Source organism: Leptosomus discolor, chromosome 10 (genome assembly GCF_034619465.1).
Source record: "Leptosomus discolor isolate bLepDis1 chromosome 10, bLepDis1.hap2, whole genome shotgun sequence".
NCBI lineage: Eukaryota > Metazoa > Chordata > Aves > Leptosomiformes > Leptosomidae > Leptosomus > Leptosomus discolor.
The window spans coordinates 18002440-18074528 of record NC_141400.1 but is presented as its reverse complement, the minus strand read 5'-3'; the positions used below and the strand labels follow the sequence as shown (position 1 = coordinate 18074528).

At 42.6% G+C, this 72089-nt stretch overlaps 1 protein-coding gene across 6 annotated transcripts; it reads right to left on the bottom strand.

Moving 5' to 3' along the window:
• Window positions 1–27519: 27519 nt before the first annotated feature.
• MACROH2A1 (macroH2A.1 histone) lies at window positions 27520–66102 on the bottom strand. 6 transcript variants are annotated; one of them, XM_086471062.1, is made up of 8 exons: window positions 65931–66102; window positions 52316–52422; window positions 50616–50813; window positions 47902–48012; window positions 41418–41517; window positions 35876–35965; window positions 32644–32818; window positions 27520–27700 (listed from the first exon to the last, which is right to left on the bottom strand). In XM_086471062.1, exons 1-8 carry the CDS (start codon window positions 66100–66102, stop codon window positions 27535–27537), a joined length of 1119 nt encoding a protein of 372 aa, XP_086327188.1. In that variant the 3' UTR covers window positions 27520–27534. The 6 variants fall into 6 exon arrangements, with proteins under 6 accessions (XP_086327188.1, XP_086327190.1, XP_086327189.1 ...); XM_086471064.1 differs by lacking the exon at window positions 41418–41517 and adding an exon at window positions 39818–39908; XM_086471063.1 differs by having other exon boundaries at window positions 47902–48009.
• Window positions 66103–72089: the final 5987 nt, after the last annotated feature.

The window sequence follows — 72089 nt, the reverse complement described above, 5'->3', positions numbered from 1 at the left end:
ACAAGGATGTTATATTATTGTGAATGGAAAGAGAAAAGTCTCATTTGATTCCAAGTGAATAGACTCATTCAATGGCAGAGCCTTGAAAATCCTTTTTAGACCCAGCGTGGATACTAATTTGTTTTGTTCTGTTGGAAATGATGCTGTACGTACCCAATTCTTTGTCTATGCATGAGCTTGTGCAGGTTTCCTGTTACTCTCTTTGGCCAAGTGGCATTGCCACTCCAGGCCACGCCTGACCCTCACCATCAGAACAATGACACAAATCACTCTGATCATTCAGTTCATCTGACTTGTGCTAAAGTCATTATCAAAAATTATGGACATTTTGCTTGCACGCATTCCCTTCTTTTTACCATAGTCATTTACATGTTTTACTAACAAGCAGGTAACAGGTTGCGCTTCAGGAAGGTACTGCAAGTGCAGAAACCAGGCTTGGAAGATGACTAAATCTCCCATTCAATGAGTGGGTCATGATAGGGGACAGAAATGAGAGTTGGAGCATTGCTTGGACTCATGACCAAGGCCACTCCAGTTGACTGCACCATGAACAAGGCTGGGGTATCAAACATTTCCAGAAGTGCTGCTAGTGGCACTGCTCCTTTTTAGTTTTCTTAGCTACAGAAACCAGCCAGTCTGAAATGTGCCAGACTGACGTCCAGATCTTCCTGTGATCTGTAGAAGGGTGTTTGCTAAGAAGACCGTAGAAAGTTGCACTTGGCATGTCCTCTTGTATGACATAGCTAGTGATCAAAGCACAAATTGCAAATCTAGCTTAACATCTTTCCTTCCACAGTTATAAAAAGTGAGAACAGCATGAGGTGCTAGAGTTCTAACCCCAGGAAAGAAGAGAAGTTCTTTACACCAAAACCATGGATTTATTATTTTTTTTTAGATTTTGTTGTTGCTAGTGTGTTTGTGAAGAGTAATTCAAAGATGTCTTGCCTGCAATGAATAAGAGCTAACTGCAGGCTAAACACCTCAACAGCATTTGTTTTATTTCTATTTTCTTCTATCAGACAGTCACCTTTGAAACCAAGGCCTGGAAAGTTTCAGCTAGGGAAATGGTGCCAATACCAAGCCTGGAATCTCACTTCTGCTACACACACAGTTCCCCCTGTTCAAAATTAGGGTCTTGCTTGGGCTTCCCTAGAGCTAAACACTAGCCAGGAAAGTTGGGATCCAGATGCCCGTTTGGATTACACACAATCATTTTGATCACTGTACAGCATACAGGGATGTCAAGATCCCAACTCAGAGTCTGGAGGGCAGGTATGGCTGAGGTGATGTTGTGCTAAACTCCGTTGGCGATGCAGCCTCATGGTGCATGGTGGAAGACAGGCTGCTAGAGTCAGGATCTTTGTGTTTAGGTGTCTAAGGACAACTCCTTTGGGAGCTAACCACTTCAGTGGGAGCTGGGTCTGGCCATAATTCTTGGATCTTCCTCTCTCCTTCTCTTTATTAGCTTTGCTTACCAGCCAAATGACTTTATTCTACATTATTTCTTCATAAGAAGTTATCCCAGCTAGAAGATCTGATTCACATTTGTCCGCTATGTAAAGCAGCTCAAAAGGGAAGTAAACTGTACAGCTATTTTAAAGTCCCTGGTGGAAAGAGACAATCATCCTTTTCCCTCTGCCCCAGTCCTTAGGCATTCCTGCAACCACTTCACTGCAGGAAAATGGATTGTCTAGATCCATATGAAGCAATTCTAGCAGGGAAAACCACACTCAGCTGAAAGATACATTTTAGCCTTTTGGATATAGTTTCAACTTTCAAGATAACTGTTCCTTTGAGGGGCTCTAACTATAAATCCCAAAGTGCCCACAAGGAGTTGGGTAGAAGCCAAAAATGCCAAGTCAGAGGAAAATAATTGTTTTCAAATGGTGACAAACCTGCGAGGTCGGCAGAGAACAGAGGCGCTGTGTTGCTGAATGGAGATAGCCGCGTAACTCAGGACTGTGAGTTCTGTACACTAAACAGAGCCTAACATCTCCACAGGGTGTTTAGTTGCTGCAAACACAGAAGGGAACTGATCTGCACTGGTCTAACTCACAGGGAAGAAATGATATTGAAAGAGAATCTAAAGACATTTGGTTTAGACAGTGTGCACAGCTAATGCTTCGGCTTTTTGTTTCCCAGAGGTGAAGAAATGACAGGTTTTTTATTTTTTAAATTACTGCAATGAAAATAATTTGACAGCTTGATCTGGAGATTTCTGTGTCATGAAATGTTTGAAATTGTGCCAGGCAATACAATAATTACACAGTCAAGCATGCCTAAGGAGGAAGGGTACTTCGAGTGGAGGATGGGAGTTTGCCACTGGTGTTGGTCTGGATTCCTTTATACCCTGGACAGACGCCTACGCAGTGTGGGAACACGCTGCGAGGGGTGCCGAAGCTTCAGGAACTTGAAGGAATTGCTTTTGAAACTGCAGTTGCAAGTCATGTGGAATCAGCTTGAGGGAGCCTGGTGATTACTTTCTAAGGATATCTACATGTAAAAAAAGTATGCCTGGTGGTATAAATCAGCATAGCTCTGCTGACTGCAGCAAAGCTGCATCCATCTACTCCATCTGAGGATCTGGACAAAAGCACTTAGGCAACACAGAGGACTCAAAACTACCAGAACACCTTTAAAGCTAATGTGCCAGCAAGCAAGAAAGGCATTCAGCTGTGTGGAGTAGGCTTCTTTCATCTGTGGTAGTTAAAGCAGAAAAGTGAACTTTAGATTCTCACAATTTTACTGCATCTGTTAAAGCAGTATTGGCTTTCAACAATGAAAAGAGTATTCAGGCCAAGTGTCTCTGCAGAATTTCGGGCACTCCATGAACGGATAAAATTTCAATTGCAGAAACAAGAGCAAGTACCAGACACAAATGCACCACGCATTACATTTAAGGAAAGACAGTGAAGAGGGCAGGTTATACCGTGGGAATAGGCAGCAGCTGGTGGCTGACCCTGGTGTTATGACTAAGTCACCGATAAGGCCACAAAAAATTAAGAATATTAGTAAGTAAGGGCAGCCTGCCTCTAAGAAATCCAGAAGGGCTGGTCTGTGGGCTAGCAGCAGGCAAGTGCAAAGATCTGGGCTTGGGCTCCAAGCTGGGTCCCTTGTTCCCAGGCAGACGGAGTTGGCAACAACCTGTATCGCTCTCTGGTGGCCCCTTGGGCCAGAAAGAGGAGGTATATTGGCAGCCCAGCGAGGGAACGGCAGCCAGCTCCCCTTGCCAGAAATCAGGTTGCTACACTGGCGGTGAGAAGAAGGCTAAAGCAGGGCCCCTTCGACGCAGGAGGCACGGGGCTTGCGAGGAGACGCACGGAAAAGACCTGCGACCGTGCCGTTGGGTTTGGAAAGCCCAGGCCAGGTGGGACTCACCGGTCAGACGCCTGCACCGTCCTTCGGCGAGCGGTCCCAGGGGCCAGGCGCTGCCAGGCTGGTCCGTGCTGGCGGGCAGGCGGGCGGGCAGCAGAGCCGGGCGCCGGCGCGGCCTCGGAAGTGACTCACTCTCCCACCTGGCCAAAACTCTTTGGGGCGCAGCGTGGAGATTTCCTGGAGGGATCTGCGGGCTTCAGCGGCTCCTGCGTCTGGAACAGGCTGCAGCTCTGGTTTCCCCATGCACGGGGCTCGCTGTGTATATCTTTTCTCTTTCCACTGCTGTTCTGGACAGGCCTCCCGCTCATCCTTTCACTTCATTAAACGGGCCTCGGCCCCTCCTCCAGCATCTTCAAAGACAGTGCTGGGAAAGTCAGCAATGACAGGGGGGATAGGCAGAACTGGCAAACTACTGCACCCTTTTACTTAAAGCCCCTGCAATTACCTCATTTCTAGGTGGGGATCTCTCTCAGTGATTATCTGGCTCTTCTGATTTTCGTCAGCTGGAGAGCTGCATCTTTGGGATTATCCTCTCAACATCCTTGCCTACCCCTTAATGTCACAGGCTTTGGCCAGTTAGTCCGGTTATAGCATCTCTCAATTCCCGCCTCATTCTCCTGCAAGAGTAACTCACAAATAAAGCAAAGTGGGAGTTGCCATGTTAATGTGCTTTCCTCAAGCCCTCAGGGAAAGGTCCTGAACATGATTTCTTCCGCTTGGATGGAAAGAGGAATTTCTGTTAGAGCCTCCATGAAATTACAGTCTTCTTTTTTTTTTTATGAAATGTAAAACAAAGTAAATATTACCTTAGAGTCTCTTATTCGTGTAGCAATAAAATGAGACACTTCCTTGGAAATAAGTTTTAAGACACGAGTCTTGTAATGTTCATATTTATTGGAGTGGAGTTCACAGCTGACCTGGGGCCTGGAAGGTTTGGAAGCAATCGTCTATGTGAACTTCCAATTCTTTCTTTCCTTCTCTGGCACAGGAGGTGAAAAACTGGTCAGTTTTTCAGAGACTTCCCCACCCTTCGTGAGCTCGTGTGCTCATGTATCTCTCATGGTACATAAAGAATGACATATTACAGTGAATCTGCTGAGAATAGCTTGTAAAATACATCATTATATGAATCAGTCTCATTAGAAGTCTCCTTCTCTCGTGATTTAAAACAGACACAGTACTTGCAGGAATGGAAACCAGTGTGTTTTTTTTTCTCTCCTGCTGGCATGTTGCGCTCAACCAAATGTTGAAACAGAAGAAAATAATTCTCTAAACTCAAGGCCAGAAGTAGAAAGCAAGTACTGCATTACCCTGATGCCTCTCTGGCATAATTAAGATCTTGGGTGTTTCCCTGGGTATGTGACTTTCCAGCTTCATTAACAAAAAACTGTGTCGCTCCTCTAAACAGCACAAAGCTGCATTTTTTGCATAGTCCAAATCCCCCTGACTCAGGACCCCGTAACACCTCACATTCGGCATCCTTAGCCATTCCAGGCTTTTCTCCCACAGCTGCTGCTGTGTTTATGAAGGGGATTATATGACATGGTGCCTGTGATAGCAGGAGACGTGGCTCGGCAGCCCAGGAGGCCTTTCTCAGCCCTATTTATGCAAGGCCTGGTGCGTCAGGTGCCACCGCTGCATGGCTCAGACCTTGTCCAAACCGCTTGCACGCTGGTGCAACCACTTGCCGATGAACTCAATGAAGTCAGTGTTTTACCTTAGACAAGGCTACAGCAGATGCAATCCAAATGACACACCACGGATCCCAGCAGCTCTGGGCTAGTGGCCATGTCGTGCAGGGCTCATGGTAGAAAAGGGACGGCTCTTTGCTCCAAGGCAGAGAAACAAACCCTTTCGCTCCCTTTTGCTCTCGGCACGTTGTAGAGCTCACTGACAAACTGCAGGTACAGCAACATTTTATCGTTTCTCTCTTGTCACTTCAGCATCACAGAATGTAGTATTTCTTGCTGTTATTTCTTCTAAACCATGCCAACACACACCCTCCACACCATGTTTTGGCTTATAAGCCCCTGGCTGCACTCTTCTGAAGCACACTGTTTCTTTAATTAACTGTGATAAGTACAATTACTCAGCTATCCTTGGTTCTTCTGGTTTCCTAATGCTTCCAACCATGTAACCCACAGTCTCTCCCTGGTTTGCTCTGCATTGTGGGCTTGACACCAAAGAGCCTTGTTGGTTGAACACCGACGTGTGTTTCTGTCCCCCACCCATGATTTGAGGCCATGAACATCACCAGGAACCTTGTCACAATCAAGATATTGTGCCTTTGCAGGCAAGCTGTCTTTATCTTGAGCTCCCTTGTTCACTAGGCTCTCCTTTGACTTTTGTAGAAGTAGCTCAGCATGTGCTGTCTGGATGAATTTTACTCACAGAGGTGATAAGCAGCTTCTGCTCAGCTCACGTAGGCTCCACAGAAAGCACCACAGGCTCTGCTTGTACCCGCAGGCTTTAGGCGCTGCCCTTATAGAATCACAGAATCGTTTTGGTTGGAAAAGACCTTTAAGATCATCAGGTCCAACCATTATCCTAACTCTACCAAGCCCACTGCTGAACCATGGCCCTAAGCACCACGTCTATACGTCTTGTGAACACCTTCAGGGATGGTGACTCCACCATCTCCCTGGGCAGGCTGTTCCGATGTCTAACCACTCTTTCAGTGAAGAATGTTTTCCTAATATTCGATCTAAATCTCCCCTGGCGCAGCTTGAGGCCATTTCCTCTTGTCCTGCCATTAGCTACTTGGGAGAAGAGACCAGCACTGGCCTCACCACATCTTCCTTTTGGGTAGTGGTAGGGAGCAACAAGGTCTCCTCTCAGCCTCCTCTCCACTAGGCTAAACAACCCTGGTTCCCTCAGGCGCTCCTCATAAGCCTTGGTTTCCTGACCCCTCACCAGCTTTGTTGTCCTTGTCCTACAGCATCCTTGGGCTGCTCTTGAACCTGAGTGCCTTCAGTGGCTGAAAGCACACTCGCGGTAGTCCCCTGGGTGCATCTCCAGGCTGGCTTTCAACACCAGTTTAGTTGGACGTAAGGGGCCTGCTGGGATGGTCAGAGGCTGCACTAAATAAGCCACAGAGAGACAGGAGCTGGGAGTCCTGCACCTGCCCTGGGGGAAGGAAGGTCTTTAGTCTTTCCTGTGCTCTGGACATCTGCTGTCGTTTGTCAGTAGCACACACAAATCCCTGATTTTCCTTCTGCCATAGTTCAGCGGTTCTAGCCAGTGATCAACGGATGGTGCTGAGGATTCAGCGTAGTCTAAAGATGAAGGAGTGTTTGCAAAAACCCACATACTCTTGTGCAACTGCACCTCACTCAAGTGCTGGCATTTCAGGGCACAGAACAAGCAAATTTCCTCTCCATTTCTAGGCTTAATCATCCTTTCCCACACGTTCGCCTTATTTGTCATGATTTGGAGGAATTCCTTTTAATAGCAACTCACGTAACTTTTGTGCCACTGCTGGTTTTGCCACAGACAGAAGTGGGTTTGCTTTTCTTCATCCTTCTCTTTGTTTATCAATAACTATTTTACAAGACCTGTTGCGTTTTAGCTGTGATTTTTGCCTCAGGACCGGGCATCCTTTGCAATGCAAGTCTTGCCTCCTGCCCCTTGGATCTGATGGAGAGGATCTGGTTCCCAAAGCTGGGATTTCACAGCTGTGGTCTGACTGGCTTCCTATCAGCGCATACAAAAGAAGCGAGCACACAGCAACAGCTAAATACCCACTTCAAACTTCAGACTTCTCAGCTGGAACAACTGTTGCGGTTTGAAGTTGTTTTGTTAACTTCTCTGGCTAATTGATAACATCTGCATCTCACCACCCTTCGTTGCCTCTCAAGCTACTCCCAAGTAGATCGGATAGATAATCCTGTGGCAGATCTCAGTTTCTGTATTAGTGATATATCGTCACGCTTTCGGAAAATTGTGTGAGAACTGGGGGGCGTCTTCAAATAATGCCACTTTTATAAAGGTTCCTTTCACACAGTTTCAGAAACAAGCCCAGAGACACTAATAAAACCTCATGCTATTTATTTGGCATTTCTCTCCTGATCATGTTCAGATAAAAGAACTTTAGATTTTACACTTTTTTCCTCTGGTTTTCCCTACTCCACTTTCTAAGTTTGAAATTTACATTTGGGCTTTAAAATATTTGAATTAGCTTTTACTTTTCATTAGTTTTCATTTTCTTTGTATTACATCGATGGATCGGGACCTGGTATATGTGACATTTTAGTAAATAAAATCCTTGTATTCAGGATTGCTCTTGAAGTCTGGTAACACACAGTGACACCATATAGGTCCCAAGGAGACATTATGGTTGTAATGGAAATATCATATATCTCATATCCCAGGTCTGATATATCAGCTCAGCAATAAAAAGAAACAGGATATTTGCAACTATATTTTAACAGGGATTTTGCTGTTACCATGAGAACATGGATTACTTAGAAATTTTGGTGAGAAAACTGTTTAACGGTTTCATCAATGTCTAATCCCAGGAGATTTCAGCTCTTTCACTGCTATTGAAATAGCTATTAATGCAGTGAAAATCAGAAACATGTGAGTCTGCTTCACTGGTGTCTTACTGTGCACCTCAGACCCAGGTCTCAGTACAGGTCAGATGGTCCCTTCTGTCATATTTCAGGATTCCCCAGATCAGATCTGGGTTATGGCTAGAGACACCCGTCCGCTATGAACTCTCCACAGCTTGACATCGTTCCAGTTTTGGCTGGGAGAGGTTCCCTCCTCCACCTCCCTCTTGGCATTGAGCTGGTTAGTGCTGTTACTGAGCAAGGCCTAGAGACCTCTGCAGGCCCTGGGATGGGCAGGTAACTGACGTAAGCCAAGCCTCGAAGGAGGAGCCTCATGAATTTCCTTGTAAAAGGAATTTCTTAGGGTTCAGGGAGACTTGTGTTACACAACCCTTTGAAAACTGATTTTGACACAAGAGAGGGCTATCCCCTTTACGACGCCCCCAACAGAACCTGCAGGACACCATGAGCACTATTATGATGGCAATTCTTTTATTTTGTGCCTTTTCAGCGTCCCGAGCTTCTACAAAAGGGGTTAGATAAAATCCCAAATGCAGATCTCTCATAACTTTACCTAATGCAAGCTCAACACATTTGGTCTTAATCTGAGCGCCCGGACTGGGATGAGTTCTGCAGGGCTGTAATAATATAAATATTTTCCTGCACTGAGAATGCCTCAGTGAAAGGTTCAGTGTCAGGTCAGCACAGCGAGCTCTTTGAGCACGTTTTGCTAGACACGGGCCATGTCTTTACCTAAGAAATTGTCACAGCTCCATAGCAGCTGGTGGGGTGGAAGTGATTTAAATCATTCACCTCTTGCTCATTTTAAATGTTGGATTTGGTCAGCATTTGAGGAAAGCTGGGCACTGGGTACAGCCCCCACTTCCAGAAATAAAAATGTTTCTACCATAAAAATAATAATAAAAAAGAGCGAGTGACTTTCTGTGGAGCTCCCTTTCCTGCTCAAATTGGATTACTTACAGAAACAAAGGGAACATGCAGCCTTGTTGCAGCAGACTAGTCCCAGGTGAGTAAGTGTGAGCTACTTAACAATTAGCAATATAGTGAGAGCTCTTTCAATTGTTTTTTCAAACAAACCTGAACCACCTGTTCTGCCATTTTAATGCAGGAACCAAAGGCAATGTGATTCACAGGTGTATTATAAAGGGAAGGCAGAGATGCTTGGGAAGGAAACTTGCCTCTTGGCTGCAGCACAAGACAGAGCTTGAAAATTTAGTGATGGAATAGCTTGTGCCCTTGCATAATTGGGGCAGAAATAACCTGAACATCAGAAGAATTTGCTAGGGTTAGTGGTTTTCTGTTCCTTTGTTGTCTATCAGTACACCAGAGATGGGTAAAAGAGCCTACCTCCCTGACAGGCAATTCCAAAAGCCATTCCTAAAGGGAACATCACTGTACTAAAACTCTTAGTAATGATATATTTGGGGTTTCCCCCCTTTCATATAGCTGGGTGTTGCTGCAGAGTCAAGAGAGTTCCCTTCCAATTTAGTGGGAACTGGTTATGAACTCTAGAGATAAAATTCAGCTCTTTATGGACTGATTCCTTAGATGAAACTGATTTACTGAGTAACTCTTCTAAAGCTTGCTACTTTCATAGTTCATCTTCTACATAACCATGCATGTAGCTATTGAACATTACCTCCATTGTGCTACTCAGAAGCAGTTTTCTCATTTCTAAACCCATACCAGTCCATACAAAGAACTCAAAGGTTTGATCAAGTTCCTAAAGGGGACTACAAGCAGAGCTGGAAATGAACGCAGGAGTTCTGGTTCCAGGTCTTATACCTCTGACTAATTAATTATTCACTGATGTGAATTGGCCTTCAGAAGGATTAGCCATGCACACCACAGATTATCTCAGCTCAAAGCGAAGGTATTGGATGCGCACACCCAGGTCCATAAGAAAGCCATCACGTGCTCCTAGCAGAAGAGGGTGATGCTCTACACCTGGGCCTGGAAGTTTTACCACTCACTTAAATTCAGTGAATGCATTCAATGTAATTTCATGCCTTTTGGTAGAACCTAGTTCTTCTTGTCTAATGGAACAGTTATTTACTGAGATACCCCAGAGGCCGCTCTGGGAAGAGAAGATGGCTCTCTTAGTTGGGCTTAATGCAAGAATCTTCATTTGTGATGTATTTTCAGGAAAGGACTTTTAAGGAAAAATTATGTGTATTGTTTGTTCACTGGCTGCCAGTAGAGAGGTTGATGTGTCCTGTCCTTGCAGAAGCGGGTTAAGTGAAAGTATTTCTTTATGGCCATTGCCATTTATCCTTTCACTTTGGAGCAGCCCTAATCTCTCTCCTTTTAGGGTGTGTCAGTACATTTACAGGCTATGATAAGTTGCCCTGCACTGAAGGGTTTACAACCATATGTATATTTTTTGATTTTCTGGGACACATATAGATCATGTTAAAAACCAGAAGTCCATTGTTCAATCAATCAAGTTAATCCTGGTGCTCCTTGATAACTATAGCTATCACATTTCAGAGTGATTTTACTGGATATTACTGGGATTACTTGTAGTAGCCACTCAGTCTAGACAGGGGTTTCTATTACAGTGAACACAGACAAAAGGGTAAGAAATATTAATGCCCAACATCCATTAACCATGCACAAACCTCGTATCAGAGAGTGGATCCTGTTCACTTGGCTGTGATTTCCCCCCGCCCCCCTTTTGTTTATCTCTCAGGAGGGCACTGGCTCTTTTAATTAAAAAGGAACAGGTTGCCTTAATAAAAGGGGTGGAGGGGGAAGAGAAGAGCTGTTTGAAAACATTGCCATTTAGAGTTAAGAGAAGTTAGAGATCTTTTGATGAACTGTCCCAATGTGGAAAGGTCCCACTATTTTGGCCCAAGAGCTGTCTTCAGGATGGCTTTCTCTTGACCTTTCTGCAAGATGGGAGCGGAGTTATGGTAATCTTGCTGAGATGAACAGCTTAGAAAACTGGATCTCTGAGAATCCTCTTGCTGTGAGAAATATGGCAAAGTGGATCGCAAGACTGTCATCAGGGCTGGATAAAATTATCCTACCCGTTGTTTCTGAAACAAAGCCATTTAGAATGACAAGCACTCCAGGAATGCTACTCCTTGGACAAACGTAATGTGGCAGTGACATGGAGTTCCCACCACCCCCTAGGAGACAATTTTGCTAAATTAGGACAGTTGACTGATTAAAATTAGGTCTAGTTAACAAGGCACTGAGTGAGGTAATAAAGTTAAATTCTAAAGCATTTCAAATTCTCATTTTATGCTACTCCATGTGTTCAAACGCGTAACACATGGGCAAACGTGGTATTTGCTGGCTAACCGTTTGTTGTGGCACAGATTTTATTTTGGACGTGGCATATTTCGGGTTGTTGCTGAATTGCCCATCGTAACTGAAGCTCCACCAGGTCTTCCAAAGCACGTTAGGAGTTGGGGTAACAGCAGAAACACCTAAACATTTCGCTTGCATGTGGCTTGCCATCCTCTATTCATTCACCCAAATACCCTTGATGTCCCTTTATTATTGACATCGTTTGGAGCCAAAAGCTGATTAGCCTGCTGTTGGGAAGGGTCTGCAGATCCTGTGGAAGCAGAGGCTTCCAACCCCTTTTTTTTTTTTTTGAGGGGGGGGGTGGGGGAAAGAGGGAATAATAAAAAAAAATCTTCAGTTACATAAGAAGCTTGCAATTACTTCAAGATTCCCTCAATCCCTGCTGATGAGGCCAGTTCAGCACTATATGGATACAGTTTTTTCCTGCAAGACTTTAGCTGGATACAGACTTGTAGAACATGCTCTGCGTGCCGATGCTCTCAAACCCCTTTTATATCTGTCAGGTGATTTCAAGATGTTTGAACATGATCAGGTAGGCACTGGGAGTCTGCGTTGCTGTTGCTCTCACAATGTCTGTCATTCGCTTTCTAAGGCTGGGCACTGCCCACCTCTAATTTTCCCCAGCAAATTTGCCCATGACTGGAAATCTTCTCTGCTGGTTGGCGTAGCTCAATGGTGGGTTTGGTGGCTCCCAGGTCTTCCTCCCGCAGGCAGAGGGGCATAAGTGATGTGGTTGGTGGGTTTGTTTTTTTTTCTGTGAGGCCAGAGTTGTGTTTGTATTCCTGTGTTACAAAATGGAAATGTGGCCATTGTGAAGTTAATGTCCAGGTTTATCAAACTACTTAAGTACCTAATTCTCTGGGCTGTTTCGATTGGCAGTTATGTTCTTAATACAGTTATGTATATTATAATAAGTTACTTGCACAAAACCTGTGGAGCAGGGTAATGCAGTTGGTTTCCCTCCAATTTTAGGCTTACCAGTGAACAGTTTTTTCTCTTGCTGTGTACATGTCTATCTCGATCCAGCAGCTGCAATGTCGTCTTGCCTTGATGCACCTCCTCCCTTGAACTCTTATTTCAGGGTAATAATCCAGGTGTTTCTAGGGTGTTTCTCACTGCAGTGTCAGGAAGGAGAGGACAGCATGAATATCTGCCCTCATTTCCAGGAGGATCATCATGGCTGGTGGGTTTTGCATCCTTATTTTGAAAGTCTCCCCTATGGAAACATTGCCTTTGTCCAGGGTGTTTTGCCAGGCAGCATAACCTAATTCTATTGAAAGAATGGAATTATTTTTATATAGCTTTAAAAACACAGTATCAAACTATACGTATAATTTGAGGCAGCTTTTAATAAGCATTTTCTCTAGCCTATGGTTCCCTCTGGTTTAAATGTTCTCAACTTTTTGGTCAAATAAACAACGGCCTAGAATGGTATTTTTTAGGAAAAGATGATGCTTGGTGGTGGCTGGGGATTCTGTGACTTTCACAGCCCTTCAGAAGGCTTGGACTAATGTGTATACTTTTCAAGAAAACAAAGAAATCAACAACTTGAAGGTTTTAGCTGAAACACCATCCAAGACAATTCACAACTTTTCTTTTGATTGTGTTAGCTGACATAAGAGTTTATCTTTTTTTTTTTTCTGAGTATAACTGGTCTTTCTGAATCTCTGTACACTTTCTCCCTAGATTTTTCCTTCTTTATTTTTTCCTACTTTCCTTTGTTTTTTTCTTTCGTCCTTGTTGATCATCCATTCTTTCATTTCTCTGTGACTTCCTCCCACTGTTTATTCATATTTTGCTGCTTCCCAGTTCTTCTGCAGTCTTGAACGGTTCCAACCAGTCCTGGCAAAAGTCAGGTCCTTGTCAAGGCCAAATTATGCTCTTGTTCTAACGTTGGGATCACATCTGATCCCCAATGTGCCTAGATGAAAAAGGAGAATGTTATAGAAAGGCTGGAGAAGAGAAGGTGGCAGGAAAGCTTGGCGAGGTGTGCTGTGGGAAGTCCTAGGACCCCTGCTTAGTTCAGGCTTGTTTCCACAGGGCTATCAACAGCCAAGGGAGGATGATGAGGTGTGAACAAGAGCTGGAAGAAACCACGCAGAAAACAGCACAATGTCTCAAAGCTTCCAGAGGCAGAAGAGGAGCTTGTATGCTTTGAACTCGTAGGATGTACCAGCTCAAGGCTTGGATTTTATTATCTGAATTTTCTTAAAACGTACCCAGGGGCGAGGAAGCGATTTGGCTTATGAAGGCAGTACCAGAGAGGTCCTCACCAAGGAGTCTCTGAAGGTGTTTGGCTGATTCCCACTGGCTTGTGGATGAGGTTAGTGTTTTACTGAGGAAGATGGAAATGGAGGAGGCTTCTTTCTTGTGCCGGATTCTCCGTGATCCTTTCTCTCCTACCCGCTGGACACCCTACAAAGCCTGGCCCTGTGGTTTCAGTGGACGACAAGAACCACCAGGAACTACTTGTAGTGATGGTGGATTAACTGTTATGAAGGTTGACTAAAGTCCTGAGATTTCCTCTTTGCCTTTGCTGCCCAAATTATGCTTCTTGACAAACCCATTGTTTGACTGCGCTGCCACATCTCCTCAGGCCCCACCTCCTGGCTGCACATCTCAGCTCTGGACTTCTAGGAAGCAAAATGTTCTTCAGCCTGTCTAAAGACAGGGAAGAACTGTGTTGATTTATGTGGCCTGAGATGATGGCCTCAGGCTGTCCCTTAAGGTTCTCTGTACTTCTTGACTTCCCAAATGCCACTCAGGTTCCTGCAAACTGAGCAACCAATGGTACTGTACCAATGTCATTAACTTTGGATTAAACCTTTTTTCTTAAACTTTGTCAGTGACGTGGACATTTTGGAAGTTACAGACTATGAAGGAGGTAATCATCTGTGGGAAATGCTGACTGACGCGATTTCATTAGCCATCTGGCTGGGAGATCCCGATTGTACTCCTTCAGGCAGTTTTTGAAAGACTGTTGAAGATGAATACTGTTATTAATTATCATTTAAACATCTACATCTCAGTGATTCTCTTGGCAAAACTCTTTAACATTAGCTTTCAATAAAGCTCTGCCATTTTAAACAGAAAAACACTTTTAAAGTTTCAGATTTAGAAGCTTTTACAGAGCTTAATAAAAACTCACATTTTGGGCAAAGTACATTTGACAGCTGTATTGGTACTGCTGGTTTCTATTTAAAAACATGTTCCCTTTGTTTGCTGCATCTTGCAGCTGCTGAGATTCTGTCTTGCTTCCTCAGAATTCCTCTTACCATCTCACAGGCATCGGGGGAGCCAAGTGCCTTCAACACCACCAATGGAGAGAACTTGATTTTATTCTCTCATGACTCAGCTTTTTGTCTTGATGTGGGAAGGATCTGGACAAGTATCAGAGATGCTGGGGAGAAGAAGATGCTTTGTAACACAGTAGATGGGATGGTCAAATGCTCCTCTGTGCTTTACGAACCATCATTAGATATGCAGGCAGCAGGGTGGCCAAGGGCACCAGGCCTTCACGGAGGAGAAATACATCCTTACCCCTGCTCTGTGAGCAACCTACCAGGTAACTGGGCAAAGTACCTCAACAAGAACTTGCTGGGACAGAGGCGACTTGTTAAGTTGCATGTTTCTTTGAACAGTAAGGTCCTATAGAGACAGGAATGACAGTGCTGTGGGAATCCTGCTGAATGCTGTTGGTTTTGGACAGATAAGCAACAGGAAAACAATAACCAGAGCAAGATGGACTATTTCAAGAGAATAATTTAGGGGAAAAAAATGCACATATGAAGTTAGTGGGTACAACATCTGTCTGGAGAGTCTGGGATCTGGCTCATCCTACTGTCACATTCCTGGATGTCTCTTGCTTCTAGGAAGAAGTTAGCAAAGTGAAGAAAAGGAAATAAAAAAGTTAACCTCTTGCTAACTAGAAGCTGTATCTCTTTACCAGCTTAGCACTTCTGGGCCATATATCCATGTAGGAACCCCAGTTGTACTTCTTTTTATGTGTATTGACTTAGTGGAGTGCAAACATGTTAAAAAGTTCACTTTCTCCTTTATACGAGTCTATAAAAAAGCTCTTAAAATGGAGTCATAGGGTTTCAATGAGACAAATGAATGATCAGCCGAGACCTAACAGTCCTTTCTGATGGATTAGGTGCTTTAGTGTGAGAAATTTCAGCATGCTAATCAGCCTGGAGCGTTTTCATGCCTCCAGCACTATGTAATGACACAAAATATTGCGATGCCTCCAAGTTATAATGCAATAGGCGAGTAGGATGCAGTAATAGGTATCACTCATGATACTTGATTCCAGTTAAAACTGCGTTTTGAAAAGTCTCTAGGCAGCAGAGATTTCTTCTGCATTTATGGGAATTTGAGTAAAACTAAACATATACACACTAGCTTGGAAATTTTTCTAACAGCTATTTGGACACAGTAATGTACAGAAATAATTGTAAACACATGCACAAGTAGATCAGTGTGTGTTTTCAGCGCCTGCTTTTAGGAAGAATAACACATCAACATATTTTCTGAATTTTGCAAATGCACTGCAAAATTGCAGCTCAATAAACTTAGCCTTATATGTTCTTCGAAATGGATGACACCAGTATAATATCAAGATGTTTTCCAGTTGGGATATAGGAAGCTGTAAGACATGTCAGAAGTGGTCATAATAGGACATTTCAGCACAAATTTTGTCTCGTAGAGAATTGATCCAAAATCAGCTCTTCAGCAGGGAACGCATCTGTTTACAACACGTGCTGTGGAAGGGACCGATCCCACCGCCAGCGCAGCAAAACGCACACTTGCTGCAATAGCGCAGAAGCAGGTCACAGTTTACCGGGAGGAGTCACTCGCTGTGCAGAGCTGTTACATCTGATTTCTGTACACTCGGGAATTTTGAGTTATGTCTTCTCGCTTGCATTCGCAGACGTGCAAGTGCTGTATTTATATTCCAGGTTGGTTACTGAGATGACAAACATGATCAGGCACAGAGAAAAGAAAGAAAAAGAAAAAAAAAAAACCCAAACCAACCCAGGATGTTTCATCTACCTGTTTTTCTAGAAGAGATACTGCTGTTTGGGGAAGTAAAGAGCAACACTGAAGTGTTTGAAAACAGTCCCCAGGATAACTCTTTTTCTACAGGCTTCACTGAGCACCAGAGGGAAGCACCTGAGCTAGTCTTGAAATGGTTAACTAATAGCACGGGGCTAGGAAATCAGCGTTCACCCCTGGCACAACATCTTCAGGAATTGTGCCAGGAACCAGGAGCTGAAAACCTCCTTAAAAACAACAGGACAGCACTGTTAAATGCCTGGAGTCCAAAATGGTTCGTAGTTTGTCAAGGTGACACGCCTGTGGTCTTTACTGAAGTGGCAGCTGAGAGGTAGCTCTGTTATTTATAGAAATGGGTAACCAGTGCAGTTTGTTAGCATTTATGTTGTCATTACACGAACAAAATGTTATCTGCATAATTACAACGTTATATTCTGCTAGGGATTCTTATTTAAGCCTGTTACATGCTCCAGCAAAGCAGAAAATCCCTTCCTGAGCACCGTTAATAATGGAGCATTAAGAATACACTGTTTTCTTTTCTTGCTTTATATACATCTATTTGTTTTTAAAACAACCGTTTCTTGGTGCTTTCTAGGATTTGTCTCCTGAGTGCTGGAGAGATCTTTTCCCTGGGCCTGGTTATAAGAAGGAATGTCTCCACAACCATTTCTGGTAATGTTCCCTGGGCCTTGCTGGGACCAGCCCTCTCCCTCCCACTGTGGTCTGCAGCAGGGCCTGGGCCAGGGATTTAGGCGGGCAGCGAAGTGAGGGGGTTTTGTCAGCTCTAGGGAAAGCACATGGCCTGGGAGAGGCTGATAATATTCGGAGATCTTTCTGTCGGGATTAAACTGAGCTTTCTTGTGGAGAATTTCATGATGTGATGCCAGAGGACTGTAATACCTCCGATTTTTTCCCCTGGCAAATTTAGTAGTAGAGTCCAGTGAGGCAGGCATTTCCTCAGGGATGTCCCAAGCATGGAGTCCCACTTAGGCGGTGCCTCCAGTGACGGTGGGGATCTCCTGGGAGCCCTCCTTGGAGGCTGAGAGGGCTTTTCAGGATGTGCTGATGTGTGGGGTCCTCGCAGCCGCTGGTGAGCGGCTGCTCAGGAGGCTCCACCAGCAACACCTGATGGCCTCGGCCACCTGAGCTTGTGGGGTGCTGGGCTGCAGACCCAGCCCTGCCCTCTCCGAACCTGGGGAGTGACAGTGCAATATCACTGCGTACAGACCTGTGATGAGCTTGGGAAACAGAAAATAACGCTTTTTGAAATGAAAAGGGAAGGGAAGGAGAGCGAACCCCACAGAAGGAAGTAGGTGAGAAGGCAGGCAGGAGGGCAGGGCTGGTGGGGGAACTCCTGGCAGTTAAGCCTTCCTGGAGGCAACCCCACTCCCTGGGCAGAACCTGCCCGGTTGCTCCTGCTGCCGCTGCTGCTCGCGCACAACAGATGCGTTGGCAGAACAAAGAACCAATGAAAATTAAAAAAAAAAAAAAAAAAATGTGGCCACTATCAATCAGGCTTTGCTTGTTGAGCCACTGGGACTTTGTATCTGGAAACGTTGTGGAACTGGTCCTCCGTTTGGTGCTGTGTCTAGATGAGATGTCATGGTCAGACAGCTCAGAGGGGAGCAGTCCAAGGGCTCCTACAGGGATTCCCACGCTGCAGTGTCCCGTAGCTGGAGGATGGTTTAGCAACTCCACTTCATGCGATTTGCTGCTGGGATCCGTGGATGTGACTCCCTGCGCTGTGGGAAATGAGCTTGTTCTCTGCAGGTTCGTGAAGGTGCAGCAGTAAATTAAGTGGGGGAAAAAGAAGATGGAACCAGTCTCTTTCCTGGGCTGGGCACTTGCAGAACTGCGGAGTGTCACCGTAGTGTTATGGGGCTTTGAGGGACATGTGCACACTTGGATTTAAAGGCCAGTGGCTAGACTGAGCAAACATCTAGTGCGGATGGGAGGAGGGAAAACATCTATTTTCTTGTGCCAGTACACGGGATGACTAATTACAGCAGGAACAGCTGCAGTGCACTTGAAACTATAGCAGAGCAGCTGATTCCTACCATGCTTCCCCAGCCAACTGGCAGCACCTGAGACCTGCCAGGTAAAAACCAGGTTCTATGCTTTGTCCAAATCATTAGAGCTCCACTTGGAGAGAAGTGAGCAAGGAACAGGCTTTGCTTCATTGCTTAAAGAGTTACTCAAGAAGAAACAAATACCTGGAAGAAATATTTCAGTCCAAAGTAATATTTACTCGGGTGCTTAAAACTTTGTAGGATGCCCCGAAGGTCACAAGCCATTCATCCTGCTGTGTATTTCTCTAGAAGAAGGTGCTTGTAAGTACTACTGGAACACATGTGTGATGAGGGGTTGCCATGGCAAACAGGTTTTGGCACTATTTAAGACACAGTTTTATTGCACAGCAGAATAAATAAGCATGTTAAAGCCACATACAGTAACTTGTTGGCACATACATTAATGCTCCCAAGGGCTGCAATAACTTAAGCACTCTCCCTTTAAACATTTTTCAGGGTTTTTTCTTTTTTATTGACTACATGCATTTAGTGTTAGGGCTAGGAATGTCCCATTTCCACCCCCTTTTGAAGTGAGTAATTGAGGCAAAAAGGGAGGACTGTCTAATAAATCATAGAGGGGCATTGTGCACAGACAAGAGGGGCAATTCTCTCTTTCCTAACGGGCATGAGCATAAACCAGCGTCAGACCTGGCTGTGGACTAAACCCTGACTTGCTCCCCCTAGACGTAGGAGCAGATTAGCATGTTTATATTCCTGATGGAGCCTGAATAATCAGAAGTAGTTTCACACCATTTTCTGCAGTTTCTGTCTTGCTCTTTTGTGCCAAGCCCGTCTTCTCCCACATCACGGCGGTGAGCGAGTTACTTCAGGTTTCGTCATTTTATGACCCACCTGTTCTGTTCCCAGTTCGGCTCCCAGTTCACACCAGTGAATCCTGTCAGGTCTGAAAACACTCCCAGCTTCGAGGAAGTGCTGCAGGGAGGCAAGAGGCAAATCTGTGCCTGTAAGAGGGCTCAGGTTTGTGGTGCTCTTAAAGGTGAACATAAATTACACTTCATAATGAAAGCTCTGGTTTAAGAAGAGTTATTAGTGCGTTAGGCCGGGCTTTATTGGCTCAGAGGTTTTGGAGCCGTGTGGGAGGTGTGACACTGGCTCCCTCTTCTGTGGGAAGCAGTAACTTTTCTGGTTTGGCGAACTCCAAAGCTGCCAAAAGCAGGCGAAGCCCACAAAATCTGCCCCATCCCCTCCCGCCTCGGATACCTAAAAGCACAATTAGTGCAGACGGGATCAGAAACTGCCCAGCTCAAGGCAAGTGGCCCCGTCGCCTCCTTCCCTGGGGGGCGAAGGACAGCCAAGGCGTTCAGCCAGAGCTGGCAGCAATTGTTTCTTGTCACAAACTGGGGAATGGGCGAGTGTGATGGACCTAATTCTCTTTGTTTTATTGGTAAGGAGGTTACTGGGGAAGAGCGACAGAAAGTACATCTCCTAAAAGAAGACTGCAGTCGGTGCTGGCCCCCACTACACTGAGACGAAAAATCTGTTTTACATATTCCCTATGGTTTTCGGAGGAAAGCTGTAACGTATTTTCCTCTTAGGGCCCTTTTTGCCTCTTGCCCCACTGCCAAGACAACCCCACAGCCTTCAGCGAGGCTTAGGCTGATCAGCAGAGCTACTTGTCTCGCCTAAACTCTCCTGTACGCTCAGCAAGCACTGAAGCACGCTCCAGCCTCGTGAAATGGGGGAGGAAAAAAAAAAAAAAGAGCTGATATTGTTTTATGGAACATACAGATTTGTAATGTCGCATACTGATAGGTTCATTATGAATTACAATTTGCTGAATAAGAGAATTCATGAGGGAGGGATAGTGCGTGGAGAGAAAAGACAGAAAAAGGGAGGGAGGTGATTTTTATGCCTATAAAGGTGTCTCCTGGGCATAACTGGAGTTGAAGACCTCCCATTTCCTTCTAGCTGTTTAGATTTGCTTGCAATTAAAGCGTGGCGAAGCTGTCAGGGGCTGTTGACAAATATATTATGACCAACTTTGGTGAAGAGAAAGTTACTTAAAATTAATCCATCCCTGCACAATACTGCTGTTTCACTTCAGAAGAATGTGCCAGGAGGAATAAGTACGATCCTGACCACGTTCAGGGAACCTCCTCAAGGTGGAAATTTGCAAATAGGGCTACTGTAGTATGTAATGAGGAGCTGCAGGGCTTTCAATTATCCCACATAGTCTGTCTCTTTGCAACTTGACTGACAGCTAATTATGCTGGTGCCATTTTTTTTTTGGCAGTGGAATTTAATCTCCCAGATGGAAAGCAAATCAATCTGCCCATCGCTGCAGCTGAGGCATACTTTGGCTCAACTTTAATTTATTCTCCTAAGCCTAAGAAGGCTAGTCAGTTCAAGGTACAAAAATATCAAATTTCTTCTGTTAACCAGGCTGGTGGAAAAGTGTGGAAGAGTTGGGATTTCACAGGCTACGCTGTGAAACGTTGGGGCTCCTTCCTTCGCATTAGGCACCAGCGGCATCATCTCCCCTTGATTCCTGTTCGTGGAATCTGTCAAGGAAGGAGCATTTACGAGCGCATTGCTAGTGATAATGGTTAAACATGAGTTGTGGAGGCATTAAGTAGGATTCTATGAAGGAACGAACTAAATCTCTGAGGAACTCGACACAAAAAGGAATCGGTGGCAATTTTCGAGCACTTCAGCCAGTGTGCGATAGCCCGGTTCCCACCGGGTTTCGCGCCGGGGATATAAACACAATCCTTCTACTTACCTGCACTCTTCAGCCCTATCAATTATGCTGCTCCCTCGGAGTTGCTGTTACAACTGTAGGTATTACCGTCCTCTCTCAAACCGTCGGAGAGCAGAGTACGAGACTAGTCACCACAGGCGACAGACCTGATCTTCAAGTGCCTGGGCACCTGCAGCTCCTGTTAATGCTACTTTCCAGGCTAGAAACCCCAATTTTAGCTAGGATTGAGGGGAAGATTGCTCACAAAAACTTGGTGTTAATGACTGCTGGAAAATCAGAGCCTTATTTTTCAGTGAACTTTTGTCTGTTTGCCTAATGCTGTTTCAGCCTCCTCGTGGTACCTACGTTTTGTCTGTGTGGTGGTGATTTCCCTTTTGGGGTACTTTTCTCTGAATTCTTAATCTCTTAGGTTATTGGCTCTATGTACTCTGTTTTATGGAGAGTTTAAAAATAGAAAGGTTCCAGATTCCACTTTTTACTGAAAAAAGCACTTCTAAAAGGGCTTTTCTCACACCCAGTCAGTCGGATTCCAGTCTTCCTCACACTTGTACAAAATCACAGGCATTTTACTGACTTTTACTACATTTGGAGGCTGAAAGATTACAAGCTCTCCGTCTAGCTACTAATACCTCTCTTTTCATATTTTTGTATTACGTCATAATTATGTTGACGCTGCTCCAAGTAAGCCCTTGAATGACATTTTATAATGACGATGAAACCTTGTACATGGCAGCATTTGTTCATGCCAAATCTCTGGAGAACAGATGTTCTGACACCGTCCCATCAGCGCATTCATTACCATCCTGCACATTGTGTTTCTGCAATGTGGCGGTGTGGAGGGAGCCCTTGCAAGGCCCTCTCTGTTCGCAGCAGAGGAGAGAGATCATTCAACAGATGATCAGTGCTAATTAATCTAGTCCATGGGAAGAACGGTCAGCATCGGGGGGAAAACCAGCACAGGAGTGACTGAATGTGGGCTTGGGAAGCAGCATCCTGGGTGTCTTGTAGCTGGTGTTTGCGCTTGTAATGCCACTTTGTCCTGGTTTGGGCTAAACTAGAACTAATTCTGGTTTAGTGCTTTAACTTTTCAGTCAAGTCTCCTTTAACTAACGGCACTGTCTGAAACAGCAGCCTGCTTTCCCAGACAGTGACTGCTCCAGCAGTGACAATCCCTGATGGTTACAGTCCGTACCAAGGAATGGGGTGCAGAGAGGCCCTGGCTTGTACTTGTTCTTGTAGAGACCAAGGTCACTGCTGAGTCTTGTACCCGTGTTGGGGTGCTGGGAGGGAAAAGGGTCACAAGCACAAAAAAGGTCGCCCCTGCAGGGAGGAGAGAACCGGACAGGTGACCCAAACCTGACCCACAGAGTGTTCCACCCCATAGACGTCATGGTCAGTGTAAAGCTGAGGGATCATGAGGGTCAATCTCTCTTCTTCGATGGCCGACATCTGAGGAGGACTCTGTCTGTTCTTCTGTCGTTGATCCCGATCCGTGCATCCCTGAATCCAGTGCCTGAGTCCAGCTCCTGCATCCTGTCCCTGTCTGCTGCCCGTCCAGCCTGGGACTGCCCCAGTGCCAGCCCTGCAGTGTGGTGGGAACATATCGTCATCAGGGTGGGGGGAGTTGGGTTCAGTATTGGTGTTGTATATATTTGTACATATTGTACATATTTCATTATTTCCTTATTCTCATATTTTTATTGTTACTGTTCCATTAAAGCTGTTTTAGTTTTCTTTTCCAAACCGTAAAGTCTTCTCCCTTGTTCTCCATCCTTCTCCCTTTTGGGAGGGGAGAGGGGTTAATAGAGAGCGTCTGTCATTCATTAGTGGCTGGCCCAGCCTCAGCCCGTGACACGCTTAGAGATGGTAGCTGCAGGCATTCCTTTGGAAATGGACATGTAGCAAATGGAAACCCAACATAATCTGGAAACAACCAGTTAAACAGAGCATTACGAGGAAACCCACCGCGCTCACCCGGTGTCAGACCTCTCTTTGTAAAGTGCTGTAAAATATTGGCGAGTCCTAATAGCCAGAAAACGGGACTGCTTCCAGGGCAAACTTGCTGGCAGGGCGGTCCTTGCCCAGGGGATGGGGTTCAGAGCGTGGCTGTAAGAGTGAGGGGTAAGGCTGGGGAGGGCAGGGCTGCGGGGCAGACAGTGAGGCTCTGGGACTCTCCCGGTAGAAGCAAAGGGTTGAACTCGGCAGCTGCTGGCAATCCATGGCACCGTCCGGAGGGCGATGGAGAATGATGCTCCATCGGGAGGGACCGGGGTTGGTGCGCAGGCACCCACGCAAGTGGTCCACTTCCAGGTGGTTTAAGATTTACTCATCTACAGTTAGATTATTTATTAAAATAAATCCATAATTTATTAAAGAATTAGAACAAATATTTGTTCTTAATTACCCCAGAAGCTTAAATACTGATGAACAAATACGCAGTAGAAGACCCAGGACCCTTGAGCCAACGCCAAGACTGCAGTGCGAACCTGTCCGTTGCTTGTCTGAAAGTGGGGGCAAGGGGGTCCCCAGGCTACAAACAGGATCAGAACAGGGGAAAGGCTTCACCACGTTTCTGTACCTTCCATCAGGGTTGGTCCTTGCTCAGCCACCTGACTTTTACCGATGCCCCAGTCTCTGCCGCAGGGCGGGGTAGCTCTGAGTTTGCCCAAACGCTAAACCCAAACTTCCATGAAGCCGACATCCAGAAAGGAGCTGAAGGAAACGCAGCAGGGTTCGTTACTGAATCTTAAATTAATTGTGAGTTTCGGAAGGCTGGTTTCAGTGGAATGTAACATGAGACTGAAAGTCCAACCTGTCTGTCGGCGCGCTAACCATCCAGAAGACACACCCGCATCGCTGCTGGCAAATAATCCGCCCTTCCCCACTTGTTTTAGAACGGTAAAGGTTACACAAATGGTGGTGTTCATCGCTCCCATTTTTCAGGATTGAAAACAACTGATTTTGAGAAACAAGGCTTCAAAAAAGCAGATGGGTGGTTGTGAGCTCTTCATTGCAGGGGGAACGACCCCAAAATTGCATTTTTTTTGTGTACTTCATCTCTGGGGCGCAGTGACGCTTCTGTCGGCAGCTCATTGCAGCTCTAACCCAGGCTGGTAACCTGACCGTGAGCGAGGAAAGCTTCATGAGGATGCCAGGCTGTAAAATCAGAGGGAACTTCTGAAGTTACAGAGCTTGGTGCACCCCAAGGATGGCATCGCAGTGAATTTTCTACTGTGGAAAGAGTTGACTAGAAGCAGGAAAGCCGTGGAGAGCAGGATTTGAAACAGAGATTCTTCGGAAATGCTCCTTTGAAAGCATTCGAACAGTTAGAGAATGTCTATTTTAACCATTATTTTCTGATAAGGTCCGTAATGGACTTGCCAATAAGCCAATGAGCTGTAAAGGCGCTTTCACGGAGCTTTTTCCATACGTGGCCTTCCCAAAGTGTGATTAATTTTATTTTTCGCAAATGGAGCTTGCACATTTAGCTGTAACAAGCAAAATGCCAGGGAGATTCCTGAAGTAAGGTTGTCTTGGCCGCAGTGCACATGTTAGCAGGAATTTCTTCTCCTGTTTTTCCTGTTATGCCTGTAACCTGATCTGTTGCTCTTTAGGTTCTTGAATACGTGCCACCATCTACTTGGGCTGCCCCATGCAGCTGAGTTCAAGGCTGCTGTGGGATCTCCGGCTTTCTCGGCAGAGCCTGCTGGATTTCAGGACCTCAGAGCAGCGCTTCGGGCCACGGGAGATGCGGGCGACCGCTGGCTGAGAGGCAGAGCTGTGTCAGACCGGCTCGCTGCTCCTCCGGGCAGACTCACCCAGCTACAAGCGCGGCGGGGACCGGCTGTGCGGCGGCTCAAGGTCACCTGTGGAACACGCTGGGTCAAAGCAACAGAATCGTGGTGTTCTCTGAAGACACCGAGGGTTTATGGGCTTTTGGCTGAGAAAGACAGGAGGATGCTCTGGTATTTGTACAGAAGGAGAATCCAGCACTGCTCCAGCTTCAGCACTGCGAACGGTTTCACACAGGAGCAAGACACGATCCGTAGTTCCGAGCCAGAATGAGAAGGGAGACTTTGTGAGAGCCCTCGGGCTGCGGCCGTGCCTGCCGTGGGGAAGCAGAGCATTCTCCTTGTTCAAGGCGATGTAAAAAGTCCTTGATAACTGTTTTTGGTCACAGTGGGACATGGTGCTGAGAGCTCAGCCTCATCAGGTGGGGGCTGTTCACGGCTGGTGCCAGGACCCGAATCTGACCAAAGCAAACAGCAGCTCACAGACAACCCAGGGAAACCAGCAGAGCCGTTTATAGAGCCCGGGGCTGAACAAGCCGATGAGACGTGAGGCTGGAAGCAGCGAGTCCACGTGACTTGAATTACAACACAGTTTGCTTTGGGATTTTCTGAGTTGAAAGACAAAACTTGACCCTCCCAGCATGGTGTAACAGTGTAAAAGACAGATTTATTACACGCCATGGCAGGCTGGACTTTCAACTACTTTGAAAATACCTGTGGACTCCTTTTTTTCCTGTTACTGACATTAACATTTTGGTACTTTAAAAAAAAAAATGAGACTTTATATATTCCAATATATTCTGCAGGGAGAAGAGGCCAAGAAGCTGTAATCTGTACACTCATTTCTGCGTTTAAAAATGCCCTCATCTGCTGAAAAAATCGGGGCCCTTCTTGCCTCAAGTGTTTCCTCAGGACCTGCCCGTTCGTGCTCTTTTCTGTTTTTCAGTCCTTTTACTGACACCTAGTGAATCCCGAGGAAAGTGCAGTTTCGGTTTTAAGAATCAATGCAACTGCAGTAACACGCGTTTCACGATTAAGGGCTAAATTACTGCATCTTATTTCAGTTATTGCCACTTCAACTGCCGTCGGTGGAGAACGACAACAGATGTGTTTTGGCCATTTAAAAAATTTAGATTTAAGCCCACAGTATAGTCAAACACTTTAGGCATTGGAGGCACAAAATTGATTTACTCTTTAACTTTGGGTCTGTGTTTAGAACAACACTGTTGTTTTAAATTTTGTCTTCCATTGTTGCTGCTGCTGGCCCTCCACAGCAGTCTACTTGAACACTGACAAGTATCTAGACTTCCACACACAAAACCCAAACTCTTGCAGGAGGTTAAGCTACACATTTTTAATATTTGGTATTCAGGAGATACGTACTGAGTCCTGAGCTTACCAAAAAAATCAGTCAGACCTGGTCCACTTGCTGCTCTGGACCAATCCAGAGTGGGTGTGAAGCCCTCTTTCATCAGCAAAGCTCTCCAGAGATGGAAAGCGTACGCCTGCTGGCTTGGAAGTCAGCTAAAGACTTCGAAGGCAGGGCGTCCTCTGCAGAGCGAGCATTCGTACACCATCGCTTTTGGAAGCGTAACCTCTTCTTTCTGAGTAGAAAAACAAGTGGCTGCTGCAAAGGTTTATGCTGGTATGGATTTCAGCTGTGCATATGACATGGCAACCAATACAAACCCAGCCCATAAATACTTGGAAAAAATACACAATAGCTTCAAACAGGCCAATATTAAATGACTGGAAGTAGTTCAAAAAACCCCAAGGCCTTGCTCGATCTAAAAGGCTTCAAGCTCCCCAACTAACCAGCCACTTAAGTCAGATTTGGAAGGGGAGGAGCTGAAGCAGCAACTGGAAAGTCTGAACGTGCTCTGGCAAGAGACCTGCCGGCGAGTGCCCTGGGCACACGCCCAGCCAGCCAGCGCAGGTACGAGGCCTGGCCTCTCCAACCACGTTTCCAGGCCGCCGGTTCAGAGCCAACTTTTCAGAATTTAGAAAACAAAGTCTTAAGGGAAGAATCAATTCAAGTACGGCAGCACCAGTTCAAACATTTTACTAAATCAATTCACACAATTTCAAAATTGTAAATATAATTAAGGACAACAGGGTTTCTGTATTTCTTTTTTCTTCCAGATTTATCATTAAGACAATAAACAAACACAAATTAGGTTTATAGCATCTCTTCTTTTTAAAAAATGAAAGGAACGCCACTTGATGTATTGATAAAGCACCACGACACAGTTACAAAATAGGGTCGGCTCGTTTCTTTCACAAGTAAAAGACTACGTACTCCTAACAGCTTTCTGCTTCAATCCATACTTCATTAAAATAAAACTATAAAATCTCCTAGATTACACTAAGTTCAGACGATGCCTGGTATACAGTGCATTAACAGCAGTAATGCCAACTATCAGTGCCAACGTAAAACATTTTAGAAAGTAAAAACAAAACAAAGAAACAAAACCCCAAACAAACAAACAAAAAAAACCCAAACAAAACCCCCACCTTTATTCCCCTAGATGAGCAAAATTTAAAATAAGGGATGCTCTGCTTCACAATGAGTTAAGGATTGAGGGAGGGTGAGGGGTAGAAGAGGGGGCTGGTACTGGAGCTTTCTAGGCTTAGTTGGCATCTAGCTTGGCCATTTCCTGCACGTATATCCCTATACTCTCACTGTCAAAGAGCACAAAGTACACCGTCTTGATCGAAGAGGACATTGTTGACACAAAATAGCTGGAGATGGCTTTCAGGATCAGCTGAGCAGCCGTTTGCTTTGGGAAGCCGTTCCTAGGAGAGACAAAAAAAAAAAGAAAGAAAAATCAAGAGTTGCTGAACAAGCCTGTGATGGTACAACCTCGCAGGGAACGCGGCATCTTTCCTCTACCCCAGCCCGGTAAATAAAGCTACAAAGCCAGTGTTTACAGTCTGAATTGAAGGCTAGAAACTTGTTTGTTTAGGCAAGGCTTAAAGTGTTCCAACAGAAGAAAAGCATTCCTGAAATATGAATACAGAGTCCACACACATTAACGGGTTGAGTCTTAGAGTATCTGATGGGTCAATTATTCCCGTTGAACAGACAGGTAAACCAACGGCCTGAGGCGCTCAGGAAAGCAGCACATATGTTAGAGTGGCAGGGTCAAACCTGTGCTGAAAGCAAACCAGCCTTCACAGAAAAATAAAAAGGGACAGAGAACGCGATAGAGAAAATGAAGCGTGAAAAGACACAAGGTGCAAAATGGTTTTACCGCTATTAACGGTGAATAATATAGCCCAGATTTTCAAAAGTTACTCGTACAGCCTCGCTGCAGATGAAGAGAGCACGAGTCCTACAAGTCTGGTGGTGAGAAACACCACTGGCCGCACCCTGCCGTTACACACGTGGTAGAAGCAGCGGAGCAGGCCAAGGGAAGGCGAGCACGGCTGCCCTCCTGCGGCACAGCGAGCCTTGTCCAGATGGGGTCAGCCAGCTCGACCGGGCTCGGGAAGCCAAAGTAGCTGTGCCAGGGCTGAGGACAGCCTTAAGGGACCTGCCGGCTTTTCTAAGCCAAGCTCAGCAACGCTTCCAACCCTCCTTACGTCCTTTTTAATGGCAGGCTGATTCAATAGGGTCTAGAGACTAAATCTCATGAGGAGCGGCTGAGGGACCTGCCGTGGTTCAGCCTGGAGAAGAGGAGGCTGAGGGGAGCCCTTAGCGCGCTCTACAGCTGCCTGGAAGGAGGCCGCTGTGACGTGGGGTCGGTCTCTTCTCCCAGGTAACAAGCGATGGGACAACAGGGAAGGGAGTCATATTGTGCCAGGGGAGGTTTACATTGGACATGAGGAAAAATTCCTTCACCGAAGGGGTTGTCAAGCGCTGGAACAGGCTGCCGGGGACGTGGGGGCGTCACTGTCCCCGGAGGTATTTCAAAGACGTGCAGATGATGCTCAGGGACATGGTTTAGCGGGGGGCTTGGCAGTGCTGGGCTAACAGTTGGACTCGATGATCTTAAAGGTCTTTTCCAACCTAAACGATTCTATGAAGTACAGTCCTAAGGAAAGCATCTTGAAAGACACCTCTTGGTATCAGCTAGCGAGGCTGGAAAACCAGAGGCCCTTCTACTCCTCTAGCACTGCCTAGAGAAGAGGCTCCTGCCTCCTCCTTCTCCACAGCAGCACAGACAAACAGAACAAACCTTCCTGCTTTCTCAGGTGGCAAAACTGCGCATGACTGAATTTCAAAGCTCAGTGCCTCATCTGGGAACCCTTCTCAGAAGCTTTTTCATGTTTTTATCTAGCAGCCTTTGTCTGAAAGTTTCACCTAATCTTAAAACAGGTCAAGCACAAGTAGAACAGTCTGAACAAAGCCAGGACCTGAACAGTGAGTTTTATAGGTCACAGCAAGCTCCTGAAAGCTACACCTGGTAAGGACTCTGAACGCGGCCTAAGCTTTGCTGCTGCATTCCTCTTGAAGCACCACTACTCACTCAGACTGTGGTTTCGCTGTAGCCAAAGTCTGAGCACTCCCCGAGCTGCAGTAATGAGTCTGAAGGTGATGGGACACAGTCACTCCGTTATGAGTGGGACCCAAACAGAACTTGAAAGAGCGCATTGAACATCCCTGGGTTCCCTGCCACGCGTACGACGGTCAGTACTCCCTGCTATAAAGTGTGGAGCATTAATACTGCTACTAAGTCACAGATTACACAGATGGCCAAGTTTCTCAGTGTCCTCAGCGATTCAAAGAAGCTGGGCTAAATTCACCTCTGGCAGGTGCAACATCACTTAACATTTGCTCACTGAAGCACCAAACTCTGATAATAAAATGCTGTTGTACTCTCCCACTCATTACAGGCAGCAAGACACAAAATGAGGAAGGCAACTGCCTGTGTCACGGCCCGCTTACTGCGCATTACCTTACCATAAAATACACTCCGAGAGCAATTCTGTGGTAGGGCTGCCTGTAATGTGATATTACACATGCTGCCTGAAGATAATGCTTGTGATATTTCAAAAACGATGACATGAAATAGCTCATGCTGTTTCTTTCTTTACTGAAAATGCCCAATTTTTTCTTTTACTGAAGAAGAGGAGGGAAAAAAAAAAAAGGAAAAAAGCATTGTGAGAAAACCTTGTACTCTTCCAAAGCCAAATGAGCTGGTCAGGGAGAGCGTGTGACAAGTTAATCAACTGAGAGCAGAGTTTTGACATGGGAGCTACTTCCTACTGTTTGCTGACACAGAGACAAAGACACGGACCCAGCATGACTCCACGTCGGATCACTTGCTGGTTACTTATGAATGCTGCATCCTGGCATATATTGAACAGATCTTGAAGGAATTTTGCTCCTGAGCAGGAGCTGTCGTGCAGGCCAGCAGCAATATCAGGGCATCCACCGTTTCTGAATTGCTGACAGGGGACTCTGGAGTCCTACAGCTTCCACTGGGTCCCAGCAGGGTGACCCCAACAGGGCAGAAGAAGGAAGAGCAGCCTGGCCAAAGGGGGACATGCACAAGGGGAAGCCAACTGAAGTAAAAAGGACTGTCACAAAAGAAGGGAAACAGAGCAGAAAAAAACAGCAGTAGGATGCTGACCCGATCAACGGCCACGTGTGGGCTGCAAGAAACAGAAGCCTCTTGCATCGATCTGCTGGTCCGAGTTGAATTCTTGGGCAAAGGCAGTTGGAGACTTCAGCCAAGCTCGCGTCAATTCAGATCAACGTCAGAGCCTCAGAATGAAACCTTTACACCGAGGATGATTTTGTGTTAAACCCCTGACTCTCTTGTCCCTGATCTCCTGCTGGCCCTACCAGACTGAACTCCAGGCTACCTCTGTAGGGCACCCAGCTTATGCTTTCCACAAGTTGGCTGTAGCGAAGCATCTGGCCCACTGAACGCTACAAGTATGCTATTTTATTTCCCCCTGTGATTTATTTGAACTGCCCTCATGTAATCCCATTCCTCAACTATAAAAGAGAATGAAACTGTTTATGTGGGTTTATTGGGTGATGTCTGCTTGACAGATGTCTGTACTAGAACAGCTGCGTACATGTGGTGTCTTTGGCATTTGCTGTCTTTAAAAGCTTTACTTTTATTTTTTTTTTTAATGCTTCTGACTTCATAAAAACAAGTAAGGAGTATTGTCAGGATATATTATCTTCTCTCCAAAATTAATTTATGCTTGAATATCTCTAATTCAGAGAAAAAAGGGAAAATACACAACCTCATATATTTCTCAAGGCCTGTTGAACCCTCTCCATCTTTCAAAAGAACCAGTTCAACTGCCTTGAGAGAGAATGACGTGCACATGCCATGTTGGGAACTCGGCTGCAGATCGTGCCTGTCAGTAACCAGATTTCATAACAGAATGTGAATCTCATGATTATTCAGGGTTTCATCATCTTCCAACACCAATCAAGTTCTTGGTAACAAGGGCTGGGAATGGCTCTTCACTGGGAGCTAGCCAGAAAAGAAGGGGCTCTGTGGAAGGTACTTCACACAGTCTCGCTGTAGGCACCTACATAACCAATTCCAGTGACTCTACAGGGCATGGAGGAACATGGTTTCTCCCAAAGAGCAATCCAGAGCTTCTCTTTATACTGATAGTCTGTCAACCTGACAGCTAATTCCAAAGGTTACTAAGAACCCTCTGCTCTATTTCTCCACTGTTCCACAAAGTTTGCTCATGTCACCTCCTTAAAACGACACCTATGCAAACTAACCTTATTTGGAGTTTTGTCTGATGCAAGTTGCTTAAATTCACTATCCTACTGAAACTTCTACTCCTTCCCTGTCATTCACCCCAAAGCTGCAATAGCACTTCCCGCCCTGACCCACAGGATCTGCAGGAATTAACCTAGTGCTGCAACACGGCACAACCGGAAGAACGTTCTCGCTGTACATCAGCAAACCTCTTTCATGGCACGTTCAAAAGGGGCGGTCGTTCAGGGTTACGCACGCCGCTGTAGATTTGGCCCTTGGTCTTCACACTGAACCATCATGACGGGCCAAGTGTTCCAAATCTCCCTCCCTACCCCAAATTCAAGAGCTCAGATTAGAGGTGCAGTCCATATTCAGGCTCTTAAGAACATGATCCAACTTTCTAAGGCACTGAGCATCCTGTACAGAGCCAGAGGACCTTAACTTTAGACTTTGGCTTTCAAAGACCTTGGTAAAGGCTTTTCAGGCCTTTTTTTTTTTCCCCCTGAAAGTGTCCCAAGCATGGAATTCAACTTAGGGTTTGGCTGAAAGCTTGAAGTGACTCAGCAAATCCTGAGAATCAAGGCACTTCAGATTTGCTGCTTAAACTAAGCCATGTCTTCTGGCCATCCTAAGACATATATTGCAGTAAGTTTAATTGCGCGCTAAAACTAGGTAAAATAGACCCCTTTTCTTCATGTGCTCCTCCACATTCCAAATTTATACGAACAAATTGATAGTCTGAAAAAAGTCTTTGAATATCCTCTTTAAAAGTTTGGTTTGAACTCTTTTCAAAGCTCTTAACCCATTTGCATGGTTTAAGGTTCTGCGGGGATCACTACGAGACCTGCCAAAGCTGAACCAGCATTCAGAACAGGCTCCACTCACAGCTTGAACAAACCTAGAAGAACATTTCGTTTAGGGAACTGATTTAAATGAAGAAGAATGAAGTCAGCGTTGTAACAATGGGTTTTGTAGAGGAGAAGGGACTGGAACATACGAGATAGCACTTAGAAACGTGACCTATTTGGCATGAGGTTTGTGTAACAGCCTTACCTGCCACTGCCAATCGAAGGAAACGCAATTGATTTCAGCTTCTTTTCATCAGCCAGAGCCAAGCAGTTCTTCACCGTCTTTTCCAGCAGCTCCTCGCATTTGTCCGAGCCCCAGCCCGGGCTATTACAGTGGATCACAAATTTCGCAGGCAATCCATGGCCAGCACTGACAACAGCTAGTAAGAAACGAAAGTGAAACATAATTGCTTTCCTCTCCTAAGGATTAAAAGAATGCATATGTGATTAAAATAGCAAACAACTGACAGGCATTCCTTTAGCCCCCGTGAATGTTTTAGATTACAAATCACACAGCCTTAAAATATAACAACATGATTACAGAGACTCTGTATTTTCCATTTCCAGCTGCACTTTGCTGTGGTAATTTATAAATCATAGCTATAATCGAGCTTATTTTAGAGAGAGCAAGAATTCATGGCTGACATCAAAGGAAAGACATTTATATTGGAGATTGTGCAAACCTGTGTAATGTGTAAAGGCGGCGGCAGTAATCTGTTAGAACGTAAAGCCCTCCAAGGGATGACCTTGCTCTGGAGCAGTTTCTGCAGAGCTACAGCAAATACCAGGACACGGGACAGTCGCACAGAGTTACGACCTGTGTGACCTTCAGCTGGTCCCACCAAATACGCAGCTTGTTTAGGGAGCTTCTGATCCCACTGCAGCCCCGCCGGGACTGGAGCTTCAGTGCTCTGCGAACTGGTAAGGAAGGTGATTTCTGCTTTATGTCTGGTTTTGTTTCTGAGTAAATGTAAAAGCAACATTTTGTGCAATTTCAAGACTTTGGGCCTGGTCTTGTCCAAGCTTTTTTCTGTATGTGTCATCCAAGACCACTGAAACGATTCCTCTTTCATCCCATTCTTGACAGATGGTTGGAGAGAATGCATTTATAGATTTACACTGTTTATATACTAACAGGCAAGGCCTCGTGTGTTCAAAGAAATGGAGAAGAATTTTTACCATGCTGACTGTATATTATCAGCATGATACTACCACAGACGTGGGGGGACTGAGAGGATGGAGCAGAGCCTGCCTACAAACTCCTGCCAGCCGGGGATTCTGCAGGCGAGAGGCCACCTCGCAGCAGGAGGACACGTTCTGGGCTCACCACTTCCCATTGCAGAACAACAACAGACTGTGCTCCGCCTGCCAGAAAACAGGGTTAAGAGGATCGCTGCCGTTTCTGAGCTCACAGGTCTGTGGTTGCAATTAAAAACTTGTAACTTGGGTTTGTTAAAAAAAGAAAAAAAAGGGAAAAAAAGAGAGAAGAAAAACACCTAGTTGAAGTCTCACAGGATCATACAGTGGACCTTCACAAAGAGCCAGCCCCCTACCACGCACGCTTTGGGTTATAATTGTGTGGCCACAGAAGTGTAGGTATAAAATGGCAGCTTATGTCTTCAAAAATAATAATAAAAATACCAATAATTAAAAAAAAAACCAACAAAACAGGTTTGTAAAGGTGCAGAGTAGATCCTCTACTCCATTCTGGAATGTTTATGAGGCATTTTGTCATTTAAGTATAGTAGAAATAACTCCTGGAGAGCAATCATCGCATATGGATACTATCCTGGAGCTGCCGCAGAAAAGAGAAAAAAGCCTTTGCCATATGGCACTCTGACCGGAGGTGAATCAGCAAGCAGGGTCTGAAGGACAATGGAAGCACAACCGTTTATGTTCCTATGGGTTTCCAGATTCTCAACGTGTTGCATAGCCTCAGCGTTAGGCAATGCTAATTTGTCATAATGGGCAACTAAAATGTTGGCAGATTCAGAATACATCATAAATCCAAGGAAAATCTATTAAAAGCAGCTGACATATCTCTAGTCAGACGTGAAATGTGGCTAATATCTTCATCTTGAAAGAATAAAATACTGTATGATACACATCACCAACTTTAGTATTTCTCAGGGAGTGTTTTCTAGGGTAGTCATTAATTAACTCATTAAGATTCTGTTGAGGACAACTGTTAATTACCAAGAGCAGTTGTCCCCTTACTTCAAATGCAAATGCTCTGAAAGGGGAAATTAGTTATGCTTCTGCTGTAGAAACAGAGAGAGAACACCACGGACACGTTTGTGCTAGTCACAATTATATTCCAGGTAAGGACCCTGGTTATTGGTAGATTAAAGGGATACCCGTATAATCAAGAAATCTGAAAACTGGAAATCTGTATGACTGAGAAACTGATGTGCATCCGTTCTTCTCTAACAAGTCCCTAACAGCCAGTTTCTCCAGTGTAGGGTCGAACTCCCCACCAGGTAAGACTGCCAAGCCGCCCTCAGATCTGATGGACGTGCTGATGGCTGAGAAAAAAAAAAAATCTCTTCCCTCCATCTTGCACCCTATTTGTGAGCAGTTTGGTCTGATAAGGAATACTGTACAGACCTAAGGAAAAAAAAAGTGAGTACCTGAGTCTACATATTTTTGCAGAACAAGAATTCCAAGAAAAACTTATTAAAAAATTTTAAAAAGCAAGGAAAAAACCCCACATATTAAGCACCAGAAGTAAACAGTTGTAATTTTTCCTGTCAGGGCTGAAGTCTTACATCTCTCCTTCGGCTTTAGTTAGAATTCGTTTACAAAACTGTGCACACTGTATTTATTTTTATAGCATAAACACAGATGGCAGAATCGGCCTTCTATATGAACAACATGTATCAGCAGTTTCACAGATGGTGTAAAATTATGTATCGCCATTACTAAACTTTATTACTCATATAGTAGATTTTTCTCAGATATTACATAAATTTTGATAACTAGGCATCAAAAAGTCATAAGCTTTTGTAGTGATGATTTTGGCACTGATTAAACAAAGCACCCAAGCAGATGCTTAAGCACGTGCTCAAGTCCAGTGAAAGTCAGCGGCATTTCAGCAAAGCAGATGTTAACCAGAGTTGGACTCAACTGTTCTGAAAAATAAAAAAGCACCTCATTAACTGCCTTGCTGACCTGTGCCCTCCGTAATCCGGATTCGTCGTGCACGCACGTACCTGTGACTACCCTGCTGTCACCTGGAACATTACACCACTACCCCATTTCCCAGGGGCTTTGGTAAAGGCGACTGAAGAGGCGACGTGTGTCTTAACTTTGGAGAACACACATGTCCCGTCACCCGCAGGAGGTGTCTGCAGACAGCACGAACCCCAGAAGCTCGGTGGCCGACCGCAGACGCCCGCCGGGTTGTGTCTGCAGGTCCCCGAAGCGCAGAACCTCACCTCCAGCTATGTCCAACGGCCCGTTCTTTTTGCGAAGCTCAATGACAGCTTCCACAAACTCCTTGCCGCCTTTCTTTTCCAAAGTGCTCCCTGAACAGAGAATTGGTATTTTACTCCTCAGATCCCAGGCTTCCACAGCAGACATGTGACTCATCTTTTTTTTTTTTTTTTTTTTTTTTTTTTATGACATCGCTCTAGAGTTTTCTGCCCAAACATTTTTTGGGGACTGCAAAGTAAGATCTAAACCTTTTGGGACTTCGGAATTAGCTAGTCATTAAAAACAACAACAACAACAACAGAAAGAAAAAACCAAAAAAGACAACCCTAACAACCCAAAAACCTCACGTCGGCATCCCTCGCTAACATTCTCAGACTCCGGTTTTAACGTCAAACCATTTGCCATGACATCCCTACCTCCTTCCTTATCAGGAGCATCTGTTAGTGTGAAATGGTCCAGAAGAAGGTGCTAGCTCAAGAGAGGTTGAAGGTTCATAACTCCTTCCCCTCAGGTTCATTTCCCCTCTCTCTTACAAATTGTTTTAAAGAGCCATTTGCCACAATAAGAATTTGAAACTCACCTGATCTTGGTCCCTGACCCCAACAGGTGGCACCAGGAATGAAACAGTCTCGTGAGTGCAGCGGGCTGCTTTACTTGGTAACTGCCCAGCTTGTTGAGCCACCTTTAACCAAGAGGAAGAGCCTCAGAAATAAGGAGAATCTCTAAGGAACATATTCCTCCAATGAACTTCTCTAACTACAGCTAAGGAGCTGGACAAAGTCATTCTGGGAGGAGAAGAGCTGTGCAGTGTTTCAGGGCAACCAAAAGGTATGCTGTTTACAAAGGCAGTCCATCACTAAATGGTTTAGATCTTATTTTGCAGCTCTAGTTTTAAATATTAATATTAAAGAAAAAAAAACAGCCCAAGAAAGCATTTTCCTAACTACATAAGCATCCCACATAATTTTGCACTGTGCATATTAATTATAAAGGTAGATAAGCAAAACAGCAGTGACATCATAAAGGCTCTGATTTGAGATATTACTTTGAAAACTCATTTCCAGAAATTCAGCACTAGGATCTCTAAAGATCTAGACATTCAGTTGGTGAAACCCCTTACTTTAACTGATGAAGAAAGAAAAAAATGCATTTTCTGATGGAAGTGCACATACTATACCCTCAAGGAAGCAAAGCCCCTCCTCCAAGATTCAGTTTACTAAACAGGGTTAGAGCTCCAAGAACCAAGAGGACTGCAAGACGCTTTTGCTTTGACACCATTGCTAAATCTCTTCCAAAACAAAGATTAAAAGTTGAAAACAACAACGCATTTATTTGTTGATTCCAAAACTGACTCGGGTGACCCTGCCTCTATTTTGCTATCGGCAACTTATTGCTTTTCGGGTACAAAAGCTGAGGATAATTAAAAAATGTATGCCTTGTTTTTTGCTTTTTTTTCATAACTGATTCACAATGGGCATTTGCCAAAAGCTGGATTGCAAGGTCAGACTGCGCAGGTCAGTGTAATTTGCTCTTTGTGCTCATTTAAGCTTTTTTACATAAATACTTTGGTTTAAGTTTATTCAGACAAACTCCTCACTAAGAATTTTTTGAAACTCCAAGTTACCTACCCCCGTGCAACGGAATGGAAAGCACCATTTTACAAATCTCTCTGATAAGACAGTAAATGGCTTTATTTGCAGCAGCAAGGTGTCTTAGGGGGGTGTGCTAGGAAGGGAGATCCATGCTGGGCCACGCCAGGCAGCGCCCTTTGGTGTGGCTGACACCAGGGTCTTCCAACATCGCTCTGACAGAGAAGGGATGGGGAGGGAAAGAAACAGTCTTCCATGCTCGTTATACTCTGGTTGCATGTATTTCCATATCATTCCTATTTATATTTGCATACATTCCAGCTATATTCCCCTTGAGTCCATGAACTCGGATCATTCCTAAACCCCATGACATTCATAATCTTTAATTTCTCTTGTTTCAAGGGGAAACGTAATTAAGCCTTGTGCAGAACCTAGGAACAGAAAAGATCTATTAAGTAGGTCACTTCTTTGCCATTGCAAAGCTGTTGTACATTTAATGGAATTCAGCCTAGTTTGGTTTAATGCAATCCAGAAGGATCAGCTTTTTCCCTTCTACTGGGAATTAATTTATAATTAAAAGCAATGAACAGCCCTGTCAGTTTATTTCACTGAGCTCTCTTCCTGCAGATCTGGTACAAAGAAGAGCAAAAGCAGTGTTTGGTATGAACCAGTGAGGTTTTCTGCATTTACTCCTCAATTATGTCCTCCTTCTGATTAATAGTGAGGGTTTATATTTCAGAACAATGTTGTAAATTAGCTTCATCAGGAAAGGACATACTGTATTTAACCATTTTCCGCTACATTAGCAAGTTTCTTGATGGAAGTCTTGCTTCACAGCTTCAAGGTTAGTAGCTTATTTGCTCACAGGCATAAATATGTGTCACTCCCATGAGAATAAGACCATTATCTCATGCTTTCCAAGCAGGCATTGGTATCAGTGTTGAAAACAGCGTTAGCAGAAATTTAGGCTCTAAAATTCTCAGGATAAGCCCCCAGTACATTTAAATTGTTAGGGAAAAAACCAACAAAAATTAAAAAAAAAAAAATTTAGATGGGTAAAAGTTAATCATTGGAAGCTAAGCATTTGTGCACTTCTATTCTTTCTTACAGCAGTCAGAGGCAACAGGAACCTACACTAAGGAATGAGCAGTGCAGCTTCGAGAGACAATTTTCTTTGTAGGGCAGCAAAGCATTTCTTTGTCAAAGGGTAGGAGACAAGCCCGTTACCTAAATGGGTCTGACAGACTTTAGAAGCATATTCTTCAGACACAGGGGATCAGGACACTTTTGTTTTAATGTCTCTGCATAACGTTTGGCCAGCCAAGTCCCAGCTGTTCCTGCCCAACAGGCTACACCGAGCTACATTTGCTTGGGGGTTCTCAGAGAGCAGCCCCTTCAGGAGCAGCGGGTGGCGCAGGAGGGGCCAGCTCTGCAGCAGGACGCGTGTCCCTCCAAGCCAGCACTGAAGCAGGGCCTCAGGCGTGGAGGGAGACCACTCACGTAGCGATGATGAGGTTAGGAGAGATGTAGAACACAGGCTGGGATCGGGTGGCACTTTTTGGTGGGTCACCACCCTGACCAGCAGCTTCTATGTTCAGCCCAATCTCTGATTTGCCTTCCCAAACCACCGAGGCAGTTCAGGTGAAGTACTGCTACCCTTCCACAAAATCCTTCAAAACTCTGTACGCAGAGAGGGGTGTTACTAAGACAGAGAGTTCCTCAGGGGACACTTAAGATACTGAATTAGGACGTCTGTCATGTTTTCTATCGTGCCTCCTCTCGTCGGTCTAGCCGAGGTAACTGATCGCCTGGACAACGTCTGCAGCGTCACTAGCCGTGTGCTGGTGGGTGTGAGGACCGTGGAGCAGGGCTACGAAGGTCACCGGTCCACCAGGTAAAACACGGATTAACTAACCCCTCTTGAGGGTGCAGAACATACAGATAGGCTAGATCCAGCATGTCAGATGTGAACATCTGAAACTTGGCGTGGAGAGGGTGTACAAAAACGGGTTAGAAATCTAACGATCAAGACTCAAACCACATTCAAGACAGGCATTGGACACGTCAGGCAAACAGGGCAGTAATTCCTTTTCCTCGGTCACGTGTCTGCATTGAAAGTACTGTTCCTGCGCTCCAAATTTTGGTGGTGGTTTCTACGGTTAATTCTGAAAGTCCGATTTGGTGATAAAAATCAAAAATCCCTACTGAGTTTGCAATTATTCATTTCTTTTTGTTATCGGTCAGGACTGCTGGAAGTGAGAAATGAATGCAAATCTGCATAGCTACAACAAGCTTGTGGCTGCTGATCGACCATGCACACACATACAAACTCCGCAGCACTGAACTTTCCATTACCTACTTCACCACCGGTGTAGAAGTCAGAGTTTGTCGGGTGAACGACAGCATCACTGTCGATCGTGGCAATGTCAGCCTGTACAACTTGCAACTACAACAGGTAAACAGATGTATATCAACCACGTTGGACAGAGACCCAGCACAGGCTCTACATTTACACATGTACCAACGTCCATATTTTCCTACCTTTACATCTCCAAACCTTGCGCCAAAGGAGTATGCTGAGTTGTGTGTGCAGGTGTGTGTAGAGAAAGGGGTGTAGGGAACAGGAGGAGGAATATTGAGTATGACATGATCAAATAAATATTAAAATGACAAGTCAGAGCAATCACATGAGATCATTTCCAAACTTTTAAAATCAGCTAATACCCCCTTTCACTTTGCAGAAGCCTAGAACAACCAGTTCCCCACAGAGCATGATACTAAAATATGGAATCTGTTTAAAAAAAGAAATTCAGGATCATCAAGCCAAACAAAATAACTAGTTTCTCCATTTTGTCAGCATCAATAAGCTGACAGGCACTAATCTTCATATCCATAGCGATTCATCATTTTGTTTCTAAAAATGACAGTCTCCTTCACAGGGAGGAAACCATGTATTTGCAGACAGGGTTATACTGAATTTGCTTTAAAAAAATGTAAATGATCGTGCTTGTATTTCAAGGGTAAGGCATATCTTCTAATTCTGTGTCGGAATGCTTGAGACACTTGTAAAAATATATATATTTCTGAGAAAGGCTGATTTAAAAAAAAAAATCAGCCTCCTTAAGTATTTTTCTTCTTAAATTACTTGTGTCCATTCCCATAGGAAATGCAGTAGCACAAGAATTATGAGTTGTATTCCATTAAGGAAGTTGAAAAAAAAGACAGCAGCAGGGGTAATCAAATAAGAAGGGAATGCAGTACATAATGCATGAAAGTTCATTTTTCTTTCACTTTTGCTGAAGAAGAGACTTCTGTTTAAGACAGATTTTTAATTTTTTTTTTTTTTTCCATCTGGAACCAGACAGAAGCTTTAAAAGCGACACACCACCTAGGGTAGTATCTACAAGTTCACTGTTGGTATATCAGTATTTGTTTTCAGCTGAACGATAAAGTGACAGGGAGTAATTGAAGCATCATGGAAACAAATTATTTGATTGAATTAAACATGAAATCAAGGGAGGAAAGATTTGGGGATAGTTAATTATTTAATCACTCCTCTTTAAAAATTTTATGCCTACTCTGAGTATCAGGAAAAAAACCTGAGATCACAGCTAGAATGGAGAAACTGCTTATTTTGAAAACAACCTGACAAAAGAGTATTTTAGTCCTCAGAGTATCCAAATAAGAAACCCCCCAAAATAGCTAACAGTCACATATGATCATTATGGAAAAGAATTTAAATTATTTGTTTCAACTGAAATCAACTTGAAGACTAGCAATAGCTGCAAGTACTCAGATTTGGTGAAAAAGTCTTTTGAACGTAGTTCTTCAACAAAACAGAACCTGCAAGATTTGAATTTCTGCTCTTATTAAATGTATGAAGCCCTAGAGAGTAAATTCTGGGTTCCATAATTTCCATGTGACCGTTAGTTGTGTCAACCCATGCCCCATTTACCTAGGTCATCTTTAAGGTCAATGTCAGCATTGGTAGGATTGATAATGGCCTCCACCTCGAAGCCGGCTAAATTACTGATTTCACTGTGAATAAGGTTCAGCTGAAAAGAAAAGCATGAGGTGGGAAATAACAGGACAGCTGGGAAATCACAGAGAAGCTGCAGAAAAGTGAGCTTTGCAACACAGATGGAGATAGCATCACTGCAAACAAATATGCAAAATAAAAGGCAGGTCATAAGGGAGGGTTATTATCCAAAAAAAATTCAAACACAAGACTCAAACATTGTTCACGCTGGGAGGACATTAATGTACCTACTAACAAGCTCTGTTTTGGCTTTATGCTGACCACTATTTGGGATTCTTATTTTGGCATTATAAGAGGGTATTTGTTTCTCCTCAAAATATAGATGAAAGACGCCTTAATCATTTCTTAAGCACCGATTACAGGAATGTGCCGTGACCGTTCAGCACTGAAACTGGATAAAAGATGCTGTTCCTCCTTCTTTAAGCCACCAAACATGAGCCTATCTTTGAGAAAGCACACACTTGTCTCCAGTGACTCCTCCATCCGAACAAGGAGACCCGGTTCTTTTCCTTTCCTTATTAGTGGTCACCACATTCTGCCTTGCAGGCGGCTTCAGTTTTTGTTTGCTCAGTTCTGCTGCCTTTGGGAACGGCTGGTGTCGTTCTCTGAGCAGGCATGATTATGTGCTTAGCGCTTCTAGGTTTTACTTTACTTGCTTTACTTCCTTCTGTCATGTATGAAAATAGAGATTTTAACCCCACCCACTAATGCCCATTCACTCCGCTCATTAACACCCAGGTATTTTATTTAAAGCTTCTCAACTGCTGCCTGCATCGTTACAAAATCAGAAGGCTCCCTCACAGTCATACCACAGGGTGAGGAAGTCAGCAGAGATATCTCGAGATGAACATCACCTCCTCACTACCTGCTCTTAAAAGAATAGAAGAACTAATGAAATATGAGGAAGTGCAGATTTCAACTTCTAGCTTCAAGACTTACAAACTCATATATAAACTAAGAAGCCAATGAAAAAATCAGACCAGCAATGGTGACCAACTGATCCCGCCATGCCATACTCGTGAGGATGTTTTTTCGGAAGTGCTTAAGGGGTGTCAAGAGACAGCACAGTTTGCTCACTACTGCCAGCTCGGGCGTCTCGTCACAATATCACAGAAACAACCCCGTGATCTGAGGCAATCTGATGTGAATGCCAAACTCGGCGAAAGTCAGAACTGCAGGATGCTGACAGGTATGGGAAGAAGCTTGGAACCACTGACACAGCTTTGTAGCCAGCGCTGAGAAGTCTGATTTCACACGCACCAAGTTTTCTACCGCCAAAACTTACAACACTTTAAAGGGCAACAAGTTTTCCATATGGGGAAATACATTATGTACGTTGTAAATTATGCTTCTATCTATAACATGCATTTAAAATGATCGTTTCAGGAGCTGATTAGGCAATATGGACAGCAACTACGAAAGAGAAAGGTCTCATTTATGCAAGTCCTGAAGCCTGCTGCAGCTAAGCCCAGCTTCCCTTCTAATCCAAAGCCCGCTGGGTTCAACCTATGCAGCACAACATATACATTCAGGCATGGCAATTTATCTCCTCAAGAACTGAATTTTGTCTCTTGGTTTGTAATCCATGTTCTGTAAACTTAACTCTTCAAATCTCCTCCTTGTGTACGGTCGTTCATTAACAGGGAATACAAGCCAATTCACGAAATCGATACAAGTGAATGGGTCATTCAAGGAGGCCAACATCCATATATTGAAGTTTTATGAAAAAAAATATTTCCATTTCATTCATGTGATTATCTGAATTGACCTTCTCTCTCTTTTTAAATGCCTGCCATTTCATATGATTTGCGTATGTTGCTTGAGTAAACTACATTCTCTCAAAATAGGGTGATTTTGGCTAAAAATGAGGGTAATTCAGCCCTGTTTTAAGTACGGGTCTGTTCGGAAATTTGTAATAAAATCTAAGAAAGCTTGCTTTCCAAATAGCTTAGAATTCTTTTAAACACTTCACATGTGGCAAGCTATTCATACTTGAGTTTGAGTCTTGAGTTTGACTACAAGCAACTGCTGTTTAAAAAAAAAAGTAAAATCAAATCAAACCAAAATGTTAAAGAAACATTATGAATTTGGAAATTAAAAAAAAAAACAACAAACACATGCACACACCAAAAGACTGTTTTGTGGAGATTTTAGTATGTTCCTAAGCATATTTTGTTCATTTTATAGGTGACTCTCTTTGATTCCTAATTCTGTGTGCTACAAGTTTTTGCCCCAGATGGACTGGCTGCAGACCATTTAGGTTTCATACCTTTAATCTATCTCTGCTCCTACTCATATATGGGATTTACACAGCAAGCAGCTGGTAATTAAAGTTTCAACTTAACAGCAACAACAAAATGCTTAAAAAGCTGCCCACCACTGATACCATGTGTTGGTAGCTAAGTGTTATTTTGTTAAATTTTGCATTTCCTGTTCAATGCACTGTTAGCTGCTGATTGCCAAAGATAATAATAATAATAAATCAGAAGTTTTCCCGTAGAATTAAATCCTCCAATGAGTAATTGCTCACTTTTACTACCCAACAGCATGAAGCACGTATTGGTCAGAAGAAGTGATCCCCTAAAGCGTCACTTTAAAAAGATAGATAGGCACATCTTGCACATACATGTGCGACAAAGAATGGACATAACTTTAGGTGACATTTAAATTAAATGTTAGTTAGATAAAATGCAGATGGTACTTAGCACATCCACGAGTATTTTCTGAGCCAAGCCTTGCATTTCTTATTTCAGACAAAATTACCTTTAAAATCTTGGAACTTTTTCTGGTATGAATTTCATATAGAAAACTGCAGACGCCCACTGCAGACAACAAGCTGAGGTCTCTGTCAAAGTCCATACCCTAACGCTCAGGCTTGAGGTCTTAGAACTCTGCCTCTGCTCCATAATTGTCTCAGGAAAAACAAACTAGTTAATGTACAGAACACCACCTTTCCGTTGGGATGTCACTCGTAGGATGTGCGATCATTTACATATTAACTAGATTGTAATACTTAATTAGCGTAGCACTAATACACTTCTACAGGTATAACTGAAGGGTTCTGTGCCATTTCCTGACCTCTAAGAATTTCTAGCTGTCAGCAGTTTCCTAAAGATCTAATGCAATAACAGTACTTTCTAATAAATGGAACAATACCCAGGTTTGCAACATTCTCATTTATGTTTTCAGTAATTAAATCTGGGGCTATCAGAAGGCTGAAGAGCCATTCTTGCAAATAAAACCCTTGACCTTCTGCAAACTTGGAGCCAAGACATTTTTTTCCCCATTAAACACTTACAAATGACGTGATACTAAGAACAGGATTATTTTCTTCCTTATCTACATCTAGTAAATTATTCGCTGATCTGGCAGAGAGTGGTTTTGCAGACCAAAGAGACGTGCTGTAAAGGTGTGCAGGGATGTCAGAGGAGGTTTGAAAGATACGGATTGTTTGTTGGGGGCTTTTAGTTTGAGTTTTCTGTGTTTGCACTGTAGTCCATTAAGAACACACAGAATGCAAAATCTGTATGTACAAACTCAACAAAAATGAAATAGCTGTGATGAATACGAATATTTTTGCTTTTCAAATGGAAAAGCTCCAAATGTTTTAACACATGAAGCTTTCCTACCATCCATGCAAAGAAAACAACTGTACCTTCATTTCCCAAATGGGGAAGGCAACAGAGAGAGACGCGGTGATTTACAGTATCTCTGCATCAGCCAAAGCCAGCAGCCAGGAGTCTGGTTGCCTGGCCTCCACCTGAACCACCTACGCTCACTGTCCTCCTTACCCAAGAGACTAGAAGATTCCTCCTTCCCCTCAAAACGCTGTTTGAGGAGAATGAGGCTAGGCTGAAGAGAAGAAGGGTCTTCCTCCAAACAGGCAAACAGCATCTGCCCTCACACACACTGGAAAAAGGTCACACGCACAAGTCTAAGGAATCAAACTGCCACCAACTGTCCAGTATCGCTATTGAAGGAAACTCTTAGTTCATTATGTTTATGAACACCATGTGGCACTAATCTAGGACAACAAAACCATTTGTTTTTCTGTTAAGCAGACTTAAACTTAGATATATATTCTAAAAATCAATGTTATCTTTTTAAACAGCAATTGCATGTAGAAATGGCTAAGCAGAAGCATTTAACTGATTCAAAGTCACTAGTGGTTTTATAGATAATTGTTATATTTAATTTGCGAGTTTCCAAAATAAACAGCAATTACTCGAGACTCCCACGTGTCACTTCAATAATTAACGACCACCACCATCAGTGAGATCGCAGCCTGCCAAATCTGCGGGTAGCAGCAGAGACCCCGTCACACCCAGGAGCCTCTTGGCCCATGCAAAACACACCTCACGTTTAGGAGAGGGGAAGCGCTCAACTCCCACCAATTCCACAATTGAAAGTTTTATCTTTGCCTTTTTTATTGCAAGAAAAATCAAAATTATTTTGATAATTTTGAAAATGCATGTTTCGAAAAGAATTTATGGGGAATGGTCTGAAAATATTTCTAAGAATAAGCCAGCAAACTTGTTTTCATTGTTTTTATGCTAAATAAAATCTCTGATCACTACAGTCCGAAGTTTGAGCTTTCCACGTTTTCAGTCTTAAAAGATTTTTCGGTTGGTTTAAATGTACTGTTCTGGGGGTAAAATCAGAATAAAGACATTAATACAGTATTTGTCCGATCAAACAAGGCAAGAATTTCATTTTTAACTCACACCTAACAGGACATAGAAAATTCTTATATTTGTTAGACATAGCCTACTTCTCTTCAACATTTACACTACCCATTTACTGCCTTTGAAGATAGTTTCTCACAGGGAATCATAAGCAAAAATCTAATCCATGCCAGATACATCTCAACAGCACCTATACAGTCTCCACCTCTCAGAAAATAATCCATTTCGTTTGGAGTGTTCCCTCACAGGAGAGAAATGGGTTTTCATTTTTATTTGCATTTTTCTTTTAGTTACGTGTACGATGTTACGAATAAAGGCTAACACCTGGCCTCTCTCACGTGCGGGGCTAACTGACAATGAACCAGTATGGCGAATGGACATGTCATACTGGGAATTGTTTCAGGGGGCTGCAGTCCAAGTGAATGAGAAAGCCAGAAAGTCTATTTCCCAGTACAAGGTACTCACTGGAAAGCTCTACAACAGACACTGGCTTTGCTCACCGCAGCTTAAAGCAGTCCTGGAGTTCATGACTCTCTTCCACGGAGCCCAACAGCAAAGCCCTGCTGATTTGCTGGGTCAGTCTTGCTGGAACACAACACTAGGTATTATTACAGGTTTCCTAGGGTGACTAGGAGGAGTGCAAAATCAGGTCCAAAAGCCTGACGTTACTTGCTTTTAGAAACAGTAATGTAGTTTATAAATTTTGGGTTCCAAATTAGTCATCAAAATGTTTTTAAAAATATGTTCAAAACCACCCTGCTACTAGTAGTCAAATAACAAAACTCCCTACCAAACCAGCAATCTAGCTCTAGCTGTAAAATTAAATGGGGAAAATCAGGAGTCTTGCAAAAAATAACGTTACTCTCATGCATGCTAAACTTCGCAAACAAACTGTGGAAGGATAAATGGAGAACAACCTCAATAGGAAATAAAAATGAGTCAGAGGAGATACATTCCACAATGGACAATGGCTCATCTTTTATGACTTACAACACAATGATCTGATTACTGAATGACAGAAGAAAGATGCAGTTTTACTTAACAAAATTTTGTACCACAAACTAAAGGCATGTCTCAAGATAAAAGACCAAATTAATTTAATGAATTGTCTCTTTCAGTGGATCCTCTCTTTAAGCAGACATGTATTTGTATTAAACCACCCCATGTCCCAAAGCATATTCACAGGGAAAAAATGATCATCGACTCCTCGCTTTTCATAAAAAGCATCAATCATTATTACACAGCATTAACTCTGGTCAACAACAAAGCAGAACAAAACATAAAACCACTATCATGAGCAAATGTCTAAAATAGGTTTTGATAAAAACCTGTAAATCATTTACATCAGCAATGAAGTGGGCTGCCATTGGAAAAAGACGTTTTATTCTTAGAATAATCTCATTTTTGGCAGAAGCTTAGCTGTAACAATTATGCTGTTTAGGAATAAGGCGAGAGATTATAAGCACACAGGCTTTCCTTCTGTTTGAGTATTTAGTTATGTAGCCATACGAAGACTCATTTATGTATTTTTAAAATGTTCTAAAAGTTGTTTCAGAGAATTTTGTTGTTCAAAAACTAGTATCATACACCTCAAGTGCTCAGTGGGGAAATGTCCACTGTACCTAGACATTTTGGGGAAGGGGGGTGGCGGGAGAGGGTGTTCCCTAAGCAGCACTGACAAATAGGTATTCATTTATAAAAATGCAGGAGCATACCTTCTGGCCAAGAAACAGACTTTTGGTGGACAGGACTGTGAAACCATCTGCAGGAGTTCCCTCTGTTGTACTGTCAGCGCTGGCTGATTTGCTCACTTCTCCCTGCTTCTTCTTCCAAAAATATAGTTAATTAGTTAACTCAAGGCCAAGAGAAAAACAGTTTAACACCACTAAGATATATGACATGCCATAAATGCTTACCAGGCAATAAAAGGCCAGTACGAACACTGGTGTTTGGATTTTATTCTTTATCCTCACTGATGTGACTGATTACAGCTGAAGGAATCGGTAAGAAAAACGACCTCAACGTCTGCAGACCTACATAAGCCTTTTCTTGCCTACGACAGCGCACAATGCAGACCAGACCACAGTTGTCTTAAATTTCACAGGAAAACATACAAATGCCCCCCAAACTTTTAACAGTTTTCTAATGGCTTGGGTGGAAAAAGGTAATATATCTATTTTTTATATATATATATATATATATATACACATATATATATATATATAAAAAACCTGAGTTGTCAGAGTGCAAATTTTATCTGTCTGTGAAGGGAGGCATTCCCAGGTTTCACAAACTTAGTTTTAGAAATGCTGCTTTGAAACCTGGCCATCCTTAGAGCCAGTGTCAGAAGAACACATCTACTTTCTACCTGCCCAGTAGCAGAAAAAAATTGTTCAGCCCATTTCCTATCTCATTTAGCATCATCACCTCCCGTTACCTCTAGTAAAACTGTAGGGGGAGAAGGAGTTCCCCTCAACCACCATTACTTCAGTAATACAGTTGAAAAAAGGAAAGTAATAGGTTTTGGGAATAAATTGATTTACTGAATAAAAATGAGAATTAGTAACACTTTGAAAAGGATGTTTCATGAAGACAGTGAGTGAATTGACTGCTGTGGTTATAAATTCAACTGGTGCCAAAAGTAATTTTATATTTTCAATAAAATTACTACTTATGATTTCATATAAACACGTGGTGCCTCAGCAATACCTATGCTGGAGCTAAAAAGCACGGCTAGAATATGAAAAAAACAGGCCACTGTTCTTCTGCTGCCCCTTTCCAAAGTACATAAACTAAATCTGTGGCTGAGCAATTAGAACAACTTTGATGCAAGAGTGTATTGGTGCTTCTAGAAGCTGTAACCATGCTTTACTTTACACAAATGTTTTGAAAATTAGATTTTCATGGGTCCTATTTCAATTCCCCAGGAGTTTACTGTTAGCCAAATACCAATATAGTAAGCAGACAATATAGTTTATTGTGTGGAAGAAAAACAGAACCCCGCAACAGACTTCCTGCTTTTGTAATCAAGTAGGGGAAAAAAATTCCAGATTTAGGGAAATTATTAGTGCATGCTTATTAGAAGCATTGCACTTGAAACATCAGCTAGTAGGTGTTCTGAGAGAGAAAACTAAATTCAGCAGTTTGAAAAACAAAGAAGTGAAACAGTCAGAGGAGTGACCAAGTAAACACTAACACAGGCACACAGGATGAATACAGAATCTTTGTTTGACCCGGAAGGCAACTTTTCACATGCACTGTCCATTTCACATGACATTCGTGTACTTTTCTTCCTCTCCTAACCTAGTGCTTGGCAGTCATTGTTTTGCAAGAAAAAAAGAGACCCTTGGTTACACACAGACATTAGAAAGATTCCCTACTCCTACAGCCTGAAACTAAAAAGAGGAATGAAGGAACCTTCTCCTTAGCTTAGAAAAAGATGTTATTCTTGGTTTCCTAGCCTAAGGAAAAAAAAAAATAAAAAAAAATCATATTTTGGTCCTCTTGTTCATCCACTCACCTCCACACTTCATTTTGAATGAGTTTAATTACTAGGAATTTAAAAAAACCCAAGTCGAAACATGGAAGAGTCTCATCTATATCATACTAATAACATTAGCAGGACATCGTGGGTCTTCAGCTCAGCCAAAGAAATGCCGTGTAGCTGCCACACAGTTTCAGTCTGCAAGAGACTCAGCTACCTGATCTATCAGAACTGCATCCTACTTCAGAAGGAGTATTTCACACTCCTTGGACTTCACCACATCAGCTAAGAGGAATCATACACCAAACTGGAACAAACCAAAAGCCATTCAAGAACACAACACACACAACACTCGAAAGCAGGTCTCGGACATGCTAGCGGCTGAGGACACCATTACACCACAAGTGACTTTGGTTGTTGTTTTGCTTCAATATTTAAAATTGCAAAATGCTGCTTTACTGTGACCTTACTTTTGAAAAAAACAGATTCCCTGTTTCTTGCATTCACCAATACTTGAACAAAGTCCAAGCAAGTTTACTCTGCCCAGCCCTACGCAGGCACCTGCACAGTCACGGCAAAGCTGCCCCTGCAGTTGCTACACAAGGCCTCGTGGGCCCACCGGTAGGGCATGACTAGCATAGCCCCACACTCTCTTCTTCAGTCTCCTGGTGCCTCCAGCCTGTGCCCGTGACTGTTTCATACAAAGAACCGAGTATTTACAGCCTGCCTGCCCAAACTGCAGACCTGTGCCGCTTCTGAGGGTTTCCAGACTCCCAGCCCCCCCGGGAGAGGGCAGCACTCCTCCTTCAGCATCTGCTCATGCCGCTACCGAAATCCCTGCTGTTAACAACACACGGAATGGGAAGTCTACCCTATGTGATGCTCCCTACAGCCACCACTAGCAAGCTTGTTGGAGTTTAAAGTAAACAGACCAGACCACTCTACCTTGGATTTCCTTGCCCCTTTCTTGCCGCCTGTTTTCTTTGATACAGTTTTTTTCTGTGATGGAGACTTTGCCTTCTTTGCTGGGGGTGGAGTGATGATGGCTTCCAGTTTTCCTTTTGATCCCCGCTTCTTTGCCAACAGCTCTGGGTGAATATTGGGTAACACTCCACCACTGGCTATGGTGACCCCTTTCAATAGCTAATAAAAAAAAAAAGTTGTAGATGACAAATTCCAGCATTTACCAATAGAAACGGCATTTAGTGCAAACTTTGTACATCGCCTTGAGTTTTAACTGGTTCTTGTAAGTTTCTCAACACATTATCCTTGAAGAGAGACATGAAATGTATGAAATGAAGCTGACCATGTACTAGATTTTAACTATAAAGGGAATATGTATCCTTCTTGCACGTATGCTTGTTACTATCAGTATCTTTTGGGCTCACACAAGATCTGCTTCTGTGAAGCCATGCAATGAAGACTGTTACCCAGCTACTAGACAACAGGACAGCCCCAGCCACGAGGGCTTTGCAGGGCAACCTGCGTGAGACAGATGGGACCCCAAAGTCCACGGTATGGGACTGCAATGAGTACCATGCCGTGGAGAACTCAATATATGTCCCAATTGCTGAATTTTCTTGAAAGTGCATTTTTAAAACAGTTTTTTTTTCCCTTAGAAAAAGAAACTTCAAATGGAGAGTAACATTTATACAAATCTCTATACCTGGAAGTCTTTCTTCAAAAAAATCTTTATGTAGTTGAAGAAAAGCAGATCAATATTCAAAAGTGTGCAGTTCATTCAAGCCTTTAAAAGCAGAGGTGAAATATATCATGTTCTGTATTTAAAACCACTTTAACCCTTTTTTTTTATATACATCTAACTGGGCCTAATTCACTATTCAGAAGGACATGAACGGTGACATCAAAGTCCCTCAGGTACTCCCACCTTCTGATTTGTGTTTACTGCTCCCCAACCACAACTCAGTGAGGCTCCAAGCTTACAAAAGGCTGATGAATGGAAAGTATTATCACATTTCAGACAAAGCCAGAAGGAAGTTGGTTTGGGGATGGTTTTTTCTTTTCCTGCCCGTCACAATGCACAGGTTTGGAAAAAGTAACTTTTCAGATGTGTTTTTACAGCACCTCACACAAAGGTACACTAATCCTAGCCAGCGCCTCAGGCTGACACCACCACACGAATAACAATGCCCAAATGTTTTCTGGACAAGTTAAAGGCATCTTGAGATCTGCAAAGGACACAGACTTGCAAGAGTTCCAGAGCTCTTAATTCTGTGGTCACAGTGGCAAACTTCAATGGGAACGGGATAGGTCCCACTGAGTCCTAAGCTGTGTAAGGGCAGGGGCGGGGGGGGGTCGGGGAGTCAAAGTCACCTACAAGATTTTCTCCATGTCTCTGTAAAGTTTATGACAACATCCCACTAACAGAAGAGGCTGCAATAATGCGAGCAAATGCCATATTACATCTCCATTGCATTTTTACACATTTTAAGAGTCCTGACATACATAATTAAGCTGAGTGCTGTAGTTAGTTACACAGGCAGCGTGCTAGCAAGCGAATGAGCTGTTTCCTGGTGGGCTACTCAATAAGCAGAGGTCTTGAGTTACAATTCAGCTATATGGAAAGACAATTTAAAAAGCCCTAAAGGAAATCCTGGCCCTCACACAGTGGAGTTTTTTCTTACCTGATTTAATTCTTCATCATTTGCTACAGCCAACAGGATGTGTCTAGGAGTGACTCGACCCTTCTTGTTGTCCCTTGCTGCATTTCCAGCCAATTCAAGAATTTCCGCTGGGGAAAAAGCAAGCCCCTTTTAATTACACTGTGATCATTAAGAAAAATCAATGTGTAATTTAACATCCATGCAAAAAGATACCTGAATTATATCACGTTATTCCTAACTGCTATAGAATACCCTCAACAGACATCTAACTAAAATTATCATTTGCTTTTTTTATGTCTAATCACTGAGGGGTGAATGCACACTTGAAGTCCTGTGGTCTAAACTGTATTTACTTTTTTGTCCTTTTAAAGCAGTTCCCCTAGATTTTTGACTTTTTAGTGTTCTTCTCAAGGCTACTATGCGTGCATCTCCTATCAGGTGGCAGAGTACTAGACACACAAATGCTAGGTTTTTTTCTCAAACCTGCCATAAACATGCATTCTGGCTTGCATTGCTTTTACTTTTTTATTACTGGAAAAGATGCTATTCTGAGGTTCTCATTTTCAACATTATGGAAGCGTGTAAGCACACATCCAAGTTAGGACACTAAAAATACAAACACTGCTGCTACATTGACTTCATGATTTTTTTCTTTGTCTGAGAAGAGGTTTCTATCCAGAAAAAGTAATTGTTGAATCCTGTTTGTTTGCTCCTAGTAAATTATCTCCTTAGAAGAAACTTCCACTCCTGACAAATACATTTAACAGCTCTGCATACGATGGCTTTTATTGGAATTAGGAAAGATTAACTTGCTCCCCTGCAAGGATCTATGAAGTGAAAGTCTAGAGCATTACCTGCTAACTTATCTGTCTTCAACTCAACAAGCCGTAGGCAAAGAATGCAATTAATTACAAGAAAGCCTGGGGAACAACTAAAAAAATGACATAACATGTTTATCTGACTTTGCAATTATGTGCTGTTGCTGTCCCCATTATACATAACTCTTCATCTCCCTCTGTACAGACTGTGTTTCACTGTCGCTTTTGGTATATTTTCTTTTGCAAACCTGGTAACGTTTGGAGAAGAAGAGAAAAAAAGAAAATGAACAAGTCTTTTACCTCCACTACAGACTAATATTTTAAAATTTAACATTGGAATAGGGTATGAGATCGATTTCACATTTAACAACTGACTACATCATGAAAGCTTGACCGCAAGATTGCTTTAGAAGCAAACAGAACTGAATTAAGACATTAATCTGGACATGAAAAAGACTAAAATCAAAGCCCACAAGACCACATGGCTTTACCATAACACATAGTAAATCTTACGTAATACTATATAGAACAGACTATTGCTTTTCATTAGGCTGAATTTAACATGATTCTCCAATTATTTTTCATCTAAGTCCCGTAATAAGTTAGTTATGGCACCTACTGGAAAATGTACAGCTGCTTCTGGATGTTCTAAACTCCATCAAGGATTTTGGTAGGCTTTCACTACTTTCGAATTCTCCAAAGTGCACAATTAACTGTATTACAGGGCAAGACAGAATATTAAGTCTAAGCCCCCAAAAGTAACTCAACATTTCATGCTGAAAACAATTGCTTTAATTTATTTTTAAAGGAGGATTAGCAGGGTAGGGTCAAGCTGACTATGCTTTCCACACCTCCAAAGAACTCAATTAAGCTGGCATAATCCTTTTCACACACTTCTCGAAAGCCACAGCTCAGACACATGAGGTTTAGCTCCTGTTCAGCACTGCACACAGCCGCCTGTTGTGACAGAAGACTCGCGTCACCTTCCAACAGACAAGCTGCTCACGGTCATCCCCACTGACCTGTGTCACTGTCATAACGCCAGCATCTCCCCCTCTGTAGACCAGGAATTGTTTGGTTTGTATCTCAGACTTTATTACCGGCTGAAAAGCACGGGAAGGATTTGCCTCAAACAGCGGACGACTTTTCGGTTTGCCTCTGCTTCCCCCACCTCTGCTTCTTTACTGCGCCAGGCACTGCCAAACACTTGGGCCATGTTATTCTCTGCAACTGCTCAGCATAACTATGCAGACAGGTCATTTTGTAACTAAAGAGTCTAAGAAAGTGTTATGCCTGTAAAGCACAGAGGAATGTTTTATTTGTTCCTCATAAAACCCAAATGTCTGCCTTGTACAGTGGAGAACTGTTCTGGTAAGCGCTAAGCCCTCTTCCTTGGACAGGAAACTCATTTCAAAATTACAGTTTTCTAATGGTCCTTTAGGGAAGTTGAGGTACCCCACTTCCCTTTCAGGAACAGAACGCTTTGCACTGGCGTTGAGGACCGCAAAAGAGGAGCTTGGGGAAAGGGAGAGAGGCGGAGGAGGAGGGCACGGAGGGTGGAATTTGTCTTCTGGCCTTCTCCTCAGCTCAATAATAATCATCAAGTATTGCTTGTGCACGCAGAGAGACCCACAGCACAGAGAACAGCAAAACTCCGCTACGCACACAGGTCTGGTCAAAGAGGCACCCTGCCCTCTTTAAAAACAGAAGGTTGGGAGGTATTTGAGCTGAAGCCAACATAGGCAAGAATTTTGTGATTTAGGACTGACAGAGACAAACCTAATCCAGACCCAGCAGATCAGAGCACTTACAAATACTAGAAATGAGGACTTGCCGGATCCGGAGGGGATCCGGACTACTTGTCTGGATTTTGCTTGCAGCCAGCTTTACCTTCACATCTGTTTTATGCTAGTTTAATTCTAAAGATTTAAATGGTTTTTCATCCGTGTTTTAGGCCAATTTTAAATTAGATGAAAATCTAGCGCTCTCTGTAAGGGAGCTGACTCGAATTTCCAGAATAATCACTCTGGATTTAGGTGTGGAGCTGGAAAGAACAGTTGGTGGGAAAAGATATTTAAAACTGAGATTGGATCTGAATTCTTAGGTCAGGACCATCTTTGGAAGTGCCATTCTACCAGGGCCAAAGGTTTGAGTCATTGCAGAGTTGTTTCATTAAAGGTAATCTCCCAACAGCGGGAATAATAATAAGACATTTTAAAAAAATAAAAAAATCAATCCCTGCAACTGAACAGAGTCAGGAGAGAAAGCTTTGCTTCTGCTGAGGCAAAAGAAAGCCTTAAGAGCTTCCATGACATTAGGATTCACTCTGCTTGTATTTATCCAGCCAGAAGACCCAAACAAGGAAACTTTACAAAAAAATTGAGGCCTCACAGAAAGGATGTAAATTGCGTAATGTCTATTCCATTCCTTTCATATATTTACTCAAGGCATTTCCCCCCTAGAGAATAATTACACCACCACCACTCAGGCAAAAGGCAACTATGAGACACACTTTAGAGAAGTACTGAACACCAAATGTCTGCTTTTTTTAAAATGAGGAAAATATACATGTTATTCAATATTATAATCTTTTGAAGGTATAATTCTTCAATTACTACATATTACAATTACAACAAATCTTAGGTTAACATATATATTATATTTGCACAAATGGCTCTTTCTGTGCTTTTAAATAATTCCAAAAAAATCAAAACAACGTGTTGCTTTAACTGAAGACACAAAACAATCCAGTGAAAAAGCTGTGAGAAATATATAATTAGGGAAGAAAAAAAAATAAGTAGGAATGCCATGTCAGCATGTGATATATTCATGTACTGACAGCTGTTATGCAGCAAGAAAAGGGATGGATGCCTTAGAAGTCTGACTATAATATGAACACATCCATTTGATTTCAAAGACATAGTTGTGATCTGTATTCTTCTTCTTTCCAGTCACCTTTAAAGTAAATGGTAAAAGTGGGAAAAGAAAGTTCTAAAAGTTAAGAAATTTTCTCTTAAAAATCAGCCCAAATGGAGTTCTCATTTTATTAAGTGAAAAAATCCTCTGCAATGTTAAAACTAGGCAGATGGATATGGGTAGTGAAAACTGGTCTAAGCCTGCTCTCAGCAGTTGAACCAAAACTGCCTTTTTTTTTTTTCTGCTGAGGTTTTTAGAAGTTCAGTTGAATATTTTTAAAGGAGAAAACAGGTTGTATATCTTTGTACTTAAGCCTGAGATAAGACCACAGGAAAAGCTGTTCTCAAGGCATTTCCTACCCAAACACAACCAAAAAGTGTTAGAAGTCTCCACAGAAACCTCATCCTGAAGCAAGTTTCCCAAGCGAGCTCCTTATCCTTTCCTTGCAGACTCTGATCTCTGGCCATCTCTTGGATATCCTACCAAGTCCTCAATTTCATTATTTGCATTCCGCTGTTGCACAGTGACACTGCTCTGCCTTGAATACCATTGCTTTGGTATTTCACAACACACTCAAATTTTGGAAGAAGAATTCAACACAAGGTTAAAATGAAACAAATTGCTATTAGACCTGAACAAAGCAGGCACAGTAGCAACTGCAGAGCTGGATGGAAACTAAATCAAATGCATTCTTCTCCCACCCCTGGAGAACACTCTAGGTCATGTATTCTAATTTTCAAACAAAATATTATTGGCCACTACTGAATAAAACTCCTTTAAGGCCTAAATGACAAGGTCTTTAGCTTATCATGCGTTCCGGGCTATAATACTCTTGAAATGTAAATACTCAATTCAATCTGGGCTGAGTTCATCCCAAAAAATGTTGTTCTTTTTTTCCCGGTTTACATCTCAAGCTAAAACACTGCTGTTGCGTCAAATCCCTTTGTCCACCTTCTCTTCAGGGAGATGAAATCATAGCTTTGAAAATTACACTCTTAACAACTAACAGGTGATGTGTTGACACGAGGCCAGTTTCTGAACATGCAAGTTCCAACAGGAACAAGTCAGGGGTTTCTAAAAAAACCTGAAGCCTCTCCTCAAAAAGAAAATTGAGAGCAATATACAGAAATCAAAGAAAAATGAATGTTGATACAATTCCACTGAGAAAATACGTATTTGCTACAAAGCCAATTACATGACAAGGAGTCTGTTTATTGTAGTTTAAATTACTCATCCTTCCATCAGCATTTTATTGACTTCAGAATCATTTTACATGATTCAGGAAGGTTTTAACCCAATCAACCCCAATCAGCCAAGACTGTTAAGAGTTTCCTGCATTCTTCTCTCTGTGTATTCCACCCAATCCCTCTGGAATCTGCCATTGTGAGAGTGAAGGTAGAGTCATTTAACAACACTTTCCCTCTTGTGCATTCCAATAAAACGGTTCTCAGCCTTGGTTCAAAGTCATAGAAATCTGATGCAGTGAAAATCAATTCAAGAAATTTTACTGCTTTAAACAAGCCCTAATGAAATCTCAACTGGGCAATCACTCTCTTAGCATGCGATAAAAAACCCAAACCCTTCAGTCTTTAGTGTCTGAGCTGTATCAAAACTAGGTCCCTTAAAGGAGAAACTGTTAACTTTGCCAAGTTATTGTAAGTTTTGCGTGAGGCAGATGACAGACGGCTGTTTACATAAAACTCAAGTTCAGGCCACAAAAGCCACTTCCACTTACGGCCTTCTGAACTGACTCACTTTTCTTTTCAGCTCTTTTCTACACTTTCATACCGTCCTCTTTTTTTTTTTTTGGGTGATCCAATGTTATTTAACTTCCTAATTTTTTTAATTTCTTGGTTTACTACTGGTCTGTAAAAGGCATGAGAGTTTACTTTTCATCAAAACCTGAAAGTGAATTTAATCTCAAAGGTTATTTATTACAACAGTCACACCCTGAGTACTAAAGAGATTTCTTCTCCACTGACTTCAGCAACCCTCATCTAACTCAAATTAACCTCTTTTCTTTTTCAGTGGAACTTCCTCTACCTGGCAGTTTACACTTTGCTGTTATGCCTAACAGTTTACATATGTTTTAGAAATGCACTCAAACATGATTAATGTAACTGCTGCCAGACATTACTTGATCAAGCACAGCATGTATGCTCTGGTCTGGCTGTTACAGAGTACAGGAGACTTAGTCCTAGCTTAGTCTTTGACCTTTGCAGGCACATGCTAGAAACTCACATTTCCAAACATTAAAGAAGTCAAGTGGCAGATGCCAATCATCTGCTGAAACTCAGTGAATATTAATAATGTTATTAACAAAAAGAGAACTTCATATTGAAATTTTGAGTTTACTGAAGTGACTCCAAACCCTGGGCTTGAAAGAGGAAACAGGTATGTGTCTCAAGGGTTCCTGCACCCATGCCCCTACAAAGAGGAGCAAGACCTACAAGTCAGTGTCAAAGGCTTTACCAAACAACGACCAAAAGCTGATGCAATCCATCTATGCTGTGCTCTCATTTTTCTAGCATACCCATTTCAGCGTGATCTGGCAGATGGTGATAACTGTTTTATTAGCTACTGCCTCTAACAGCGAGGGAAGTGGGATTCAATGTCTATTACTAAAAATACTATGACTCATTAAGTTGCTCTTGTCTCAAAGTCTTTCCCTCCACATCAAGCCTTTTTGTATCAAGATAGCAATGGAAGCCATAATAAATCCAAGTATCTGTAGTCAAATACAACTGCTATTATTTAGAAGAAATACGTACAAGCATACTTTACAGAAGCAGCATAGGATTGACTATATAGCATGTTCAATACCTCTTCTTTGAAAAATGTCTCAAGAACAAAGCGTGTAAAATACTCTATCACTTTGGGTGTTCAGTGGTAGGTGAATGCATGGACTGGCTATAATTTCACTGGAGCAAAAGCTACACCCAGCCTGACCTCCTGCCCCCAATGAGTGCCCAAGAGCAGATGCTCAAGAGGATTAAAGGAACAGGCAAACCTAAAATGCTGTTTTTCCAGAACATTCCCTGTGATTTCAGCCACATGCAGCCCAGTGGTTGCCCAACTTAGAAAAATCATCTTTGTGTTTAGTCCTCCAATGGAGTTTATTTGTATGGATGTGTCTAACTGTTTTCTGAAACCATTCAGAATGGTTTGGTGTCTACTTTTGGTATACATCTTGCAATAACAAGGCTCACTACATCACAGATTTTTGCACTTTGGAGCAAAAGTACCTCCTGTTTGTTTAAAAATACTGTATTTCACTGTATACCCCCTACATTTATTTTTCCCCAGTGAAGTTTTGTACTGAGGATGAAGCTTTTCATCTGACTGCACCTAAGAATCCACATGGAATTTCATCCCTAGAAGAAATGGAGGGATAAATGTACAGTGGAAAAAATACTGAAGACTAAACACATAGCACGATCTGAACTCAGGCATTCTTAAATAATCCTTATGGAAAAAACAAAAGGGGAAAAAATCATGCTTACAGCACTTGATTTAAGAACTTCTAAACTTTGAGAAAATCTGAGGAAACAAACTGCTTGCTAAACACTGCACACTACTCCAGAAAGGTAGGGTATCATCCTGCTTTCTAGCTATTTGTGCTACAACTGTCAGCCCCAAGAATAAAGGGCTAAAGAAGAAAAGACTTAAGCTTTATAGATTCTTTTGTTCTTCTCAACAAGAGATACAAGTTAAAACAAAGATAAGGGTAGACAAAAATGCATAGCAAAATCAGCCTCATTTTTGTTTTACACTTCACTTAAACTCCATTCTTCAAAACAAAGGGTGATCCCAACATTACAGTGAACAGCCATTTATAGTAGAAGTCACTGTTTTGTTGCAATTTAGACAAATCAATAGATCTAAGGATATCAAGATATAACCAGAATTTAACACTTTCAACGGAGAAAATAATTCAGTGATCATGATGTAAAAGCCAAACCAAGCCAGCTCAGCATTTAGTACATTATCGTGATACGACACGTATCACAATGCAAACTGATGCGTATTCACCCCTCTGAAATAAGTGTCTATATCGACACATCAGAATGCAGCGTTAGGGCCTTCATTATGAGAAAATGCTTAGGCTTTTATTGTGTTTCATCAAACCTGATCTGCGTAGCTGGGAGAATACATTAGGACCCTAATCGGGTAAGGAATTTTGCATTAACTTAGCTTTTGTAAAGTTTATGGGACTACAGATAAGATAGGCACACACGTAAGTGTTTACAGCATTGGAGCCAAGGAAGGGCTTATCAGTGAAAGAAAACTCTTCATTTATACACATTTGAGGCAGACTGATTCATGGATTTCTAAGTTCAGAAGGTTGGTCATTTAAGTGGTAACAAGGCAAAGTTTTCTATCTAAAGAGACACTTACAAGTATAGCAATTTTAAATCGTGACAATCTCACTCCTCTTAAGAGCATGACACAAGTAAGAGAGAAATGTTACAAAGGAGCTTCGCTACGCTGGTATTTTCGAAAGGTCTCTGCGTGTGAGGCTACTGCCACAAAAAAGCCTGCTGTATTTAAGTCCAGTATTAATCCATATTAAAACCACACTGGATCTGAAGAGGCAGTTTCACGCTTGCTCAAGGCACAGGTCCTCCAAGCCCCTAATTTATTTTAAACCTCTTTTGGGACACAGTCTGTGGCACAACACCGTAACAGGGATTAGCATTTCTAAACTGCCTGTTTAAAGAGAAGAAATGTATCTTGGTAGTGAATGCATGTTTCAATGCTATCAAAAAGATACTGTCACTTAATCATCATCTTAAATTTCATTACTCCCGAAGGATCGTTATTTATAGTAGCCTCAGAATCCCTGGAACTTGAATCTGCGTTTAACCTAATGCTTTTTCACTGTGGACCTCTGAGCTCCCCTCTGCTTCCACACAGAAGTTCAGCAGTACATCTGCTTTCACAAGCAGGGCAAATCATTGTTCTCCTCTGTGACCCTGTAAGAATTTTCAGCAGCGAGCAGAACCCCAGAGGTGAACAGCAGTTCAAGTTGATCAGCTTGCACATCGGAAAGTGAGCATCTGAAGCGAGCAGTTAAACTTACTGCATTCAGGAAGGACTTTCATTTTACAGCCAATCAGCAGCTGGCTTAAGAAAGTTTTCCACATCGAAAATTAATCAAGATGAAAATGCAACCAACTGAGCTCCAGCACATGAACCTTCATTAAGGGATTCTGGTGACATCAGAAAGCCTGAAAACAAAAACTCAGGTAAACACCAGAATGCCTCAGATGCAATTCCATCCACGGGATTCAAAAGGTGCTTATTCTACATTTTAACAAAATACATGATCAACAGTACACAATAGGCAATAAAAATCCAGTTGAGGAAAAAATCTAATGGAGAAAACAGACGTTTAACATTCTCTCCTACCTTACTTCAGTACTACAGAACAAATATAAATCAAAATCTCATTTCTTCTGTATTCCTGTTCTCCTGCTGTTTTATAAACTTCTCCTTCTCCTCATTTGCTATGACATTTTGGCAACTGAAAATTATTTACAGTGTCGAGAAGACTATGGGGGGGCAGGGGGAGCAGAAATCACTTGCAGGCCTGGTTCTTGCTGCCTTTAAATATGCTCAAGAGATTTCTGCCTTTTTTTAAGGGCAAAGGGGTATCTTTTTCAGTTAGCAAGAAACCTGGATTATATTGCAACTTGTGCAAGCTATACATCTGAAGGGAACACATCTGATTACATGTGTGGCTGGACCAGTTCTGACAAATACAAACCACACAACCTCATCTGAGTGGCTGCGATGCCCCAAGCGAAGTTTGTGACCATCCTCTTGACTGACCTAGTTTGGGTTTTGTTTTTTTTTTTAAAAACATAAACTGATACTGGCACACTACTTCGCAGAGAAAATAAGAAGTGGATTGCAGATTTCTGAAGTACACGTCAGGGAAGATAAACAGGCAATGAACCATTGTAAAATAAGTGCCACAATAAGGAAAGAACACAAAATGAATTACTAACCCTGAACTTCTTGCCTGCTTAAAGTGGTTGATAACGCTCAAAATTAGTTCTGCAGCATAAGCAGAAATTAATGAAATATTCTGGCTATTCCCTGCAAGACAGGCAGCACTGCATGAACAGCTACTGCAAAGAAGGAAAAGTAATAAGAACCATGCATTATAGTTCTTCAGCATCCACAGTATTTCTCCAGAGTAAAGAAAGGAAGTATATCCACTTGCTTCAGTATTGGAAAAACTCAAAGGTACCTTCTGCACATTCACCCAGGAACACACATTTCCTTCCTATTTACAGTGGAAATCACACGTTGCATTGCTTCCTTAGGTGAAAAGTATGAAAGAATAAGCAGGTGATAGGCTTAAGAAACCAAACTGCACACACTGGGTGTGCTGATGAGAGAATTATTTTGTAATATTACTTGTAGGTAACAAGAACTTTTAGTGAGTAAGAGAAGGAGAATACTCGCTGTGCAATCTGTTTGTGTGTCAAGTATATTGAAAGGTCAGATAAGGAAAACCACTTTATTAGCTGAAGACCAGAAGACAAATTGTACATCTAATAATATAGTAGTTTTATTATTATTATTAGTTACTATGACAGACAACACAGGGAAGATGTACTCCAGCCAGCCCCTGTAAAGCTGTCAGAAGCCAAGAGACTGAAAAGCAGCACAGCAAAGACGCACAGTTCTTAGTTCCCAGCGAGTGAAGCAGCCAGACTAATTCCTGCATGCTAGGACAGTGCATGCTCCTGCTAGCAGAGCTGTACTGTGTGTAAACACGCTAATACAGAAGTGAGAGAGCACCACAAGTGTAGACTGAAAAACCACTTTGTCCGGCACAGACTGAAGAAGGGCTTAAATTACAAATAGACCCCCACACTACAAGAAATCATAGAATGAGTATTTCTACTTCCTGATGAGTAGCTGTACGTACACGGTAACCGCAAGTTACCTTCACAGTGCAAAGTGGATAAAGTCGTAACTACAGATGGACCCAGAACAGAACTCCAAGCCTGAACAGCTGGAAGCACTATGGAAGTTCAAATCTCAAATTGAACCAAACCAAAATCCCAGATCTGAGCACATTATGGGCTAATTTCAGATTTACATCAGAGTTAAACTTCAGCAAAGGCCAGTAAAATTTAGCACCTCATCTTCTAAAGGATTAAAGTCAGTGCCATATTCTGCACACACATGAACTAGTTTTCAAGCCTTAGTAGGTTCCTTTCTATTAGGTCACGTCTCTGTCATTTCCCCTCCTAGTCTTTGCTGAAGTTCTTCTTTCCTACAACTGCTTTTGATATTTTATATTTTCCTCTCCTTCCTGGATGCACAGGATTGCTTCTTTGAGTTAGCCAATTTATTAGCGTGCCACTTCACATGGTCTCCTTCCTATTATGTCACATTCCTGCTTCTATTTTGAAATGCTTTGATTTAGTCTCAGATCATGTGCTGACATGAGCATCTTTAAACACTCTCCTGGAGAGAAGTCAGGATTCCTCTGGTTTTGTTAAGTAATAGCTGCCAAGAGGTAAAAAGAACACAAACCAAAAATCTCCAAGCGTCCCATTTCAAGGGAGTGTTTCTGAATTATACTGAAAAAGATAAATGACCTGAAGTTCAGAAAACATACTGAGCATTAAAGACTAAGAAATTACACTATAAAGAGTGTGAAATTCTTACTGAAAGAGAAGTGGGGAAATGAAACCCTACCAGACTGAAACAGTCATAAAACACAAAACTATTACTAACTCAGTGAGGATAGAGTATCTGTGCTTTTGAGATGTATCTATGTCTAAGAATGAAAGAAAACGCTGAGATACAAGATACTACGACTATCTACCTAGCCTTCAGAAGAAGGAAAAAACCACCACCAAACAAAAAAGCTTAAAAATATTCGAAAGTAGAAAAAAGAAGGTACTTTTCCCCTTCGCTCTCCTTCCTCCACATCCCTTTTTTCGTTTCCCTAAAGAAGCGATGTGTGCAACTTTTTCTGGCTTTTTTTTGGTTATTAATCTCCTCAGACAGTTTCTCAGGACGCACAGCAGTTAAAGAAACACCTTTATTTCCCCAGCCTATTCTTAGCTGCCTAAACCATCCCTGCCTCGGTAAACACCCCAAATCAAACAGTTAACCAACAACATGTGCTGCTCATTAGCAGTGCCTTAAGCTCACCTGCATTGTTCTGGTTCTTTAAAAGGGCGGCATTCAAAGCACCCTTCACCCTAAGAAGCAGTTTATTTGAGTCATTATTGCTGTAAGCAGGAACCTAGCTGAAGGAAATGTTAATTTTTTAAGGCCATCTAAGAAGTTTAAAAGCATTCTTTTAAAGAAAAGGCACAAATAAAGGAAACTATGAACAAGAAAAAAAAAGGATATTTGATGGCTGAGAAAATCCAATAACATAATATGAATCCCTTACCAAAAAACAAGCACTCGATTATTCTCTAATGTCACCAATATTCATCTTTAGGGGAAGAAGAAACCCTACAGAAAAAAAGTCAGCCTATTTCTGTTCCTCAATGCCAACATCCATTATAAGCTCTATCTAAGATCGTCTTAAGAGTCAGGTCACTTTGGTTTTAAATGCTCCCAGCAAAGTTAAACCACACACTTTGCTACTTTGTGCTTAAATCAAAGAACGAACTGTACCTCTTCCTCAGAGGCTCAGCACCATTATAGCTTAAAGACCACTGACCCCTGAAACACTTGAGCCTGCTGGAACCAGAACACTGACATAAGCAGACGCAATGTAAAAAGAAACACTGCTACCAGAAATGAGATCTAATTCAAGCTTTTCCTTAGTCAAGCTAATAGAATCCGTCTCCAAACGCTAATCCATCCAGCACTTGGGCTTTTTGCTAGATCCCTAGCCTACAGGGAGATGCTTGTAAGTCAATCTGGACATGCGAATGTGACTAAACTGGTGGTTTACTCTTATCAGTTTTTTAAAATGTATTTATTTTAATTGAACCAATGTTGTGAAAAGCCCATACCTTGATGCTATCACAGCTGGGGCTAATTTTCCATTAGAAGACTACTTTTGTAACATTGTTTGTGGGGTAAATTTGCAGTATTTCAAGTCTTGTTTAAGGGGAGAACTGCTATGTAAAGATCTTTACTTGCATGTCTAGTTGTGTATATCTTTGGGCAAAGCATTTTCTTCCTCTGAAGCTTCTTTCTAAACGGAAGAAAAATAACACCGTTGTCCTCCAAGAAGTCAGTGTGAGGATGAGCTAATTATTTAAGGTGTCCTCATTCTGATGTGATGAGAGGAACAGAGAAAGGACTACAAATGTAAGCAAAGCAGCTATGCTGATCCGGGGCAGATGAACGGAGTGTGCGTTTATACACAGACTCAACCAAACAAATCACAAACAGCATCTGTAGCCTGAAAAATAATCTGTACATTGAACAAAAATGTTTAAACAGCGCCGTAAGCAATCTCAGCCCTCTGTAAACATGGAGCAGCTCTGCATTTAAAAGGAACATATGCATGTAACAGGCAATTACAACCCAAACCAAGCCAGCAAGCACAAAATCAGAGCAGGAGGGACTGCAACACTGTAGGCCCAGTCCATACGCACCGAGGTTAGGAGGAATTCTTCTGACTGCCAGTGTGGATGAAGACTGTTTACAAAGGGTCAAAGCAAATGCAGTGCTGGGATGCACAAAAGCCATCAAAGCTCTAAGTCAGGGGTGGGGTACCTTGGTTTTGGCTTAGATGTGTGATCAGCACAGCACTTGCTTCAGCTGTTACTTCTCTAGTCATCTATAAATCAGGGATCTATTTTTGTGGGGTTTTTTTTGGTTTTCCTTTTTTTCTGTGCAAATTCAGTTTGCATTATTACTTCCAGTGCTGCTATTTCACATTACTCAGCAAAACCTACCAGTCAGATATTCCAGTACAGCAGCCATGTACACTGGAGCACCAACACCAATTCTGTACTTCGGGTGGCCTTTCTTAATGTAACGTAGCATCCTTCCAACAGGGAATATGACCCCAGCCTTTGCGGAGCGGGAAGTCTTGGTTGACTTCTTCTTTCCACCCCTGCTGGACATTTTGTCTGTACCGGGTCTGGAACAGCACTCTATATATTAGGAAGAAAAAAAAAAAATAATAAAAGGTTATCAATAAGGACTGTTGCTGTAATACCACATACTGAATTTCAAGACAGATCAGTATTTTGGGGTAGGCAATGCATTAGGGTGCCTAAAACATACAGACAAGTTGCCTTTCTAGAGTGTATATAACAAAAGCCTAAAATAATATTACATGGAATGTTTATTTGGCATTGTAATCTTGGCATAATTTTATACAGTAAATATATAAGCCAGGGAAATTATTTCATGTAAATCTGCTTTAGAATTACTTTTCTGAAATTCCTAACAGATAAAACCCGGTACCATTAATGGAGCAAAGTGTGATAACTACCTAATATAAAATAGAGCTTCTGCATTAAAGCAGAGGACGCTTTCTGCAAGGAGACGGACACAACCTCTGGATTAGGCATTTGAACAACCACGGTAGGACTGTCACGCTCATGAATAACTATGTTCCTAAACAGGAAAACCGCATCCCCTGAAAGTTTCATAAAATGTATTCACCTTCCTTAAAGAACCAGATTTTCAAGCATGACTGAATTTACAGAACAAAGGCCTATGCACAGCAAAATATACCTCCTGTACACTAAACATTCTATTTTTAGAAAGATCTGAAAGGAAACCCTTGAGATACGAACTGAATGGAAACCAGCTATCTCCAGATTGAAGACTGTATCCCTTCAACATGCCCTCTAGGAATCTGATGAACTCCAATCTGCCACCTTGCCTTAACATAACAGTGGTCTAAACACCCAGCAGATATCTGACAACTGTATCTCAGTTTATGTCGGTGAGGAAACCTTCTGCTGATACAGCTGTCAAACTTTTTTTTTTTCCTCTTCGATTTCTGCTCAGGCTGTAAATAGAAGCTGACAAATCCAAAGAGGTGGAGGGTTTGCAGGCTCTCAAGGTATCTTTGAAGGGTTTTGGTGTTTGAAATTAACTCAGAGGAAAGGAGACTGTCCCCATCTCCCCCTCTCCTGCGTGTCTGAACTCTAGAGATGCATCAGTGGTACACATACCTCCGTACATCCTAGTGCCTTCCTCGCTGCACAAATCCCACCTAATACAAATGCATATTCACTAGTGTGTTTATGTACTCCACAATGAAACCCCTTTAAGCCTGCTTTCCCATCACACCAGTTCTCTGCTTGTCCTTTGGTTTTTCTCTCATTTACTCTGAATTCTGTCCTTGTGAACCTGCTCGTATTTGCCATACGCCTGAATCCACAACTGACCGAGCTCAGGATTAGGCAAAACAGGTTCACCAACCTCACTTCTAAGTTTTGCAACACCTGTTCTGTGCTGACACGCCCTGCTATCTCTCAGTGAGTCACTGAGATTAAGGCTACATAACAATCAAACGAAGATCACTCAGGATAACTAAAGAAACGCGAGTACCAAACGTTTCTTTTCCTTTCCACTTCCACACGCCATTCATCAGTCTATACTTGCATAGCACATTAAGTGAAATAAATGCAACAGGCTTACTGCTTGTTAAAGGTAAATGAAATAATCCCATCCCATCAGCTCCGATGAAAGTCACGCTACATTTATGAAACTGATGTCAAAAACTAGACAGGAAACTTTGGAAGGGGGAAGCCATCAAAAGGGCTCGTTCTCCTTTCTTCTGCTGCGAACTCGGCTCTGTAACAACTATTACTCGGCAAAGAGGAGGACAAAAGCCAATTTTTTTGCCTTAAGAAACTGTCTAACTGGAGCTCACAACTGATGGCAAAAACCTTCCATTTAATTGCATTTTCTCATCTAGTTAGCTCTGTCTTTGTTAGCAGGAAGGCTGGGTGTGGCTTTGAGTTGGCTGTGGACTTTCTGCCAGAAATTATTTTCATAGTTCATAATCCATTTTCATCAATACTACAGATGTTTAATCTCACAAATGTTAAGAGGTTCATTGAATAAAACACCAGGGAAAGCAGACATGAGAAATACCTGTGCTTCTAGCTTCCCCCATAATCCCTTTGGTTTGTAACTGATCGGTGAATGATGAAAAACATAATTTTTCTTGGGAAAACCTGCAAGCCTTAAGCAGTAAACTTCTATTAACCTTTGGCTTATGAGTTTTTGGGATAGTCAGAATAGCTGGAAGACAATATGGAAATCCTTACTTCCTGACGTTGGGGTTTTTTCTTTGGGAGTGTCATCTAACCGTCAGTCGCACTTGGATCAAAGTACGAGTAAAGTATGTCGCACTACAGAATTACTGCCAAAGAGGCTTTGAAGGAGCTGGAGTAAATACAGCTCGCTCAATCTAAAAATCCAAGTGGAAGACACACATGGATGGTCATGCTGTAGCTGGTAACAGAGAGAGATGAAAGAGCACTGCCCTTTCATTTCCAACTCCAAGCAAATAACTATCCATAGAGAAGGGAAGTGGTTCCTTCGTATGCCAAAGCACACAGGTACTGTATGTCCCCGTCTCTGGGTGCGTATCATCTACTCAAAGGGACACTACGTCTGCTGTTAACACACTGTCAGTTGTCATCGGTCACGCCAAACCAACCTCCCCTAAATCATCCCCGAGCAAAACACTTTGCTGTTTGTTTTCAACCTCTTTCATCTGTTCAGAAGATGTTCTTCCCTTTAACGTACTATTTTCTACTTAATACCTCCAAGCCTCCTGTCATCTGCAGCTGACACCCACCCATATATAAAATGGTATTTTTTTTTTCTTTCATAATAAGCTTATTTTATCACTTCTGCAAACTCTAGAAGTTAACTTCCCCTTTATGTTATACTTGTGGTGACATTTCTCCTGTTAATGTTCAGGATAACCCTGGACCTATCTTGACAATTAACCTGATCCTCTCATGCTGTACATAACAGAGCTTTCTAGCTGTAAGTTTATTTGTGAGCAAAAACTTTGCCTGAACCAGAAAGGTGGGGGACTTGCACACTGGAAAAAAGTAACTTCTGGAACTTTTAGTATTAACAGTAAATGTGACAAAGATTTCAGAGCTTCCTGTCTCAAGGATCCCATTCCTACAACATGCATCTTTAGATGTTGGGGAGGGATGTGGAGGAGGGAAATTCCAATTAAGTTGCAAGTACCACTTTTAATTTTGCCAGCCACGTAATTTGGAAACGGAAAAAGAGAGCGCCTGACATGGAAGACCTTTTTTGGGCTTAATTATGGGTTCAGGATCATTACTCGGCAGAACCTGTTTGTCCTGCCCTTGAGCTGAGGGATGGCCCAACTAGAGCTCTTCTCTAGTTCTAGTTCTCCACAGCAAGAGAGAAGTGAAAGAAAAGAGCTTTCACTTGCAACAGCCACAAAAAAAATTATGGAAGTTAAATGTAAAGAGCATAGCTACAGATCAAAAACTGAAGAAAACTGTGTGCCTTACATGTTCTCAAATGGTTTATCTTTGTAACACCAGAAACTCTGGAATCATGCCAACGTTAATGAACCAGAGCTGTTTGCTGAGTCACTGCTAGCCAGCAGATGAGGGAGGCAACCAAAGGGAACCTTATCACATGTGCCAGAGTTCAGACAAGATTGGAGCAGGATGATTTACAATTGGGGGGGTGGGGGGTTGGGGGTGGAAATCACAGTCATTGGACCAGTCCTTCCCTTCCTCTCTTTTGCCTTTGCAATGCAAATACTGAGCAACTTTGCCAAATACACGGTTTCTTCAAAGATTTGACAATAAAGTAATTTTGTTTCAATGTGACAGTTCACTAAATTGTCACTGTGTAATCAGGGGATATGACTGAGGAGTTGACTTACCTAAGTCCACCCTGACTCTGAATCAGATTTAATGCCTGCACAACCTGGTAAAGTGATACCTAATTTCCAAATACCAGCACTTCATTAGCTCAGTCAATCTGACACTTTCAAACAGTAGTAATAACCCACCCACACCCCCGCGCTATTAGTAGTTTTTGGGTACTGGTTCTTAATGACTTAACGAATTACTACGAATGCTACTGCTGTCAGGCAGGGACTGTTCTGATCACGGGCTTACACTGGTGTATTAAGTGCCCTCAGCAAACAGATGATTACATTTACATCTGCACGATCACATCTGTAAGTAGAGTGGAACCAGGGAGACCATTACTACAATAGGATAAATACTAAGATTTAGTAATTATTTTTCTCTTCTTTCCAGTACAAAGACTAAGCTGGAAAGTTCATTTCTGTATCACAAGAGATTAACTGCCATGCTATTTTCTTTCCATTGTTTCAAGAGATTAACAATGTAAGTGCTGCCATTCTCTCTTAAATCTGTTTATGTACTGTAATAACAGCCGCTCGCTGAACTCTTTTTGAAAAGGTGCATTTGAATTCGCTTTGACAACTAACTTGCTCTGTTCTTGGCTAATCTGAAGCTAGTCTGGCATATTTGCGAGACATGCTGCTTATAGAGTGGGTATAAAATGGTCTCTAACGCTTGCCTAGCACAACGGTGTCTCAGTCTACAACTGTGGCTTCTAGGTATGACAGCAATAAAGAAGAGCAAATCACTCTGATTGATTTCAAATTCTAGCTTAAATGCTTTATCAAAGCAGTAACTCATTGTGGTCTGAAACAGAGGAGTGAAACTGGTTGTGAAACAGCCCTTCCAGCAGTACATCCATTTCTCAGCTGAAACAGCAGCACTATCCATATATTTATTTTCACTTGGAAAACTGAGAGAACATCCCTCATCTAGGAACGCCAAATAAATGTAGTTTCTGTCCAAGATTAGCAAGACTAAAATTCCCATAGTGATAACGTAAAGGATGGAAGAAGAACAACATTTTCACAAATTCCATGTGCAAAACGAAATACTGTTGCACAATTGTATTCATCTGGCAAAAGGCCCTCCCTCCCACAATGGGTCTGAAAACCCAAACCAAATATCCCCTTAATGCGCAAACCTCCACTATGAACAGCACTGGGAGGGTGACAAGAGTTTTAGCCGGGCATCCTGCCACCAATAGTCAGGAAAACGTAAATACAATTGTCTTCACTGACCACTGCTGGGAGTACTAGCATGAAATCAAACCCATTTGTTCATTATAGCTTTTTGTATACTTGGTAGAAAGCATAAAATTTGATACAGGACCTTGAATCACTGGACCATTTATTAATTCAATGTTCAGAAAAACTGTTTTAAAGAACATTTTGAAAACTTCTTTGCCCCTTGACATTTTTGGAAGAAAACAAAAGCGTAATAAAGCATTCACTTGGATGCTTCCAAGGAAAATTCAGCTGTAGAACGACATTTAAGATAGATGCTATACTACTGAGGGAAGGGAGTGCAAGAACTCGACGCACCAAGGCAGCCAGGAATGGTGCGGTTCTAGCATCACTTCTTTTGGAGCAAGGACCACGAGCTGAATCCTGCCCATCCTCTCTTTACATTGGGTCTGGGTAAGGAATTGCAGCTTCTCTAGGTGTTTATAGCACCTTTCCCTAACAAGTGAGGAAGAACTGCACTCTTTCCACAAACAGCTCATGTTTCTTTTCTGATTTTACCTCTAGGAAGCACTGAGCTGACAAGACCTAATGCTCACTGCACTGCCCCCTGGGTCAGTATTCCCTCTCCCAAGGGAGAGTCTTTTTCCTCTTGAGGCATCAGTTCCAGATTCCTGCTCCTTTATCCCTACTTTATAACCTTGCTAGGGCAGGACTACCTTTTATGCAGAACAGACAACAGGCCTTGATCCTGGTTGATGGAGCTGCATGAAAACACTTGTGAATTTCTTTAAAAGCACAAGATTTTGACCATTCTTCCGGAGTGTGATTATACCACCTATCTTATGAAGAGAATATCTTATACCACAGCTCATTGCTGTTTATTGGAATTTTACCTGCAGAACCAGGCAACTCCTAAGGACACATTTAAACACGTTGATTTCTTTTAAGATTAAGTCTGCCATGGTGGACTTCTCTTTTTGCTAATGCTGATGTAGAAAACAAGCAGTGCTTAAGCACTCAT

Coding starts and splice junctions, on each gene's coding strand:
- MACROH2A1 (XM_086471062.1), bottom strand. CDS start 66,102: ATGTCCAGCAGGGGTGGAAAGAAGAAGTCAACCAAGACTTCCCGCTCC. Junction 48,013..50,615: donor AAGGGGCAAGGAAATCCAAG/GTAGAGTGGTCT, acceptor TATTTTTGGAAG/AAGAAGCAGGGAGAAGTGAG. Junction 35,966..41,417: donor TGACCTTAAAGATGACCTAG/GTAAATGGGGCA, acceptor TTCTCTGTTCAG/GGAGCACTTTGGAAAAGAAA.